This window comes from Oryza glaberrima, chromosome 3 (assembly GCF_000147395.1).
Source record: "Oryza glaberrima chromosome 3, OglaRS2, whole genome shotgun sequence".
NCBI lineage: Eukaryota > Viridiplantae > Streptophyta > Magnoliopsida > Poales > Poaceae > Oryza > Oryza glaberrima.
The window spans coordinates 16,733,291-16,804,449 of NC_068328.1; the positions used below are offsets into that span (position 1 = coordinate 16,733,291).

The following is a 71,159-nucleotide window of genomic DNA, read 5'->3' on the forward strand; positions in this document are numbered from 1 at the left end:
GGTTCACCTTACTATAAAAAATGATTTTTACGGACAACTCCTTTAATTTTGTTCAAACGGACCAAAGAAACCCGTATGTAAAAAGGTTGGGAATACCTGATCCCGTATGTAAAAAGCTTGGAATATCTGATAGAGGACAAACTTGTGAAAATTGTTTTTTTAAGATGGACCTCTTAACAAGCCTACTTGCAAAAATCGACCTATTTACACAGGCGGACTTGTTAAGAGACTTGTCTACGAAAATCGGTGGATAGCATGACCGGTCACAATACTTCCCCTATAATTTTTTAATCCTCCTAGATAAACCCTATCTCTCTCTCCATGTTCTTTGCTTTCCATCTATAGTCTCGCATCCCTCATCACCTCCCATTCCTCTCTCTCTCACCCCCTGCTCAGTGGGAGCGCAGCTGGCGATGGCACCACCAGCGACAAGAGGGGCCAGAGGCCTCGCATGTGCACAGAAGTGACAATGGCGCCACATGATTACCATGGGAGCAGCGGCGGCGGTTTCGTCGGGACACGCTGCAATTGGCTCTAGTGACGGCACCCTTGAGAGGACATGGTAGCGGTGGCGGCCTCAGGAGTGGTGGGGCACGGTGGCAGAACTCCGGCGGTGGCAAGCCACCACACAGCGACAAATCCACCACCACCGACCTTGGGAGTAGCGGGGCCTCAGCGGTGACGACGACGGTAGATCGAAGCTAGGGTTTCTATTTTTTTTGCTGCAAAAATCACTTTTTACACATGGGTACATGCATGTTTTTTACATACACCTAGTGTTAGGTGGGCCGTCCACCTGTTCGCAAAGATCATTTATGCAGTCGTCATGATCGGAGATGGAACCATGGAGGCATATATGCAAGTATTTGGCCAACATGTCCAATGTCCACCAGATTGGGACGTCAATCCTACCCGTGGTATGGGTATGTTACCGTGCGCCTGATATTTACGTACGCTGGTTTAATCTATTTTTAAAAAATTTGCTACATACTCCCTCCGTCTCTAAGGTTGGCTTTTTTTCTTTTTGAGGGAGGGAGTAATATTTAGAGTTTGTGGTTTTTGTTATTGAACACCTTAAAAGGCATGAAACGACTTGTCGGAGAACGAATCTCCTCTAGCAGGGAAGCAACGAACCTCCCAAAAAAAACAAAAAAAAACTCCTCCTTTCATGATTCAACCAAAGGGCAATTTGAGATCGAGCCTACTTTGTGTGATGAACTCAAAACACAATCAAGTATACTTGTGTGATGAGCGGTGAGCCAGATATGTTCCTGCTCTGTCCGTGCTCGACTCAATTCATTGTCAACCCTAGCGATTTCCATTAATGCAATGACTATATGAAATGCAAAGATGTACTATATGACTACTAGTTGGATGCACAATAGTGCTACTATGGAACCCCTTTTCCCCTCTAAATAAGTAGCGCATCCCTAGGCAAAATGACTTTCCAATAATCACAGTTAGTAAGGGATGCATGCATATGCATGATATAGTGATGTCTGTTAATCGTGGCAAATTGGCAATGCAATTTGTTGTTGAAAAATACCAAGATGCCAATACTACGCCCACTTCCCGCGCGCTCTATATAAAGCCATGCGCTCCCATCGCTTCTTCCTCACAAACTTTCCCTCAATCAGTCAATCTGTATACAGCAACTCAGCGATCTTATATTTACCCAACACACCATGAGAGCGCTCGCTGTGGTGGCCATGGTGACCACGGCCTTCCTCGCGGCGGCCGTGCATGCCGAGCAGTGCGGCAGCCAGGCCGGCGGCGCGGTGTGCCCCAACTGCCTCTGCTGCAGCCAGTTCGGCTGGTGCGGCTCCACCTCCGACTACTGCGGCGCCGGATGCCAGAGCCAGTGCTCCGCCGCCGGCTGCGGCGGCGGCGGCCCGACCCCGCCGTCCGGCGGCGGTGGCAGCGGCGTCGCGTCCATCGTGTCGCGCTCGCTCTTCGACCAGATGCTGCTCCACCGCAACGATGCGGCGTGCCCGGCCAGCAACTTCTACACCTACGACGCCTTCGTCGCCGCAGCCAGCGCCTTCCCGGGCTTCGCCGCCGCGGGCGGCGACGCCGACACCAACAAGCGCGAGGTCGCCGCGTTCCTTGCGCAGACGTCCCACGAGACCACCGGCGGGTGGGCGACGGCGCCCGACGGCCCCTACGCGTGGGGCTACTGCTTCAAGGAGGAGAACGGCGGCGCCGCCGGGCCGGACTACTGCCAGCAGAGCGCGCAGTGGCCGTGCGCCGCCGGCAAGAAGTACTACGGCCGGGGTCCCATCCAGCTCTCCTACAACTTCAACTACGGGCCGGCGGGGCAGGCCATCGGCGCCGACCTGCTCGGCGACCCGGACCTCGTGGCGTCCGACGCCACCGTCTCCTTCGACACGGCCTTCTGGTTCTGGATGACGCCGCAGTCGCCCAAGCCGTCGTGCCACGCGGTCGCCACCGGCCAGTGGACGCCCTCCGCCGACGACCAGGCGGCGGGCCGCGTGCCGGGCTACGGCGTCATCACCAACATCATCAACGGCGGGCTGGAGTGCGGCCATGGCGAGGACGATCGCGTCGCCGACCGGATCGGCTTCTACAAGCGCTACTGCGACATCCTCGGCGTCAGCTACGGCGCCAACTTGGATTGCTACAGCCAGAGGCCCTTCGGCTCCTAAGCTTCGCCTACCTAGCTTCCACACAGTGATAAATAATCACTGATGGAGTATATGTTTACACCATATCGATGAATAAAACTTGATCCGATCGACGACGATGATCAGTAATGCACGACGAAGCGATTGGTAAAATATAATGTATTATATGGAAAGAATACAGTACCACTTGATTAATATTGTATGGAAAGAATACAGTATTATCGAGTGGACAAAAATCGGAGAGCGTGAAATCATAGCTACTACTAATTGATGTGCAGCATACCCATGAAAGATATTCCGATATACATCAAAATGGGATTAATTCAGCCCAATCGATGTACACGTCCACGTCTAACTATGGTAATCAAACCCATGAATAAGAACTTGTAGTCTCTTAAAATACTACAACGATAATTTAGTCAGTATATTTGTTTTGCATTAAAATATTATTATATTTTTTATTAACTTGATTAAACTTAAAATAGTTTGACTAGAAAGAAAATCAAAACGACTCATAATTAATATGAAACAGAACGAATAGCAATTATTGACACTATCCAATGTCTTTCTTCCTTCGACTGGTTATGGGCAGTCTTCGGATTACTAGATCCTTCAGAAATATTTTCTTCATGTTTGGGAATTAGTTATATAACGGGATGATGAATGGGAAGTGGATTTTGATCCCTCGAGGGATCCCCTTGTTGTTTGCATGTCACTCAAATAGTTATGAAAAAAATTTGACAAGATGTATTAACATGTGATATATCACTCTGCAAATATGCAAGTTCAAATTCAACTTATACATCTCGCAACGAAAAAAACAAATTTAATTGTGAATATATGTTAACTACCTATGGTTTAATTTGTTTTTCGTTACGAGATGTAGAAGTTGAATTTGAACTTGCATGTTTATGGAGTGTTATATTACATGTTAATACATCTTTTTAATTTTTTTCAACTTTTTTATAACCATTTAAGTGACATGCAAATAACAATGGGATATTCCCTCGAGGATCAAAATAGTTTCCCCGATGAATGTAAGGTTTGAGGATTTTTTTTTCGCGTGGCTGCTTTATGTTGGGTTAACCAATTGTGTTGTTTCTGCAATAGCAACGACACACTATACTTTTTTTGTCTTGCACTTCGTCTGTAAAAAAACAATATAGTATTGGATATGTGATGTTTTCTAGCCCAACGAATCTGAACTATTATGTTGGTTTTTTTTTACGGAGGGAGTATGTTGTTTGGCTAAATAAAAATGATATTGCTTTTAGAAAAGACGAAAAAAAACTGCATGTCTAACCCTATAAATGGCTGATTTTCATGTGTTATTTGGATGAGTACGTTTTTAGTCTTTGCTCAAAATGAGGCATGACAATCAGTCATTGTTACGTCAAGTCTCACTTGTTGAAGCAGACAACAATAGAGGTGTTCTTCAATGGTGATGGACAGAGACGTGGCAACCGGATTTGCGAAAGTTGTTTCTCTTTCATATCGAACTTTTGCCAAACTTGTTTGTGTCGGTAGTTCTACTGTAATAGTGTTGATCGCTGTGTATACCATGGTCAGAATGTTTTGAAAGAAATACGAAGAAGGGTTTTTTTTAATCGTTATATATCCTGTAATTATCATGGAAAACATTTCGTTTTAATTTGGAACGGGGGGGTGAAATAGCTGAGTGGACTAAATAGACAGAAACTCAGAATGTGATAGATAGATGCATGCATGCATGTATGCGTTCGTGGAATTCCATCGATTTCTGGCAGCAAATCACAGATGCCTGCATGCGAACGGCAAGGTGCAGATGAAGTGATGTAGAAGTAGCTAGCTAGTCAACGAGGACTAGCTATAGCTAGCGCTAGTTAGACCATTAATTCACAATGCTCCCATGTGGCATTCAACCTAGGCACACCGAACTGAATATTCGGTGCCATTTCCTCCACCAGCGGAGCTTTTCCAAGACCGCGTAGCTCTTTGCCATCGGTTCCTCATCAGTTTTTCAGGAGCGGCCCACACTAGCGCTCCGTGCCGCAAGAGAGAAAGAGAGAAGAGGAGAGGGATGCGTCGTCGTCCCCATGCTCCACGCCGCCGCGTCACCCAGGGGAGGAGGGCGACCGAATGCCGTCCTCGCCGGAGAAGTTCGCCGCCTCAATGGGGGGAAAGCGACGGCGGTGAAGATCGATTTGGCATCGGCGAACTCAGAGAGAGAGAGAGGGGAAATTCGGCGAGTTGTCACTCCGCCCGGCTCCGCGAGGACCACCGACGGTTGGGGGAGTCGGCCGGTCCGCCGGTGAGGTTGACCTCGATCCGCGCCGCTGGGAGCTCACCCGCCACGCTAGGCTTGATCCGCGCGGCCGCGCGAGGCCACTCCATGGACGCCGTCGCCGAGACTTGCCTCGGGGTCCTCCGCCGCCGATGATGTGGGGAGTGGGGACTGGCCGTGGGGAGGAGAGGCGCCGCCCGGGGGCGTCAGCCAAGAAAGGGGAGGAGAGGCGCTGGCCGGGGGAGGAGATCGAGGCTCCGCCCAGGCGGCCGGGGCACTGGCGTGAGGGGAAGAGGAAGTGGGTGTGAGGATAAGGGTGAGAGAAATGATTTTTTTTTATAGTTGTGTGGATCCTGTTTGAGGCTACATAGCACTGTGAAACTTGTGACAAGTATTATTCTTGTGTTTTTATCCTATGTGGTAGCCCCAGGCTCTGCAAAATAGGTGGCGCACTACTAATGCCATTAATGCGCAGAGCGCGGCCAGCAGGAACAATAATGCCCACGTGCATGAAACATCTCAAAGTCGTCTTGCACTGTTGCATTAGGTACGTTTACGTACACAGTAATACTAATTCATTATACATACTACTACTAGCAAGAGCTAGAGCTAGCTGGATATTTACCGCAAGTGGTATATTACATGGTCAACTAGACCATGTGCGGAAGCAATTCGTCCATCGATAATTAGGGTATGTTTAGTTCGCGAACGAAAAATTTTTGGTGTGTCACATCAGATATACATGTATATATATTTGAAGTATTAAATATAGATTAATAACAAAATAAATTATAGATTCCGTCTGGAAACTGCGAGACGAATTTATTAAGCCTAATTAATCCATCATTAGTAAATGTTTAATGTAGCACCACATTGTTAAATCATGAAGAAATTAGGCTTAAAAGATTCGTCTCGTAATTTACGAAATCTGTGTGATTAGTTTTATATATATATATTTAATACTCCATGCATGTGTCCAAACATTCGAGTTGATAGGGTGAAAAATTTTTATTTAGGAACTAAACAAGGCCTTAAGCTAGAGGGATATATCCATGTCCTCCTAATCGATGCGGACCAAGTCGAAACTTGACATACACGACTGGCTAGCTAGGATTAAATTAATGCAACAAGATATGCTAATGTCAATAGTCGTATCATCCAATCAGGCGAGAGTTATGAGAGAAAGAGAGAGCAATGTGTGTACTGAGCCATCTAGATCTTATAAATATACTCCTAAACTAAGACTTATGATGGCATGAGAATAGAGGCCCCCCGTGCGCTCGTGAAGAGCAACACGGGCGGCGACCCATGCCGCTGCAACTCCAACCCCCCCACCCCACCCCACTTCCCTCCCTTCCCCCTTGCCATGCCGCCGGAGCCAGCCTGGGCGCAGTGATGATGCAATGGCAGTCGCCGCCGGTAATGGAGGATGAAGTCGTGGGCGGTATGGTTGGATCTGTCCAGATCCATCGGTGGCGCACCCGGATATGGCTAGTTACGGGCGGGTAGCATCACAAACCGTATAGGTGGTGGGGGTAGCCATGGTGTCAAGCTGGAGTGGAGGAGGCCGACGGCTGCTATAGGTCGGGTTAGCGACCGAGCTCTTGGAGGTGGCAACAACAGGAATTCTTCCTTGTCGTGGTTAGGCACGATGGTGGCTTGGAGCTAGCATGAAGGGCAGCGGTAGCCAGCTTGGCTTAGACTAGGCTAAAAATAGCCAGTCATGGCGGTGGCATGGCTTGTTAGAGGAGGCAAAGCTATACCTTGCTGCCAGCCAGTCATGGTCGATGGTGGTCAGGAGAGATAAAGGTATAGAGGGTGATGGCGGGTCGCGTCCCTTGATGTTGGCCGAACACTCTCTCTTTTTTTTTGAGCTCCACTTCTCCTTCCGTGGAGAAGGTAGTAGTGGGATAACAAGGGTAGGCTTGGGCCACCGAGACATCGCTGCCCAAATCTAGGCTCTCTTTGACCGGATGTGGCGAGCAGGCTACTGGATAGCGGAGCAGAGGGATCCTGAGGTAGTGCACAGGGGAGCGGTGGCATGGTAGTAGGCGCTAACGATGAGGCATGGTGGTGGTGTGGATTGTCTCCCTAATGGTCGGCTTGGTATCCTCTCTATTTGTCGAGCTCCTCCCCCCTCTCAGTAGGGAGCTCTATAACAGGGTGAAGAACAGGGTGAAGGTGGCGCATGGAAAGTTTTGGGCTGCCAAGACAACACAACTCCAACCGATCTCTCCTTGGTCGGATCTGGTGAAGAGGCTAGTGGAGATCTGAGCCAGCGTAGCGAGGAGTGGAGATGGGCTAGAAGGCGTTGATGGCGGAGAGCAGTTGCGGAGGACGTCTAACCATTTTCCCAACATTTTGGATGGACTTCCTTCAATCAACCGTGAAAAAAAAAAGGCTTATGGGCCGTTCAGTACGTATAATTAATTAGCCCAAGCAGCAGCTCAGCCCATTCTTAACCTTGCACGCATCAGTTGCACTGTTCTCCATGTGGTTTAGTCACGTTGCCTGAATTATCTTGGCTCGTCAGATCAGAGCTGAAGGACATATATTGGATTCTATTTTGTACTGGGACTAATTAACCATAATATATGTTAATAAATTTTCACCTGAGAATTATCAAGTGTAAATATAGTATAGTCGTAGTAACTTACATATATTACACCCTCCATTTTATAATATAAGGCACAAGTATTTTTAAAAGTTGTTTCATAATATAAGGCGTGTATACATTCATGTCATTAACTAGCACCACTTTTCCACTAAAATATTATTATTTAAATCCTCCACCATCAAGATCTCTAATTTTATTGGGTGCATGCATTCTACTCCCTCTGTTTCAGGTTATAAGATGTTTTGATTTTGGTCAAAGTCAAACTGCTTCAAATTTGACCAAGTTTATCAAAAAAATAGTAATATTTTCGACCCAAGATAAATTTATTATAAAATATATTTAATTACTAATTTAATAAAACTAATTTGGTAATGTAAATATCATTATATTTGTGAATAAACTTACTCAAACTTAAAGTAGTTTGACTCTGATCAAAGTCAAAACATCTTATAATCTAAAATAGAAGGAGTATTTATTAGGGTAATCTAAACTATGAGGTGATAATAATTATTTTTTGGTTTTGGGTTAAGGATGGTTGTGTCTTATATTTTAGAATGGAGGGAGTATAATTTATATATATAAAATATAACTTTACAAAATCTTGCATCAACACGTTATTTCCCGGGAGCAGAGGTTACAGGGCTAAATCCCCTCATACACGTGTTATGATTTTTTTTCCCTATTCTACTTGCACAAATATTGATGCAAATCTAACGGTTCAAAAAAGTTAGACACATGTTAATATGTTATATTGCAATTATATGTAAGTTATGATATGATTATATTGTGTGTGTGTGTGAGAGAGAAAATATGTTGGTAGTTACAAAATCATCTTTGAACAGTAAAACCGGATATGACGTATCCTCCAACTTACAAAACCAGTGCAAACTAGGTCCCTCAGCGGTTTTGACTCAGGTTTTGTTCGATGTGGCAGCTGACTCAGCGTGGAACCCACGTGGGCCCCATACATCAGCCTATTCTTGCCCTCCCCTCTCCACCTCTCTTCCTCTCACCTCTCTTCTTCATGGGCAGCCAACAGGGGAGTAGCTGGGCGCAGGCGGCGGAGCGGCGCCCGGGCGAGCGCAGGCGGTGGGGGAAGCAGCGGCACGGGCAGTGCCCGGCAAGGGAGCTGCTGCCTGCAGCCGGTGGGCGTAGGCGGCGGGAGGAGGAGCGGGCGGCGCGTGACGGAGCAGCGCGCTGGCGAGCGGGCCCCGCGCGGGCAGGTGTTGCGGCAATGGCCGTGGAGCTAGAGGTGGGGCCAGGCGTCATGGAGGTGGACACGGTGGACTCGGAGCCCCGGCCTGTTCCCGCGCCGCATCCTCCCTCTCTCCGTGTGCTCGCTATCGACCCCAGCCCCATATCCTCCCTCTTCGTGCATGCTTGCCGCTGGCCGGTGGCATGGGAGCAAGCGAGCTGTCCGTGGCGTCGGCAGCAATGGCAGCGCGGTGTATGAGGATGGGGAGGACCAGCGTTGTCGCTGCATCATGTCCTTGTCGGCACCGCACAACGTCGCTGCCGCCGCCGCCACCGCGTCGCCCCCTCTCACCACCTCGGGGCTCAGGCTCGTGGGCTCGCTGCTGGTGCCAGTGTTGAGAGGGGGTCGCCGCCCGCTGGATGCCGGATGCCATGGCTACTGCTCTGGACCGCCGCCGTCGTTGGGGTATGTCGTTCGGCAAAGTGAGAGAAAGTGAGGAGGGAGAGAAGAGGGGAAGAGAGAGATGGTGATGTGGCATACTAACATGTCGGTCCCACGCTAACTCAGCGACCACGTCAGATAAAACCAGGATCAAAACCACTGAAGGACCAAAGTGAACGGTTTTGTAAGTTGAGGGATGTCATACATCTGGTTTTGCGATTGGAGGATGATTTTGTAACTCGACAACAAGTTGAGGGACCTTTGATGTACATTTTCCATTTGTACTTACAGTATCAGATCATGGAATAAGTTTACTTTGTGACCCTCAAAAGTGATCAAAATCTAATCCGTGACCCTAAACCACAAAACCGGATATCTCGACCCCCAAACTCTTAAAACCGGTGCAATTTGACTCCCTTGGCGGTTTTGTCGACGTGGCGCCTACGTGGTGGTATTGACCGGGTCTCCTTTACACGTGGTGTTTAAGTTGCATTTAGAATTAAAAAAATATGTGTGTGACCCATTTGTCATTGACATAGAAAAGAAATTGTGGGACCCACGTGTCCCTTCTCTCTTTCCCCTCCCTTTAGTTCCTTCTCCCGCCTCGTCGCTCCCTCTCTCTCTCTCGCGGCGGGCAGCGAGGGTCGGGCGGGAGCCGGCGGCAGGAGGGCGGGCGGGGGCTGGATCCCCTTTGCGAGGAGCTGTGCTGCTCTCCTCGTCTTCGGCGTCGAAGAGGAGCTAGCGCGAGCGGCCCACGAGCGGCGGAGACACGGAAGTCGGAGGACGGCATCGGAGGAGAAAGAGAGAGATGCTATGGGTGTCGGAGGACGCTGGGTGGTGGAGGCGGGAGGCACACGCAGTGGGGTACGGCGAGCTTGGCCGCGCCCTGCTCGACCCGCAGGCCGCCACCGACCAGGTCTTCGACGCTGTCACGGCACAGATACGCGTGCTACCCTCCTCCCCTGAGTATTTTGGTGTCGGGAGTCCGTGAGGGTGCCGCCACAGGTTTCATGTCATCGGGAGGTGGTGTGGTCTCCTTCGTCTTCACCGTGGTGGAGCTCAGCCCGAGCGCCGCCGCCATCGCCGCTCCAGTGCCTGCCGCCGCCACTCCCACGTCTCTGCTGCTCGCAGGTCGCCGCGCCTCCGCCGCTCGCCACCGTCTCCGCCCACCGCCGCTCCGGTCCTCGCTGCCCGCCGCGGGAGAGAGAGGGAGTGGCAAGGAGGGAGAAGGAACTGGAGGGAGGGGCGAGAGAGAAGGGACACGTAGGTCCCACAATTTATTTTATGTGTCAATGACAAATGGGTTCCACACATATTTTTTAATTCTAAATGCCACCTAAACACCACGTGTAAAGGAGACCCGGTCAATATCGCCTTGTAGGCGCCACATCAGCGAAACCACCTTCCAAACCGCCAAGGAAGTTAAATCACGCCGGTTTTAGAGTTGGGGGGTCGAGATATCCGGTTTTGTGGTTTAGGGCCACGGATTAGATTTCGATCACTTTTGAGGGTCAGTATGTGAACTTATTCATCAGATCATAGGCGCCTAGCATTCTCCAGTACATGGGCCTTCACTCAATGCTCATTCGAAGCTCACGCTCAAATGGGGAAGCAGGCCGGACGATCTAGCGCTTTGGCGCTCCTCGTCCTCGAGATCGTCTTCACGACCCCGCCACAAGTCCACAACGCGCCTACGCCGATCTCCCAGATGCCTATTTCTCAATAAGATGTGCTTCTATGCTTTCAAAGAAAAAAAGCACGAAAGTTAAAGCGCATAAGTGGCTCAGATTAAAAGTTGATTAATGGAGTAACTGTCATTAGCGAGAGGCACTTTTCTCCAAGTAAAGTTGAGTCCACGTCCTGGCACCTCGAGCAGCGCCGCGCAGCTCTTCCTCGTGAGCAGCGTCAATGCCCCTTCCCCTCCTCGCCTCCCATGGTATGGCCATAAGGCCCGCCCGGCCTAGACACGGCCCAAGGCGATCAGGCCGGCACGGCACGGTCGGCAGTTTGTGTCGTGCCGTTCCTGCCCACGGGCTGCACCTCAGGCCTAGGCACGACCCACCAGCAGTCGGGCTGTGCCATGCCAGCCCGAAGACACACCAGCCCGAAGACACAGGCGGCCCATCGTACCTTCTTTGAAATAAGTTTATTTCCCCTCCCTACTCTTTGGGCTGTGACATATATATATATATATATATATATATATATATATATATAAGTCTATTTTATGTCCCTACTTGTTGGCCCATGCCATATAATATGTGTATTTTTCATCCCTATTCTTTGTGCCGTATCTTACATATGGTTGAAAATAAGTCTGTTTCACATCCCTGAACTTCGTGTCGGGTCCTGCCGGCCCAGCGTGCCGAGGTAACAGCCTAGGCATGGCACGGCCGTGCCTGGGCCAGGCCGTCGGGCCTCGGGCCATATGGCCTCGGTTCCACGCGGCGCGTGGAACCGCACACGCTTTTGGCTCGGCTCCTTTGGCAGAACTAACTATGTGGCGCTCGCCTATTACCAGGCCGCGTACCGGTTCCACGGCAACGCGGCGTGGCTCAACTTGCCCGACAACGCCGCATCTCGTGGGTTGCTTCACGCCTCCGTGGACGCCAAGCTCTAGGCTGTGCCAGAACATCATGGCCGCCAAGAACGCCAAGTCCTCCATGGCACCGCCTCCGCTTCAGTCTCTGCCACTGCCACCTCCTCCGCGCTCATCAACAACTGCTCCTTCTCGTCCTCTGGCAATGCACCGTCCGCTGACTCATCCCTTTCCCTGTCATAGTCGTTGTTGATGAAAAACACGAGGCCTGGGAGATCTGCTTAACTCCAGTGCAGGTCCAAAACTCGCCTTCGGGTATGCTAGCATGCCAGTTGATTTGATCCTGCAATCAACATAAAATAAAGACAAAGAAAGAACTAAATCGATAAACGATAGCCGATCGGCTAAGTGCCGATGACATATCATTTATCTTTGAGCCGATGTCATATATATACATCGATCGACAGTTATAAATGAATAATAAAGAACTAAATCTACTTGATCGGCTGTAGATATTAACAATATATAATCCTTATGTCGATATATACTTAAATCAAGTGATTGGGATAGATCGGTCGCCATGCCGAGAAAGTATAAATCACTTAGATTGAAATATATACAAACAACAAAACTATATATGTTCATAGCATAGCCGATCAGATAGATCTAGCATGTATCGGCTAATACTTCGATACCACTCTATATTAAGATATTAAAGCAAGTAGAATATACCAAACAAAAGCATAATATACCTAAATGCGATAAGATCTTGATATAAAGGGCAGATTTAACATGTCAGTAAAGCATATAAAACAAATGTAGTTAAATCAGGTAAGATCGGCTGAAACTCCGATACTACCCTAATCGACAACCAAGAAGCAGGCTAGAGATTGAGATTCTAATCACGACTCATAAGATCAAACAACTGATGCAGCTATAAGTATGAAAAGAAGGACAATATCTAGACAATCAAGCCATTGGAAGTTTCATAGAGTGGTAGATATCATATAATCTAAGCCAATGTTGATATTTAACCTAATCGGCTGCCATCTATTGATAGACGTTAACCGATTGTAGGTTAGATAGCGATATTGCTAGAGATTATATAGGATATATGATAACTCGACGAATTACATAAACAAGATTAGAGTATCATAAAGATGGAAGCACTAATCCCGAGAACGCAAGCCGTCATAACAAGTTTTACCTCTTGTTGAAGATCGAAACCGATGCAGCTCAACCCGAAAGCAAGAACTCGTCGAAATAAAACTAAAGCAAAAAGAGTGGCGATGCGCCGAGATTGTATTGAACGTATGTGTTAATTGATTACATGGGGTTCGGGGTGTATTTATACCCGAAAATTACAAACTATGTCCATATCGGACATGACTCCTATCTCTAACAAACTCTAAGATACCATAAGTCTTTATGGCAGACTTTTGCCCAAACATATCTCTAAGGAAATTACATAAAATATTCTAAGTAATATATACAATTGCCTTCTCAGGACTCTATCCATGCGTGGCAATCATCTTGAAGCATATCAATTCAACCCGATGTCTTACACCAAGTCGTATTGCCAGAATCGGCTGCATCACCAAACCAAGTCTGACTTGAACTTAGCCAATCCAATCGTAGCCGATCCGGACTCCAGCCGATTCCTACTCTGTTTCCGCAACGATCTTCATCTTTGATTCCGCTTCAATCTAATCCTCATCTCCGATGCTGATATTACCAAATTTGGTCGTTAACAGTCGTACACCGCCACCACGCTCAAGACGTACATACCGCGCCGAAGCACAGAGATGCAAGCCTGCATGCGCAACAGCTCGACTTCAGCGCCCTTTCCCTGTCATCGTCGTACACCGCCACCACGCCCGAGATGTCCATGACTGCACCGAAGCACAGAGATGCAAGCCTGCATGCGCAACAGCTCAACTTCAGCGAGGCAGCGTGGGGCGAGTCTGCTGCCTTCGCCTAAACAAGTACCCGTCCTACGAGATCGACCGTCCGGGACTCCCTCCTCACCATCAAATTAACCACCACCGCTTGGTTAGTACTCACATCATCATTGTTAGCTTAATAGCCGCCGCCGCTATGCAGATGGGATTTTAGATATTCTGCAATCTACTGCACCGACGGGCACTAGGGATTAGCAGTTTTAAGCCTCCTGTTGGTTGGTTCGTTGTGTATGCATGCATAGATCTCTCTCCAGACTAGTAGCTCGGTTCTTCTGTTGTACTGTCATCTGGCTTCTCCTGGGAAGAACACCAACCAACCCTGTGATACAGAAGAACCAAGCCAATGATACTGAAGCTTGTGTTTTTGTGTCCGGCGTACGTCTCTAGTAGTTATCCAGTCAGTCACTGGTCGATGCTACAGAAGGGTCGGCGGGCCAGCGGCGCTGCTTGCTGGGGGAGCCGCATGGCTTTGCTTGAGGTGGGCTTGGGCTGGACGTGTGCTCAAGTTTCCATGGATGAAAATGCCCCTCACCAATAACGATCACTCTGTTAATCCACATTTAATCTCAACCACTGATGCGCTTTAACTTTCGTGCTAGTTTTTTTTTCTGGACGAGCATAGAAGCACGCCATCCTCCAAACTGACCACTCGGCCATCACCAGGGACTACACGAGTAACAATTCCTCACTGACACTCATTGTCATAAAATTCTGGTTACTGAAACTGCTCCCGCGCGTAGGCGATCCAGATCGAGGCGATCGCGATCCCACTCTCGATTTAGGCCGCCATCGCCAGCGATCTAGATTAGCAACACCGGCGACCACTCCGATCACAGTGCCCACACCCCGTTTGCCGACCTTTGTCGGCGACGGCCACCGCATATCGTCGGTTAGCCATTTCTGGCGCCACCAAACACAATTTCTCACTACGGGTAGCGCCGCTAGGAACCCTAGAGTGGGATCGGTTTTGGTGTGCTAGCCTCCAATCGGTACGCTGCATATCCTATTTCCCTCCGATCTGTGGCCATGGCCGCAATCGGGAGTGGACCACCGGTTTATACCGGAAGTGCACGTTGCTGATCTGCTTCAAAACCTCAACCTGACTACAGAAGAAGAGAACGTTGCGGAATTCAGCGATGATGATGAGACTGGAGACCCCCAGGAGGTTGAATGGATGCTTGTTGGCAAGGTCCTCTCGCCAGCAATGGTGCATGCCACCACAGTATTCCGGGCGATGAAACCGGCACGGGGGAATCCCTACGGATTGAAGATCAGATCCATCGATGAGAAGGCGGATAACATTTTTGTCACGAAATTTAAAGTTGAGCGGGACTTGCAACGTGCTTTGGGTGGCTCGCCGTGAATGGTGGGACGCCACGTCCTAATGCTGCAGCCCTATGATGGAAACCTCAAACCTTCAGTAATAAGGTTTAATCGAATGGAGATCTGGATTAGAATCTTGAACCTCCCACTCGGCTGGATGACAAGCACCGTGGCGAACGCGCTATGGGATTGGTTGGCGTAGTGAGGAAGTTGGAGGTGGACTCTAACGGCAAAGCGAGTGGCCCTTACCTACGTGGACGTGTGGCGATTGTGGTGGCCAAATCACTAAGAAGAGGTGTGCTTTTGAAGACAAAAAAGAATGCAGCACCAGAATGGTTTTATCTGCAGTATGAGAAGCTGCCTTATTATTGTCTTGTGTGCGGTATAGTAGGCCATTTAGAGCTGGAGTGTGAGAAACCGGTGGTCCGAGATGGGTCGGGTAAGCTACCCTACGACATAAGACTTAGAGCACCAGAGATTCGGAAGAAGAAATTGCTGAGCTTCCAAGCCGCAGTGGCAGAATCCTTTGGCAGTGGCTCTTCGGGTGGTTCGAAGCAGCCGAAGGGATCATCGTTGAGATCCAAGGACGGGCGCCCGAAGAATCCTACCTATGCGATGAAGATGATGAGACCTTGTCACCTCCGGGAAACCAGGCCTCTACTTGAGAGAAGGCTTCTAATCAGGGGGTGGTTGCAAATCGTCACTTATCCTAGAATAACAATGAAGATCCTCAGATTGTGCTGCGAAAAAGGAAAGCGAATGGTTCGTGTAGTACCTCGGTGTCAGACCCCAACAATCAAGTGGCCAATATGACAGCCCTAGTTCCAAGGGGACTGGTGTCGGAGCGAGTGAGTCAACTAGGCAAGACAGGTGGAGAGGTGGAAGCATCTATTTCGGAGGTGTCGCCAAAGAAACAGAAAATAGCTGAATCTCTGACAATCGCACCATCGGCGGCGGCGGCAGGAAGCAGTCCCCACCGGGCACAATGAAACTCTTAAGTTTGAATTGCCAGGGCCTAGGGTAGCCCGAGGCAGTTCAAGAAGTACATGTGGTGGTCTTTCTCTCAGAAACTCGATGCTTCTCCAACAAGGTGCAAGGATTGCGGAGTAGCCTCAGTTTCTCGAATGGCATTGGGGTGGGAACCTATGGTTGCGGTGGGGGTCTCGCCCTACTGTGGAACAACGAGGTCTGTGTGAAGCTGCAATCATATGACAAGCTTCATATAGACATGATGGTGGTGGACCCGGTATCGGGTGTGGATCTGTGTCATTTTACTGGCTTCTATGGTGAAGCTAAGAGGGAACTTCGGCACCGAAGCTAGGAACTGTTGAATTTTCTGAATGACCAAAGCAATGCCCCGTGGCTGTGTGCTGGGGATTTTAACGAAATCTTAGATGCCGGCGAGCAATTTGGAGGGGCGCTGCGGCCAGAAAGACAAATGAATGGTTTTCGTGATGCTGTGGCCATGTGTGGCTTTCTTGACTTGGGTTTCTCAGGACTACCATACACCTAGGATAACCGTCAAGAAGGAATTCATAATATTAAGGTTAGACTCGTCAGAGCTTTTGCTAATGCCTCGTTTGCGGATATGTTCAAACATATCAAGGTAGTTCATAAGCAAACAACAGAATCTGACCACTGTTGCTTGGTGATCGAGTGCAACCGATCCAAGAGGCGAAAAGGTAGAAGAACTTTCAAATACGAGAACATGTGGAGGAGGGACCCTTCTTATCTATAGCTGGTTAAAGACACATGGGGGGATGTAAACCATGTCCAGGATTTTGGTGAGTTGCAAAACTCGCTTAGGAAAATGCAATCGGCGTTCCAAGAATGGATCACACGGTTTTTGGCTCAGTACGGCAGGAAGTGCGCAGGTTACACTGGGAACTTGAGAATGTGAGGAGCTCTTCCCTCCATTTAGGCCCATCTCGGTGGGAACTGCAAATTATGACTCATATTTCTGAACTTCTTGCACGAGAGAAAATAATGGAGAAGCAACGCTCACGCTTGACATGGTTGAAGGAAGGGGACTGAAAAGCAAGGGAACGAGCAAAGACTAATCAGATACTAGCTCTGAGGGCGGCTAATGGTGATCTGATTACGGGACAGGCAGCGATGGAGTCAATGGCTGTGGACTTCTATTGTGACCTATTCACGGCCCAACCAACCTTGGAGCCAGACAGCATTCTGACGCATGTACCGTGGCATGTGACTGAGGCCATGAACGAGTCGTTGTAGAGGCCTTTTTCTGGACAAGAGGTTGATCGGGCTCTATCTATGATGGGTGCCCACAAGGCGCCTGGGCCAGACAGCTCCACAGTTGGTTTCTACCAAGCGCACTGGGAGATGATTGGCCCGAGTGTTACCAGAGCTGTTCTGAATTTTCTGAATGGAGGCGAGCTACCGGAGGCAATCAATCAGACAACACTCGTGCTAACCCCGAAGGTAAAACACCCACAGGATCTCAAGAACTTTAGACTGATCTCTCTTTGCAATGTGGTCTATAAGTTGTGCTCAAAAGTACTCGCCAATAGACTGCGAGTGTTCTTGGATGAGATTATCTCTGCAGAACAGAGTGCATTTGTGCCTGGAAGACTAATCACAGACAATGTGCTAGTGGCCTATGAATGCACTCACTATCTAAAGAGGAAGAAAGGAAAAACGGGGGCATGCGCAGTCAAACTTGACATGGCGAAAGCCTAAGATCGAGTGGAATGGGACTATCTCCAAGGTACGATGTTAAAACTAGGATTTGCAGAAAGTTTTGTGCGAATTATCATGAGATGCGTTACCTCAGTATCTTTCTCTGTACGGGTGAATGGACAACTTTCGAACCCGTTCAAGCCGTTGAGAGGGATTCATCAGGGGGACCCAATCTCCCCATATCTCTTCCTACTGTGCACTAAAGGTCTCTCCTGCCTCTTAAGGGCGGTTGGACCGATGCATCTTGCCAGAGGTGTGCAGGTTGGGATACACGCTCCATGGATTTCACACCTGTTTGCAGACGACTGCATTGTTTTCTTAGAAGCTTCGTAGAGAGGGGCTTGACGGTTGCAAGATATTCTTGACTTATACAACCGAGGATCAGGACAGTTGGTGAACAGAGATAAATCAGCGATCTTTTTCAGTGCTAACTGCGATAATGCGTGCAAACGGGAGGTAAGAGAAGTTTTACATATTGATATGGAAGCATTAGCGGAGAAGTACCTAGGCCTCCCTACTGCCTTGGGGCAGGCAACAAAGGACACCTTTGAATTTATGCCAACCAAAATCAGAAATCTAGTTGAAACATGGAGTGGCCGTGAAGCAAGTTGTGCAGGTAGGGATGTGCTGTTCAAATCAGTTGCTCAAGTTGTACCGACCTATCCCATGAGCTGCTTCCTAATCCCAAAGGATACTTGTCGGAAAATGAAATCAATGATAGCGAACTACTGGTGGGGGAGCTCGGCAGATAGCAGACGCATTCACTAGCAGCGATGGGAACTACTGACTAAACCGAAAGCTGATGGAGGCATGGGCTTTCGAGATTTGAGATTGTTCAACCTAGCTATGTTAGGTAAACAAGGATGGAGACAGATCAAAAATCCTAATTCACTATGTGCCCGAGTGTTGAAAGGCAGATACTATCATGAGTCAGAGTTCTTACAAGCCACTCGGAAGAAACATTCAAGCCATACTTGGAGAGCTATATTAGCGGGAAGAGATATTCTGTTCAAGGGGCTTGTGCGCCGAATTGGTGATGGCAATTCAACAAGGATCTGGCAAGATCGCTGGTTGCCTGGACATTTCAGGGGGAAGCCGATTACTGAACCAGTTCGGCAGCATGTGCATGTGGTGTCAGACCTTTTAATCCCAAGTGGAAGTTGGAACACTGAATTAATCAAACAACTCTTCCTTGATGTGGATGCCCAGGCTATCCTGAGTTTGCCGGTGAGTGGAGTAAGAGAAGATTCCTGGGCTTGGGAACTCAAAAGACATTGGAATTACTCTGTCAGATAAGCTTATCGCTGCTTGTTTGATGAACAGAGGCAGTTAGATGCTACATCTCATGCAAGTCCCTCAGGAGACACGACTTGGTCCCGAATTTGGAAACTATGTGTGCCCCCAAAAGTTCACGTCTTCTGGTGGAGGGTGGTAAATGATTTCCTTCCGGCTAAATCTGTTCTGAAACGCAGACACATAGAACCCATTGCTAATTGTGATGTCTTTGGAGGGGAAAATGAATCAGTGAGGCATGTTCTACTTGAATGCACGGTGGCTAAATTCTTTTGGAACCAGACGAAAACCTTATCTGGAATCAAGGTCCTGCACCTACACCCGCATACTTGGGCGTGCGATCTGGTCGACCCAAGGTGTGTCCCATCCAAAGAGGCTGCAGTAATCTTGTGTGGCTTTGGATGGCGAGGAACAGCAGGTGGCATGGTGAGGAGCCGCGACCGGTGAGAGCTGCCACACAATGGGCTATTGATACCGCCTTCGATCTCTGGCAACTGATTCATCCGGAAAAGGAAAGAACAATGATTGGTAATCCAATACCCTGGGAACGACCGGCTCCGGGATGGGTAAAGTGCAATGTCGACGCAGCCTTCTACGATGGCAAACGCTCGGCGGCATCTGGGGCAGTTCTTAGAGATGAAAATGGAAGAACTTGTGGAGGCACTGCTCGGTGGTATGAGTACTGTCTAAATGCTCTTGCTGCTAAAGCATTGGCGTGCTGCGATGGCATGATGCTAGCTCGGGAAAAAGGTGTTCAACGACTGATCTTGAAGACTGACTGCCAAGTCCTTACTGGTTTATGGGAGATGAGAGCACACCAATGTTTAGAAATCTCAGCTCTGCTTACACATATGGAGATCCTCAGCCGGAGGCTGGAGCTTCATAGACTTCAATTTACGTTTTATTAGCCGAAACTGTAATAGGGTAGCGCATGCTTGTGCCCGGATGGTATTCCAGAACTCTCTCAGGTGGTGGAGTGGCTTATAACCCCAACTGAACTTAGGGATATCTTAATCTAAGATTGTAACCCTGACCGTGATTAATGAATCTACGGTCCCCCGCAAAAAAAAAAAAAAGACAATTCCTCACCACATAAACCACATCGCCAAACAAATCAGCCAAGTTGTGATTTACCCCCTTCTTAAGCCTATCTCAATTCCTCAACAAATTAAATCCTCAGTTTATAGATACGCCCACCCCACTAACTATATTAAATCCTCCACAAATTGTTTGTCTTGATATGTTAATTGGTTAAGATCTTTGTCTTTTAAAAAAGAAGACAATGCCCATGGTACGTATATATGAAACATTGGAAATGTATCTGCCCGATGCAAGGAGTGCATGATATTGTCCAATCATTTGTTTTTCCAGACCATATGAGACATGGCTATAAGCACGACACGATCGAGAGCTAGACAGCTAATCTCCATGCGCACGCTTAATTCCGTCATGTGATCGATGCAATCGTCCACACATATCAATTACTAGTTGGGTGCCCGTGCGTTGCAACGGGAAAAAATACATCAATTTAAAATTACACTTAGTGAAATGATTTAATTCGATTATGGTCATATATAAATATATTAAAGACAAAATACGATAATATGGTATTTAAGGAAAATTAAAAATAACTTCCGAATCAAAATATATGCATACAAATTTGCATGTCAAATCCAAATATGCATATCAAAGAATATTAGTGACCCAAACATCGTGAGCTAGCGAAAAAGCATTAAGCGCCAGCAAGAACATACCTAAATAAAGATCAATTATTTTCACTCCTTGCTGCAAATCGCCCAAAAAACCTGAACAACCATAATGTTACCTGAAGTTTTGGTTTCTGTATGGTTTTGTTAATATTTATAATATATACACTGTAGGAATCTTTTCTATAGTGTTTTTACATAAAAAAAACTGAAGATTATTGCCAGTTGACCACCATGCAAAAGTCTGAGATGCAATCCAAAGGCCAAACCTGAGGTAAATAAGGAAAATGATAAGAGGCTCATCCAGAAACCTCCGCACAAATTTATTATATTATATTTCTCTTTTTATTTTGGCTATCAAGCAACCGTCAGTGACACAATGCAGTCTCAATTAAGTATTTGACATTTAAGAAAATAGATGGTATAAGTTCAGTACAGTAAAGGGGAAAATTGCGAGAACATCTTCTGCTCAATAATGCCAAAAAGTGACCCAGCCTCTGACCAGCTGACCTAAGAAATGTTGAATATCGATAAGCATTTCTTAACTGCAATCCATTTGCTCTGTTCCTGAAACCATTCACAAGATGCTCGTAAAGAATGATAGCATGGTGAAATATCACTGTGAGGAATACATTACTTGTTACTACCATTACATTGCCTACGAGTTTTACTTGGCTATATGGAAAACAGCCTGAAAAGAATTCCAACACACAGGTGTGTTTAGTTCACGCCGAAATTGGAAGTTTGATTGAAATTGGAATGATATGACGGAAAAGTTGGAAGTTTATGTGTGTAGGAAAGTTTTGATGTGATAAAAAATTTGAAAGTTTGAATAAAAAGTTTGGAACTAAACTCGGCCATATTCTCATAGCAATCATGTCAAAATGATCCAGTAAGGGATGTCAGCATGTATCAGATGTGAAGCTTCTAAATTTTGTTTAATAACCACAACCTAGCAAGAGCAAGCTTTATACTACCCATAAAAAAATAATAAAAGTTCCTCAATATCAGGAGTAAAGCCAGAGAGGCTGGTAGAGGGTCTATTTCATTGATAATGTGCATTATATCTGGTTGATAAACCAATTATGTTCTGGTTAATGAGCTATACCTCTGACACATCTAAATTTCTTGTTACAAATGCCCAGTTTCCTAATAAGATCCAAGACACTCAGACCAATAACTCAGCTCCTTCTCTATTAATACAAAGGAGGCAAAGCTTTTGCCCATCTTTCAAAAAAAAAAAAAAACTCAGGTCATATACGAATTGAGATCTGTTTTGGCATTTAAGTGCTAAGAGCACCAAGCTTTAATGAAATTTGTGCGTATATGGCTGCAGCTACAAATGAAAGGTTGAAGCCTATCAACAGAACATTGTTTTCAGACTGTAAACAGCCTCATTGAATCAAATATTTATTTTCACAGTTCATGAAACATTTCAATGTCTCCTATAATATCAGTCCATGATTCTTTTTACCCACGCATTTGGCACCTGGAATTCTTTTTACCCACAGTTTCTCCCTAATTATGAAGCGTCCTCACGTTGATGCAATGCCAAAAAAAAAAAAAAAAAAAAAAAAAAACGATCAGGTCTGATAAACAATCAGATGATGGCGATGTCAGCCTACAATTTGCAAGGAATAAACAAAGACCAAACAAAATTGCAAAGAGGTCTAGAAAGCTGCTCACCAAGGTGGACCTCATGACCGCACTGCAGCCTTGCTGTAGACCACCGTGTCGAGGTAGATCAAGCAGTCGATCAGGGGGAAGGGCCGTGAGGCCTTCCCAGCGATCGTCTGCGAAGGCCAAACGTGGCGTGGAGTATGCAAAAGATCGCGGCGGACAGCAGCACTTCGTCGGCAGAAGATCGTCGGCGGGCAACTGATGGATAGAGAGAGGAGGCACAGGGTATGGCGATTTGTTGAAACTACAATGCAGAAAACAAACAAGTCATTATTAATACCCTTCATTGACGTGTTCAGATCTACTACAAAAGAAATTGGTAAGACTACACTATATAAAATATCATCTCAAAGATTATATATGATGTATATATGAATTTGGTGGTGATATATAAAACTATCAGACAAAAGAATTACATAGAGGTATAGAACAGAGGAAATTGAGGGCCATAGACCTCCCTATTATTCCTATATTGTGATAGTAAGTTTTCAGACTTCCCTATCTTGTATTTTTCAGAAACTTTCAGTGTTGAAATAGATAATGTCGCATCCCAATGTTTGCATATATGAAAATATATACATGTATATTAAGAAAAAAGTTCTGCTGCAGCATAATATGCATGATAGACTGACTGTACTAAAGACCATATGAGAACATATACTACTAAGTAGCCTTGAATTAAATAACCATGAACAAGTGATATGTGTCTGGCGATCGGCGGCTGCAGAAAGTTGTCCTGGGAAGAAGATCAGCGGCGGCGGCTGCTGGAGAAGTACCCGACAGCCTGCAGCTAATCACCGTTCTATTCAAACCTTCGATCCAACATTCATCAAATCATCAGACACAGATAATACCCTGCAAACAAGTTGAAAATTTTAGACATTGTTGCAAACAAGTTGAAAAATTTCCTATGTACAGCAGGATAATAATCGACAAGCAAAATATGCCTATATTTTGCTGATTTTAATGGAACACACATTGTCTTGATCATATATATTTACTGCATGAATAAATTTGTAAACATATGAAGATGTGTTTTCAAGAGAGAGAAGAGGGGGGTTGGAGAGGGGCAGTAGTGACCGGCGGAGGTGGCGGCGGCCTGGACAGCGACCGGTGGAGCCGGTGAAACGGCGTTGATGGGGAGGACCGCGCGGGAGAGGGAGAAGGCCGTGGCGTTCCCCTGCTCCTGTGGAGGCGGCATCGTGGAGGCGGTCAATCGGTGGTGATGGAGGGACCACGCGGGAGGGAGAAGACCGCGGCGTCTCCGGAATCCGTCGCGCGGAGACCTCCTTCTCCCGCTGCGGCGACGCCGGCGTGGATGCGGTGGAGTCCGGGGGGGCGGCGACGACGGCGTGGAGGCTGTGACGGTTGGATGGCGTGGGGGAAAAGGGGGAGGAGGGGAGAAGGGCGGCAGCGACGGCGGGGTGGAGGCGGTAGAGTCGGGGAAAGCGGGGGGCCGGCGACGGCGGCATGGAGGCTGTGACGGTGTGGGGGAAAAGGGGGGAGGGAGAGGGGCGGCGACGACAGCGGCATGGAGGCGGTGGAGTCGGGGAAGTGGGGGGCGGCGTGGAGGCTGTCAAGGGGAAAAGGGGATGAGGGAGGTGGGAGGGGGGTGCTCGTGAGCGTTTGGCGGAGGCGATCTGGATCGTTGGATGTGTACGATCGTACGGGTAATACCACGCGTATCTGTCAGGATGGAGTCACCGTCACCAGTACGAGTAGAGATTAATTAATTAATTAACTCATTTTTTTAGTGTCCATGCACACGATCGATATATATGGCCACACGAATGAAGAATTAACAGATGGATTAGTTATGATAATGCGGTGGAGTGGAGATCATATATATATATATAGATCGATCCACATCGACCGACAGATTTGTCGTTAATTAACTGAAGAATAAATATGACAACTGCCACAAGATTTTTGTGTGCTCCTAATTAGCACTTAGCTAGCTAGACTTTACCCGTGGCTCCAGCAAACGATCGCTGATATATATGCTCACATGCATGCAATGCGAGATACTGCCACTTGACCATGAAAAGAGTATAAGATATTAGAAAGACTTTGGAGCTGCACTACCGTACCAGCTGCACACTGGTAGCTAGTTAGGCTAATACATACGAAAAAAAATATAATCTCGATGCTTTGATTAAGGAATCTTGAGCTGAACGATCGAAGAAGGACGCGCACATGATCGTTGTTAATAGTTAATTTAAGTGTGTGCGTGTCAGTTGCATTTGTCTATATATGATGCGTATGATATCGCTGGTTATTTTGTTGATCGACTCTGCCAGAGCTATCGTTGCAAGGAACGTGAATTGAAAAATATACCATCACAAAGGTCGTCAAATAGTATAGTGCACTTCATCGTTTTGTCACGGAATTTTGTTCAGAAGTGCATGACTAAATTTGGGAGATTTTGGAGTCCATTTTGTATTTTAGAACAGCTAGCTATCAGGCTGCAATGTGCCATAGGCCATAAGGTGCCTTACCGGTGTGGGGGCTGCACTAGTACAAAACACCTCATATGAACCAGTCTCATATGAGAGGTTTTCCATGTTTTGACATTATTCAAATTAAAACCAATATCAATAGTCATACACGTATTGGTTATGACAAAAAACTGATACTTACATGTGAGTCATTTATGTCGGGCGTATAAAAACCAGTATTTATATATGAGACATCAGTGTTGTTTAATTAGTTTAAGAAAAACGCCACCGATGAATCAAGCTGAGATGACATAAGACACAAGTTGACTTATAAGCGACCAGTTTATCTTCCACCAAATCCTCTTCTCTTCTCCACCCGGTAAAGGTGCATCCTCCCCCAGCGGCATATAGCGGGTGGCCTCCCACCAGCAAGGGCTCGATGGCAGTCGGCGCATTGGACGGCGATAAGCAGTGACAGCGGTAGATGCACTAGTTGGAGAACTTCATCACGAAGAGTAGTAGCAGTGACGGTATGTCGTTCTCTTCCTTCGAGATCTGTGTTCTTGGATGCTGACTAGTATATGTTTGATTCTGTGATATTGTTCTTCTATGTTCTTGGAAACCTTTCGATCACAGATGTTGATGATACACAGTAGCAGGACCGGCACTAAGTGTTGTATATGCATGCATGTACATAAGTACGGTATACCCTATATTTCCATCTGATTGATCGGATGTTGTATGCACGCATGTTTGCCAGCTCCTACGTTCTACGGAGTACGTTTTGTATTCTTTATATGTCCCCTATATATATTGGTACAGGAGTACATACTACGACTATAGTCTTATACCATAAGTACATGAGAGAGAGAACAATATGGATTCTCTCTGTCTCAGAATATATAGCAATCTAAAATCGAATGTGCTTTATGATAATACAATAAATTTGGTAGAAAACTCTCCATTAATAGTATTAGAATAAGTCACATACGATTTTAGGTTACTGTAGCAGTATAAGATGGGTAAAGTAGCGAAGGAAAAAGAGGCTGTCGCCATCCGACGCGATGGAGAACGTTAGATTGGCTTTGTTCGCCGTCATCTCGTCGTCGCACGCGTCGATCGATCAACCGATCACGCGTGTCTGCCGGTCGATCCCCCGGCAACTGTCCTGGAGCCCTAGCTATAGCTAGGGTCGAGTTGCTAGCTAGTAGCTTATATATATATATATATATATATATATAATGCATGCTAGCTTGAGCACTGCACACATGGCAGCGACTGATGGATTGACTGCAACATCTAACTAGAGTACTCTCTATCCAACATGCATGTCCTCTAGCTGAAAGAGAAGAAAAAGACATGCATGCTCCATTCGCATGTGTATCGGAACATGCATATGCGCTCTATCTCTATATCTTCTCGTCGGAATTTGAGGATAAATGGAAGCCTTGTCGTCGACCGGCCAATGCCCCGGCATCCATTAATTGTTTCTCCAAGTTACATTTGCATGCAGTGCAATGACTTGCAGCGGTTTTTAGTCGGCGCGCGCGCACACACACACGTGTCGACAAACTGAGGAGATAAGGGATGGACCACGATTGGTTTATTTTCTTTGTTTTATTTGCAGAGAATATAGCGATCTAAAATTTATGAGCACATTTCCAGCCAATTATTAGCTCTTCTATTGTTGACGATATTATTATAAGATCTCTTCCCCATGATTTTCACCTTCTGCACAAGCGGATAAACCGGTACTAGTCTTCTTTAGCTCCACTCTTACTCTTACGATCGCTGATAAACGGATAAAATAGAATGATTAATTATTTGCCACTTTACGAGTGGTGATAAAAAATTTACAATTGGACCTACCTGTCATAGACACATGAGAGCTCGCATGTCATAGATAACGAGTGATAAATACTACTAATTGCCACATCTTAAAAGTGGCAAAATGTTAAATGTCCCAGGTTAAATGGGGCTACACTCATTTAACTTATATATAGGTGTGGAATAAATCTCCTCCAATCACTCCCTAATAGAGATTAACCGAATAAGGCCTGAGGCGGTGAAAAAAGCTAAGAGAACCCACCCTATCTCAAAACCCTAGGATGGTTAGGCTCTGGCTTCTCTTTTTGACTTTTTGTCTTAGGCTTGTTTTTATGTTTATAAGCCAACTTATAAACTGAAAAATCTAAGTCTAAATAAATAAGCGGCTTTTTCGTTTGGCTTTTTTAAAGCTATAAGCCACTCTAACACTATTAAGCCAAAAATTAAGTTGGAGAAGCTTTTTTGGCTTATGTGAGGTAGATGCATGACTTCACTATTAAACTTAGGATATTAAATCCACCGGCTTATAAATCATATAAGCCAATAAGCTATTTTAAAAGTCTAAATTAATAAGTCTATGTCTAACAAAGAGGGCCTTAGCATTAAGCTTAGGCTTATTGGGCGTGGCCCGAAGCCCAACCTTGCCCATCATTTTGGCAGTGGTCTAAATTGGTTTACCTTTTTTAAAGGGGAAGATCAAAATCCCATTCATTGAGATGGAAATTTAATTAGAGCATTATGTCTAATTAAAGTTTGTTTGACATTACACAAACTTTCGTGCAAAGCGTAAATAAATGCGACAAGTCGTAGAATCTCATCTCGGTGTAACAACTTGTACTCTGTGTAAACGAAAACCAAAAAAATATGTTGACTTGCAAGCGAGGAGGACAGATACGTGGAGATGACATTTTAAACGAAACCTCCCAAGCTTAGGCTGAGTTTAGTTCATGTTACAAAATTTTTTAAGTATATGGATACACATTTAAAGTATTAAACGTAGACTAATAATAAAACAAATTACAGATTCTGTCTGTAAACTGCGAGACGAATTTATTAAGCCTAATTAATCCGTCATTAGTAAATATTTATTGTAGCATCACATTGTCAAATCATTGCGTAATTAAGCTCAAAAGATTCGTCTCGCAATTTACATGCAAACTGTGTAATTGGTTTTTTTCGTCCACATTCAATGCTCCATGTATGTGTCCAAATATTTGATGTGACGGAATAGTTGAAAGTTTGATGAAAAAATTTTAAATCTAAACACGGCCTTATTTCTTCTGTATTTCGGCTACTTCTATATCATTTCAAAACATTTTATCGACAACAACTAGGGTCTCATAGTTTCCCTTATGCCTTTCATCTCATTTCAAAACATTTTATCGACAACAACTAGGGTCTCATAATTAAGTTTCCCTTATGCTTATTCTTATAAACCAAAATTTAAATTTTAGAACTCAATTTTGAATTTATTTTTAAAATTTTTCTATTATATTTTCTTTTACAACATTTACTTTTGAGTTTTTAAGGACATGTATATAAAAGTTTTACTCATAAATAATTTTTTATTTGTTAATAAGTAATTCGGATAAGTGAATAAGCGAAACAACGAAGCTGTGTAAGTGTTGGAAGGGACAGACCAGACCAAAGTCTCAAAACAATATGAATTAACTTACCCATGCGATTTATGGATTGGAATAATTGGGCACGGTAATTGAAACAAATAGTCTGAGAACATTGCTAATTTACTTGTGTGGTTTCTTTGGCCCTAGTTCACGTGGAACAACAAAGAGCATTATCGCTCGGCCTGATAAATCAAAGCAAAAGCCAATTTTAAATTTTTGAACTTGATTTTGAAATTAATTTTAAAATATTTTCAACGCAATTTTTTTTAGCATTGGCTTTTAAGTCCCTATAAAAAAATCTATAAAATTTGTAAGTATAAATTAATTTTTATTCTCTAATAAACCATTTTGGCTTATTAGTGAATATGAGCAACCGATAAGGCTATGTAAATTAATAGTATCTCATAAGATTCCAATAACTTACATAATATTGCTATGTTTGGATAATGTGATAAGAAAAGTAGGATTGGGATAGGAAAATGAGTGAAGGGTTAGTTTTAAATCAAAGAGAGATAATAAATGGTTAGGATTTAATGATGTATTTTAAATTAACCATTTAACACTAGCAGTTATCTTATCAAGAATGTGGAAGTGATGTAAAATGTCATATCTCATGAGTTTGAACATTGGATGGCACAAGGCCATGTGTGTGTTTAACCTAATCCCGGAAGAAATTCCTTCTTTTTTATAATGGAATAGTATAGTATACATCTTAGGCCTGTGTCATCATATCGGCACACAGCCCACCTCCTCCGAAGTAATCAATACAATTTCTTTAAACCACAATAAAAAAAGGAATAAACAAAATATATGTTGAATTGATTTTTATTGTAAAAAAGGAGAAATTAATTAATACTATCAAAAGAACTAAATTCTATTCTGCGCTCATGGAAAAGAGCGAAATGGATCAACAGACACTTAGCAGAAAACTATCGCTAAATTTACCTGATGGGTAAAAGTTTCAGAGCACCTTTTAACGTTCAAATAAGAAAGGCCAGCGATAATTCCGTGTGAACCTCACCAAATTCCCAGTGAAAATACATACACCCGCATATACGTAATTAATTGTGGGTACTAAGATTAGTTGAACCTTATTTGGTGAAGCCATATATATTCAACTTTATCACCCATTTCTTTGGTGTATATATGTGTAGTGATGTCCGATGTATATACATATGCCTTTTCACATAATCCGAAGTAAAAAAGAAATTTAGATTACACCATACTACCATATTAGTGAGTCTTATTATTGATCTTAGGGACCTTTTTGAATCATATGAATGAAAAAACTAAGAAATAGAGGAAATACATACAAAATTCTGACAATGCCAGTGTAAAACGGATGATTGCAAAATATAGGAAAAACACAGAGTGATCGTTTGATTGAAATGCGGGAAAAACACAGTAATCGAATGAGAGATATAGACTCGAAGTAATTTTTCAAAGAGGTTGGACCTCTTACAAAGTTTCTTCAAAAATCTACATCTAACGAGTCATTTCATAGTAATTTTATAGGATTTGGAAAACTTCAATCCTTTAAATAAAAGGGTAAATAAAAACATTTTCTCTAGAATTTTAATCCTATAAAATTTCTTCCTAAACCTTTTATTCAAAAGAGACCCTTAACCGACCATAAAAGCGTTTCCTTGGTTGCAAGGCACGCGGCACGCCATTGAGCTGCTCCCGCCAGGTTGAAACCCGAAAGTGCACATTTACCAAACGGTTAAAAATGAACATTCCAATAAAATTAAATGCAAAGAAAAAAAATCCACTCTGTTTCAAAATGAGTTCATTTTTCACGAATTCCATATATATCAATGAAATGTAAAAATATCAGAATAACTTCAGTTTATCAAATCCCAATATAACTATTTTATACTTTATCTACTCCCAACATATTTATTTTCTGCTTTCACAAACTCTGATATAATGATTAATTAAAAACAAAGCGAGTGGAGTTAAAAATAAACTTATTATAGAATGGAGAGATGAAGTATATTGATATACCAAAGAACCACTATATATGGTTTGTAGTGTCAGATCCAGGAATCCTAATCAATTGAGGCGGACAAAGCACAAACAGGCGATCGAAACATAAAAGGCGTCCACTAATTAATCAATGCAAATCCAACTTACGACCACCACCACAGCAAAGGGGTCCAAGAAAATACAGCTAGCACTAGCAGCAATCCATCCATCCATACATCCATCAGTGTGAGGTAGTATAACCCACCTAACAACATCCATGCCTCCAGATCTGCTTACACTGGTCCCTGGAGTACAACTAGCTACCCCCAAAACACACAAATTGCTATCCATTTATCGCTGTGTCTTTTGCTTGGTCCCCTCTTTGCAGTTTCTTGAGAAGGAACCAGCAGGAATGCTCTGATCTAGTAGCTGCCTTCATCACTTCCCAGTTTATCCTGCATCCCCTTCAAGTTTGGTACTGCAACCCTTGCCACTGCTACTGTACTACTACCCTCTCTGTTCCAAAACAAAACATAGTATCTTTTGACTATGTTTACTTCTATATTACGAGTAATTCCAATATGTTATATAGTACCCAATGCGCAAGATGCTGACCCGTTTAGAGCGTATTTTATATGTAGAAAAAACAAAGTATTCGAATTTCTAAAGAATAATTTGTATTAGTGTCATTCGGTATATTCAGAGCGTGTTCTACTTGTAGAAGAAAAACAAAGTATTAGAATTTCTAAAGATTAATTTCTATAAGTATCATTTGGGTTGTAGAAACAAACTATAGAAAAACCAAAGGAAATTCTCCTTTTCTACAAGTTGTAGAGAGAAAACATAGGAATTTTACATCCGCTCAAACCTCTTAGAAAAAATTATATGGATTGTTACGTGCATCCATTCCTATTCCTTTACTTTTAATATTTGTATGGGCTGAAAATCCTTTAAACTGAACAAATGGTGTGTTAACTACTTCCCGAGAATTGTTTCATATATTATGTTGACTGAAAATTGTGTGCAAAGAGAAAAAAAAAGGAAAGGTGGTTGTCAACAGCAAGGTCACATACTCACATGTTGAGATATGTTTGATCTTTTCTGATGTCAGTGTTGATACACTTTGCAGAGAGTTCCAGGAGTTAGGGTCATGCAGCAGTGTCAGAGCATGATGCATGTGTGGATGAATGTGAAAAGAGGAGTAAACTGTACAAGAGGAATAGCTCTTTTGGTCCACCTAGGCTACAAGAGGAATCTCATGGACCTCATCTGATAAACCAGCTGAGATAGGATTGTTTGGCAGCCATTTACAAATTGAGTCAAGGACCCAGCTGTATAATTAGGCTTAGCTACATTACACATGGCGCCTCAAATTGAGGTGGCAAACGCGGTGGAATTTATAGGCTTAACACAATGAGTGAGTAGTACGGGGATCTACAGTAAACAGATGACTGAACAGTGGTTCCATACAGAGAGAGAGAGAGATTAATTGCAGAATGAATTAACCTCGTGGCCTACACTGATCAAATTGCTCTTGCAACAGATGACCGAACAGCAAACAGCACGTTGATCAAGTTGTCCTTTTGCAAAAACCAGATGCCTAACAGTCTAACACAGCTCACCCATCAAATTGCTCAAGTACAGCGCTTACAACTCATCCGAAAAATAGTGCCAACCTTCCATTTGCATGCTCCTGCATCCGCAAACATGCGAGGGCCCAGGCACACACACCCTATCATCATCGTTCAAGCAAATCTATCCCTTTTTTTTCTTTTCCACCATCATCCTAATCAAACCGACCGTCTCGCTACCACCAACTACCTGTAATACCTTTAAGACCCACATGTAACACCTTTAAGGACCCACATGTCAGTGACACATTGAGCGGCAAAACCCGGAGTAACAAATCTTCGGGTGGTTGCCTGTGGGGGCATGCAGAGCATCCACATCGTTTGGTGGTGATCAGCTGAGGCCGTAGAAGTCTGAACATTGAGCATGGCCCGGCCGTTCTGACCGCAGCTAAAACAAACAGTTCATGGTGGTGGTGTAGTGGATTGCTGCTAACGTGATCCACGTCCAGAAGCAAGCTTAGATTATATATCTCATATGTAGAACCGGCACATGCTCTCTGCCACGCGCGCCGCTCTGGAACCAGGGATATGTAGCTGAATCTTCCTTCGTCTCCAATCTTCCCCTTTTCTTCTTCTTCACAGGAAGATTGAATGGCTTAACCACCAGATTGACCAACCGCTCTAGCATTGTTCTGCACATGAGCATACTTAGATTAGAACCAATCTATATTTATTCGGGTTACAGATTTATACATGTTAGTAATACCTCCCACTGTTTACGGAAAACACGCCATTTTGGACGTGAATGCAAATTTTCAGGATGTAACTTCGACAACTACTAATCTCGGTCATATGATCCAATTTATGAAACCCAACAAAATTATGATCATTTTTTTCCCACTCCATCAATGTTAAGGAATGAGGTTTTAATCATTCTCACCTGTATATATAACCGGGGTCGGGATGTGGGACCCGGGGACAGGTCTGCATTCCTTCCTTCCTTAACACTGGCAGTGGCAGGCTCTGATCGATCTAGGCTGAATCTGATCTGACGGGCGATGACGACGACGACGACGACGGTGCAAAAGCCTGACAGGCATCACATGCCCATGCCCACAATGATCAGCCCACATGTGCCTTGCATAGTATTGTATTTGCTCATTTGCTGTGGCCTCCGTAGGACCAGCCATACCAGTCGTCGTTGCTGCTGCAATGCATTTGCAATGCCATTGCACACATATCTTCTCGTTCTTAAATCAAGCTGCTGCCTCTCCCTCCTCCTCTTCTTGACAAGCACCATTCCTCTCAACTGAACCTGTCAAACAGAGAGAGAGAAGTAGATGATAGCGTGAGAGAATAGAACAGAAGAAAGAAGATAAAAAAAAAGAAAAGAAAAGGAAAGCTCTGTGTAAAGCCTGCATCTACGTGCTCTCTTTGGTTGGGGTGTTCTTGCTGCTAGAACTAGCTTAGCCTGGTTCTGCCATGGAGTGAAGAGGCCTCTCGTTCATCTCCGATTCTTGGGGGTTGTCTTCAGCTGTTCAGCAAGAGCCGAGAGCTTAGCTTGGGGCAAAGGAAATGCCGTCCCGGATGATGCAGGCGTTCGCGCAGGAGGCTTCCGACTTCGACCGGCAGATGGGCTGCATGGCCGGCATGTTCCAGATCTTCGACCGCCGCCGCCTCCTCACCGCGCGTCAACGCGGCGGAGCCCGAGGCACGGCGCCACCAGGTAGTGGTACCATACCAATTCTTCTTCTCTGTACTCTTCTGCGGCGTGTGCTCTTCCTGTAGCTCTTCTTCTTCTTCTTTTCTCTCTCTCTCTCTCTCTCTCTCTCTCTCTTTTGCTGCCAAAGTTTATCACAAAGACAAAACTGAATACTAACTGTCCTGTGGAGATATGAACAGTGTTACTGGCAGTAGATGCTAAACTAGAACAGGATTAAAAAATTGTTTCGTTTAGAAAGTACTGCTGCTGCCAAGTAAGAACAGGGGAAATTTATAGGGAGGTACATAGTCATGGACAAGAAACTGACACAAGTTCAGAAGCTGCAGGAATGTAGATGTAGCACATATGAGTTGTAGTAATGGGCAATTGCACAGTGAATAATCAGTCAAGTAAAAATGAAATGATAGTGAAGTGAAGTGCTTTTTCTATTCAGATATTTGGTATTCTTTGGCTGAAACAAATCAATAGATTTCAGTGATATGTTCTTGATCAAATCCAACTTTTAAAATTCAGATATCTTTATGATATTGATCTTTTCCTTCCCTCGATCAAATTAGATATTTATAATTTAACTGCGGTAACTTTCTTTTGGTTTATACCCCACTACAGTTCATATTAATAACTGTTTCCTGAATACTTTCTTTAGGCCATGTTTTGCCAAACAGCAACAGCAATGTCTCGATTCAAAACCCAGTTGCTTCAAACAACACTCTGGTAATTTTCCTACTGTACTGTGCATGACAAATATATATCCCAAGTATGCAGTTCATCTGCCTCAAACAGACTGGTTTTTGACTCAAAACATAATACTTACTTGTGTAGGACAAAACCTTCAGCAAAAGTATGACCGAGAACAGTAGCCTCTCCATGGAATCATCGCGGGCATCTTCTTCTTCCTCATCGTGCTCTTCGTTCTCGTCCACAGACATCAACAGACCAATACAACAAGAGCTCTCCTACATCAACAAAGAGCGTTTTGCTGGGAAGCCACCAAGAAGCTCACAGACAAAGAGTGTGAAATGTTCCAAGACAGAGGCCAAAACCAAAGACCCACACACTGGCTTTAGAGACATTGTCAAGGAGTCCATCAACCGGGAAACCCATGGTATGACCATCAAGACGTCGACAAAGGAGTCCAGAAAAGGATTGCACAAAGACTCACCAAGGCCGTTGCTGATCTCCAAATCAACCGATGGAACTTACGTGATTGGGATCGACAGGAGCACCGGCGTTCCTGGATATGTTCATGAATCCAGCAGGCCACCACGCTTCTCATGCGACGATCGGCAACTCCTGAGGTCGGTCGAAGCGCAAGACAGCAAGAAGCCTTCAGCAAAGCTCAAGGAGCTTCCCAGGCTGTCCTTGGACAGCAGAAAAGAATCCATGAATCCACGTTCACGTCTGAAGAACTCTGGCTACATAAGAACTGATGACAACATCCTGGATGTTCTGAAGCACCAAGAATCGCCGAGCCATCAGCGGGCCAGCAGCGTCGTTGCCAAGCTCATGGGGTTGGAAGGAACTACTCCTGACATCCATGAGACGGCAAGGTCACCTACACCTGTCCATGGCACGCAAATTGATCGGCCGTCACAATGTCAAAGGATCAAGAGCCAAGATCATAGTGTCCCGGTGCAGAAGAATCACTCTCCAGTACTGAAAACCAATCCTTCTCCAAGAATTATCCCTGAAGCAGCCCCATGGAGACAGAATGAGAGAGCTGTAACAGGACGTGCAGCTGAAGTGAAGCCAAGAACTGCATCCATCTATGCTGACATACAGAGAAGACTCAGGGGTCTAGAGTTGTCAGAATGCAACAAGGAACTGAGGGCTCTCAGGATATTGAGCACACTGCACAAAAAGGATGGCCCAAGCCAGAGCGACAACAATCCTGAATTAACAGCCATTCAAAAGAAGGCCTCTGAACAAATCGTTGATTCTGAAAATTTCCAGTCTCCAATTGTGATCATGAAACCAGCAAGATGCATCACAAAACCTGATGCTTCAGATACTTTGGTTGCTCCCCTTTCAAGGCCAAAAGGCATAAGAAGACTACGGCATGAAGAGACATCTTTCACCAGGAAGAATGAAAACAGTGATAGCAAGAGAAATCATTCTCCGAATGAAAGTGCTCATTCCAGTGGCGAGGAACCTGTAAATTCTGCAAGATCACCAAGGCTTTCCAGCTCATTGAGCCCCAGGCTGGCACAGAAGAAGGCGGACTCTGAAAGGAGGTCTCGTCCACCGGTTTTGCCAACGTCACCAGGCAAGAAATCTAAAGAAACAGTGTCCCCAAGAGGCAGGCTAAGATCAAGGCACTCGCAAACAAAGAGCAACTCTGACAACGATAATGTGTTACACATCCCTGAAACTAAAATCAATTTGGCAAAGCAGATCGATGTGGGTGTCATTGATCATCCGAATCCTCTGAATGCCAACTCACCATATATCCATCAAAGCAAAATAGCTTCAACACCCAATCGTGAGGTACAGAAAATTAACTGTAGTACCACCTCTAAAGACCTTACTGTTATGAAAACATTATCTGGCAGTAACAACTGATTGACAAAACATTGTTTTTCCCAGGAAATGCCTACAATTCTACCTGCAGACAAGAAGAAGATCCATCCACAGGAGAACATCCCAAGTCCTGTGTCAGTTCTTGATGCAACATTTTATCATGAGGGGTCATCGCCTTCTCTGAAGAGAATCTCAGATTCCTTCAAAGGTGAGGACTTGGTCTGGCAAGCTATTCTTCTGCAAACTTTTTACTACTGAGTTTTTATACTGTTTGTAACTTTGTTTCCATCCACTAAGGAAGCTCAAACTGGTTAGGCATAGGACAAGCATACTTAGCTGTAAGCACATCCACCAATCATAGTGACAGGCAACCAGTAGCCAATGCACCAAGCATAGCTTGTGGTCCTTTCAGATCGGAAGGATCACAGTAAATTGACAGTTGCAGATACACATGTGAGTGTTTGCTTGTGCCAAACTGTTAGAGAGTACAATTCCTTAGCTGCCTGCTGTTGTTCATGTCTGCAGTCTGCACCTAACATCTACAAGGAACCCCACATGTTGCACTTGCCACGAAGGAACATGATAGTATGTTGGTTAATGTGCAGACATACTTATGTAGATGAGCCCACCAATTATTTTGATTTTTATAGATGAGACAGAATGTCAGATAGACAAGAATTATCAACTTATCTTTTCTTTTTTTTTTTCACTTGTTCAGACGGCGAGACGCATACTTCAGATGAGAGTTGGAACCCAACAAGCCTCCCTGATACACCACCTTCAAAGACAAGCAACGATGGCAACCAGATAAAGGCAGAAAACATGAAAGCCCTCATCCAAAAGCTTGAGCTCTTGCAAATGTTGAGTGAGGAAGCTCTGAAAACCGATGACACTTTTTCATCAGTTGCTGCCAATAAAGATCACCAGTACCTCTACGAGATACTTTCAGCATCAGGGATCCTACACAACAAACTAAATTTTCAAATGATGCCTCATCAGCTGCGACCATCAAGCTACCCGATTAATCCAGAGCTTTTCCTCATCCTTGAACAAGCAAAACCAGACGAAGAAAAGCTGCACCGTAGGCTCATATTTGATCTTGCAAATGAACTCCTCGCCCAGCAAATGGATGCCAACCACACTGTGAATTCATCAGTGCAGTTCTTTCAGTCAAAGAAGTTAAGTGGGTGGCAACTTTTCAAGGACTTATGTGCAGAGATTGACATGATCCAGTCTCGGTCCTCAATGATAAGGTGCTCTGAAGAGGAAGATAGCAGGCTAGCAGAGGATGCAATGCAAGGCATGAAAGAGTGGAAGAGCTCCGACAGTGAACGGCAAGGAATTGTTTTGGCCATTGAAAAATCCATCTTTAAGGATCTTATTGATGAGATAATTAGTGGAGAAGACAAAGGGAAGGTGCACCTGACGCAATGGAAGCTAAGGAGGCAGCTGTCTTTCATCAGCATATAGGCCAAATTTCTGCTTCTTAGGAAGCTTAGCTAATGGTATATGTAACCGTTTTAAACTGGCTATACAATCCATGAGTTAACTGACATATATATATCTACATGAGCAAGCAAACAGTAACACTGAGATCTTGCCAACCAAAAAAAAAAGATCCAAAGATTCCCTCGAAGATGTTCCCTGGTCAGACAAAGATCCATTTCTATTTTCTTCATACATTTTATTATATTTTTTCAGGATGACCACCAGATGCTATCTGTTATAAGTCTCCAACCAGATCAACAGTGTTTCAGACAACATAATAACATGAACCACCTGTCAGACACATCTTGCACTACTACAGATAACATGTGATGTCTTTGTCTAGTTGGGATTTGGTAACATTAGAATGTTTAGCAGTGACCAAATTTTGCCCTAACCCTCGATTTTACAATTTCAGTACCAAGGCGCAAATAATGTGAATCGTAATCCTACAAAATTCTTATCTTATACCAAACTAAGTCTAAAATCCCTTTAGTGCAACCACTATTCGTTCCAACAAAGGAACGCAAGGAACTGAAACATTGAGCAATATTTGGTTAACAAACAAATGCAGAAATGCTCATGTGCCATCAGTGGCACTGCAGCTCTGCAACTTACCTGATTAACTTGGCATATTAGAAGAGCTCTCCAACTTCCAAGCTGAGATATTTTTAGTCATCGGACATTCAGGCCCATTCATCTTGCACAAGTGATCCTCCTAAGTCTGAATCCCTGCAGGCCTAAAAAAACATCAAAATCCGCTACGAATTCCTAAAGTTCTCTCCCCTCCAAAAAAAAAAAACTGTCACCGAGTTGCAAAGCAAGAAAACCTGAACCCAGTTGGATTTCTTGGCAGTTTTTCCACCTTAATCCATGGAACGTTTGCATTCATCTCAATACGCATTTCGCCAGAGCATTTCAGTAGCGCACCAACTGAAACTGAAGCCAAAGAGAGAAAGAAAAGCGTGGTAGGATTCAAGCGAGCAAGACCTTAGGATTCAAGCGAGCAAGACCTGTATATGGACGAACAGGGCAACTGAAACTCATCGGAGGTCGGCGGCTTCTGGCTGGGCTCCAGGCCCCCGGCGAAGCTGACGACGGCGAGGTCGTCCATGGTAGGCCGCACCCGTGTTGGGAGTACTAAAATAACTCCGCCGAAGAATCCTCCGAAGGATGGCGATGCGAATACTGAGCTGGGTTCTCGGCCTGTCGACCATTCCTATGCCAGTTTCGTCTGGCCCACATCAAGCCATCCTGCTCCAGCTAAAGTAAAATCGACGAATCAAATAAAGGAATAAGTTCATCTTAGGTCCCTTAGAGCAAGTATAATAGAAGGTTATAAGCCAGCTAAATGCTGAGGTGGAGGAGAGAAGAGAGGAGAGAGAGGAGAAGCGGGCTGTAAACTTACAGCCGGCTTGGACACAAGAACCAAAAAAACTCCGTGAGAGAGACAAGTGGGCTACGTATTAATTGTAAAAAGCTAACTATTATATGGGTAGGCTGAGAGAAGTCTATAAAAAACCTTATAGCCAACATGTCGGCTGTATTATAAGCCTTGCTCTAACTTGTCAATGAATCTGATTTTCGTCCTTCAACTGGAAAACCATATACAACTGGTCCCACAATTGTCAAAGCCGTTGCAATATAGGTCCTATGGCGGTTTGGACGGCGGTTTTAGCTGACGTGGCGTCTACGTGGCTAATTTGACTCAGTCTTCATATGATGTGGCACTGACATGGCGCTTTCATGGCAATTTGATTTGGAAAATAATACTCAAAATTATGGGCCCACACATGTCAGTTACACCAAAAAATTAATTTTAAAATGGGCCTCACATGTCATTCTCACCCCCCTCCTCTTCTTTCTCCTCTCTTCCCAACTCCCCTTTCTTCATATCTCTCTTCCTCTCCTCTCTCCAGGCGCAAGTGAGGAGGGGTGGTGCGCGGTGGACGGCTCACAAGGAGGGGCGGTGCGTGGCGTCCGGGCGGGGAGGGAGGAGGACAACGAGCGAGGGTAGAGTGGAGAGGGAGGAGGCAGTGCCAATCGAGATCTTGAGCTCGAGCTCATGGGGGAGGCTCACCGGAAGGAGATCAGATGATATCGATCGAGCTCAGTGACGGCGACGCCACCACCCACGTCACTCGAAAGATAGGATGGAGAGGAGACGAGGTGGAGCCGGTCGAGCACAGTGACCACACCGTTGCCGCTCAAAAGGAGATGAGGTTGCTGCCGCCATGGCTCAAAACAAGACAAGCTGGTTGCCGTGCATGAGCGCCAACAAGAGGTCGACGATGTTGAGCGAGCACGACAATTTAGAGACGGGCAGTAGATCCAGCTCGAGCGGGGCGGCGGCATGGTCGGCTCCTCAGCCTCATAGGCCATCGCGCAACCCTCGTCTCCCGCCAGCCATTGCGCGTCACTCCTTCCTTTCCCATCTCCCATCAGCCGTCGTGTGCCGCCCCTCCTCACTTGCACCTGGAGAGAGGAGAGGGAGAGAGAGATGAAGAAAGGGGAGTTGGGGAGAGAGGAGGAAGAAGAGGATGGGTGAGAATGATATGTGGGGCCACGTAGGCCCCACTATTTTTTTTGTGTAACTGACATGTGGGCCTGCAATTTTTATTATTTTCCAAATCAAAATTGCCCGTAAGCACCGTATCACTGCCACATCAGATGAAGACAGAGTCAAATTAGCTACTAAAAGTGTCAATTAGGCCTAGAGGGGGGGTGAATAGGCTAATTCAAAAATTCAATTAAAAGCGGAAGCAGTAATTTTCGGATATTTCCGAAAATTTTTGGATATTTCCAATTTTCGGAGTCAGCACAAATAGCAAAGTAAATCCTAGATCTAGTTGCCTACAACAAGAATATGCTAGTACAAACAGCCCACTAGACCTATAGCGGCTCAAACAAGCAAAGCTAGTGGAGAGAGAGGAAGTAAAGTCACCAAAGATGAAGCTCACGAAGTTGTTCCCGAAGTTCGAATCCTTGAGGGGATTCTACTCTCCGTTGAGGAGCTCACTAAGAGCCGGGTCTTAGCTAACCCTTTCCTCAAGAGGTTGCACTAAGCACTCCTCCTTCCACTAAGGGTATCTCTTCCCTTTCGGAGGTGAGATCCGACCTTCACAAACTTCTCCCGGCCAACCACAAGTAGATCGGTGGCTCGGGAGCGACACCTAGCCGCCTAGGAGTCCTCAACCTCCAAGAGTAACAAATGAAGCAAAGAACTCCCGGAGATGATGCAAGTGCTCACAAATCTTTACAAAGTCAACAACAAGCACTCACACAAACTCGAATGCACAATTCTCACACACACACCAAATCCAAATCAAACACGGGTGAGAGGGGAAACAAGAAAGCAAGGCTCAAAAGTGCTAGAGAGAAAGCAAGCCAAGGGCACAAATGATTGGAATGGAACCAGCAGCGCTCACAAGTGAGGGGAGGGGGCTATTTATAGCCACAGCCCAAATTCTGCCCGTTATGCACAATAATTGAGATTTTCGGATATTACGAAAGATTTTCGGACAAGTCCGAAAATTCCAGCTCAGCACCAACAGCAAAGTCAACGAAAGATTTTTCGGACATTCCAAAATTTTTTCGGATAAGTCCAAAAATTTCCAGCACCAAAACATCGTTCTGGATGTTTTCGGAAAAGTCCGAAAATCACTTTCGGACAAGTCCGAAAATACACAGAAGCGATTTTTGCCTTTGCTGAAGTTTTTCGGAAACTCCGAAAATCAATTTCGGAAAAGTCCGAAAATAAACAGAACCACATTTGCCTTCACAGTCATTTTCGGAAAGTCCGAAAATGTCTTTCGGACATATTCGAAATTTTCCAGAAGCGAAAATTGGTTCTGTGCATTTTCGGAAAGTCCGAAAATAACTTTCGGAAAACTCCGAAAATTTCCAGAACACACCAAACTGAGGAGAAACACTTTTTAAAAATTGATTCTGAGCACTTTGATCACTCCTCATATGTCAATACATCATCCCTCTTAATAGTGCGGCATTCCTATTGACTCAAACGAAAGAAAAAAGGTACAATATACCATTTGCTCATTTGCCGCATCACACACATCAATATATTCGGCGGGATATGCATTACACTAACTCATTGAGGACATAACAACCTTCACATTTGCTTAAATAAAAATGTTAGTCCTCTCTAATCGCATTGTAATTAATCACCAAAAACATTAAGGGCCTAGATGCACTTTCAGCTACATAGGCGCCATGTCAGCTAAAATTGTCGCCCAAACCGCTATAGGACCTATATTGCACCGGTTTCGATAGTTGAGGAACCCGTTGTATCTGTTTTTTCGATGGAAGGATAAAAATCGGATTCGTTAACAAGTTAAGGGACCTTAGATGAACTTATTCCTCAAATAAAAACCAATGGAAATAAAGCGTGAGGAGTGAGAAGATGAGTTATTTCCCTTAGAAAAGGCCAAATGGGCTTGATGGGAAATAATCATTGGCTTTCATGAAGTCTTATTTTTGAGAGACAATTGATAGAAATCCCAAGCTGCTCATAAATTCAACCTTCTTAAAAGTTTCTGTTACCTAGGTCAAGTTATTTACTTGTGTAAATGATGTATTATCAGCATCACAAACAGACCACACAAATCTATTTCTCCAATTCTTTTTTTTAAAAAAAAACCTCTAATAGAATTTAAGGGATAAAAGTATTCTCCCCGGCAACCTAATTTAACTTTTAAAAGAGGTGGACATAAAAGAAACTTCCAAATAAATCCATTCTCTTTTCGCACTCCAGTGTATGACCCCTTCTTCTCCTGACGTGCACGACCTTAATGGTTGGGAGCTGAAATCTCGCTCTTCACAAGTAGGGATAAATATTTTCGGAAGTTTGTTTAGGGCTAATGTTGAAGACTATTTTTTTTTCTTAAACAAAAACCTAAAAATTTAATGATTTGGAGTAGTATAGCTGATCTCACGAGTATATTTCCCAAACTTAGGGGCCTGTTTGGATGCCCACCTCACTTTGCCACAATTTTGTGTCAAAGGTGTGGCAAAATGTAAATTGTGGCTCCAAAATTGATGACCACACTTGTGGCAAACTTTGATTAAGAAAAAGGTCTATAACTAGTGGGATCAAAAGAGAAGAAAGTGCGGCATGCTAAAATTGTAGAAACAAACCAAACCTAGCTATATTTGATCAAATTAACCTACCTCAAGTGTAGCAACATGTGGCACCAACCAAACAGGCCTTAAATCCCAGTCGGACGTACATGAAAATCAACCACCCGCCCCACCTCATGGCACGATTGAGGAGATCAACCACCGGATCGGTGGCCCCACTGTCTTAGCTAAACCACAGCCCCACGCATTAGTGGGTGAGAGATGATTACCGCCTTTGGGTAAAGGAAAGCCAGTCATAGTATTAAACCCTGAGTGCCATATTAGCTCATTCACAGTGCGTCCTACTCATTTGAGGAGCTTCGGAGTGCCACGTAGGTTTAGGTTACAGATCTAAAATCTTGATTCTTCATATCTTTCACAATGCACCTAGGTGGCATTCAGCCCCAACATGCCAACTAGGAGATCCTTTCCACGTCTGTATCTGTCATGCCCCAAGTATGCTCCTCGTGCAAAGCAAACGAGAATGGGCCAGACGAGCCCCCAGTCAAAGCCACTCACATTGTAAGAATAGTTTCTTATACGTTCTTCAGCTTATGTGGCACATAGCTTTTTCATGAGTCTCCTCATACATGGTAGCAACACTGCTCTTTCCCTGCAAAGTGGCTTTAGAAGTGGCTTCAATTTTATAGTTTAGCCCCTATTATTTTTGTAGTTCTCATTTTATTTTTCAATTTATGTGGAGGTCCAAAATTTACACCGAACACCCTAAAATCTAGAAAAAAAATTATAATACCCCCCTCTCCTTTCTCCCTTATCCTTTCCCTACTTTGGCCTCCTCCTTCGGCTACCCTGCCGCATCCCTCTCTCCTTACCACCCACTATCGGCACCCCTCTCCCCCTTCACCACTTTCCCTCCCCCCCCAACCGTTGCCCGTTGATGTGGCTCTCCCTCCACCTTCCTCGTCGGGGCGCCGTCGGAAATTGAGCGACAGAATGGCGGATCGAAGCGACAACGAGCTCGGCACCGTGTGCGTGCGTGGATGGCAAGGAGCTCGAGACAGATCTAGCAACGTTGGCGTGTCCGTCTCGTCGGCGCGACCGGGCAGAGAGGCGGCCAAAGCAGCGACTGTGCCGCCGAGCGGATTGACGGCGGGGCTTGCTGGATCCAGCCTCAGGCGGCAGTGGCGGCTTGCTGGATCTCCCCTCTCTCCCATGGGATGAGCTCAACGATGACACGGAGGCTAGGAAAAACGACAAAGTGCTCACTCACTCATGCACGCGGGAGTGAGAGGGCGAGGGCGAGCGCGGTAGGACGATGAAACGAGGTCACGACCTCCACAACACACCGCTCGCCCCTGGATTAGACCGAGGAACGAGTGACCAAAGTTGGACGCTTGGACTTCAGCTCGGTTTGGCAGAAGCTAAAGGCTGTGTTTAGATTCAAAATTTTTTCTTCAAACTTCCAACTTTTTCGTCACGTCAAATGTTTGGACACATGTATGGAGCATTAAATGTGGACGGAAAAAAAACCAATTGCACCGTTTGCATGTAAAATCGCAAGATGAATCTTTTGCCTAATTACGTCATGATTTGACAATGTGATGCTACAGTAAACATTTACTAATGATGGATTAATTAGGCTTAATAAATTCATCTCGCAGTTTACATACGGAATCTATAATTTGTTTTGGGGGTTTTAACTATTTGCCACTCTTCCAGAGTGTCACTATCCATATGCCACTCTTCTAGATTTTTTTACACAAACACTACAAGAGATAGATTTTCTCCCTAATTAGTGTGCCATGTCAGCAGGGAAACTTGAAATGACCTTTTTGCTAGCAATCCAAGAAGCTTACTCCTAGGAAAAAGCTAGCTAACAAGCCCAAAATTCCTCTTTCAAAAAAACAAGCCCAAAATTGCTTCACCACTCAAGCTTTTCAACTGATTTTGCTATGTGATGTGTCCTGATGAACTTATGAAACGATGTATGGTTTGAAAAGCCTTTGACTCCTTTTGTTGTGATCCGATGTGTATGGCCTAATGAGCGTATGCCTTCTTATTTTGCTACAAACTACTTTATGGCCTGCATGTACGGCCTAGCATCTCTCAATGAACTTTTATAATATGAGGGATTACTTGTACGTGATGTCTTATTATGGCATTGTGAACATGTCAGGTTGGCAATATATATTGGAATATGGATGGTTCGGTTCTATATGAAAGTGGCTATGTTTAATCTATTATTATATTATGGTGAACTTGTTCAATGAATATTTGTTAACATATGTTTGTATGTAATCTCTCATAAAATATTATATGAAACCAGGGGCAAAAAGGATCATTTCAAGTCTCCATTGCTGACATGGCACACTAATTAGGGAGATAATCTCTCTCTTGTGGTGTTTGTGTAAAAAAATCTGGAAAAGTGACATATAGATAGTGGTACTCCGAAAGATTGACAAATAGTTAAAAACCTCTTTGTTTGTTATTAATCTATGTTTAATACGTTTTAACGTGTGTTAAAAAAATTTTGGGCATACGAACTAAACCCAGCGAAAACCTCTGTGAACTTCAGGTGGTAGGACGCGCGGACTTTAGGTAACGTGGCGTGGAATATTCCTTGGGGGGAACGACGAAGCCGAATGCCCACTAGACGGCCGCTGTGAATTGGAGTACCCCCTTAAAACCTCTCTCCCCTGCCGTTCCGTCCCGCAAAATAATTCGCGTAAACTATTATTCGCCGCCGGCCCCCGTGTCCATTCCTAGGGTTTCTTCCATCCCCACGCCGGCGGCGGCGTTGTCTCGCGGCGGCGCCGGCGGACTCCTCTCTGCTTCCTTCCCCGTTCCCGTTCCTCCCCCGCGCCGCAAGGTATGGCCGTGGCCCTCCCTCGGTGTTCCCTCCTATCTGTTTTGCGTTTGCGCGTGCCGATCTCCGTGGGGGGGACGGGGCTTGATCCGCCTCCCCCTCACTTCTTGTCGGCGTGGCCTCTTCACCCTCTCGTGGAGATACGTTTTTTCGTGGCGGCGTTGCTGCTGCTTTAGGTTTATGATGATGATGCGCGGGATGGTGCCATTGGTTTCCGTATGAGCCGTCGTAGGGCAGCCATTGGGATGGGATGAGATAGCTGTTTGGTACTTCAGCGTTTAGTTGGATCGTTCTGGGTGGGAAAATTTTCTGTTCTTTTTATTATTATTATTATTATTTGCGTGAAAGGAACCTGAGCGAACCTGTCATTGGATAGATTTGACTCACAGTGCAACACGAATTAGACGATTGATTTGTCTTGATTAAGCTCCTGCTGTTATGTTTGAGTGATTTTAAACTGAGCAATCAAATGTTGCAGCAGTGCCCATTTTGCTTGATGAGACCTTTACTATTAGTCAAAATATATTTCCGTTTATGTTTATACTTTTGTTATTTTAATTGTGCAATTGAGGGTTTCCTAGGCTGTTGGGTTCTTACTTAATCCTGCAAAGATTCCATGAGCATTGTTTATGGACTTTGTGTATGCAGGATGGGCCTGTTGGGTTGGGGACTAATGTTGCCACACATTTTTTATTCTTGCCACACTTTTGTGGCAAACAAAATTACAAGCTAAGCTTAGGCAAAGTTAGGTAAGAAAATAGAGTGTATGACATGTGGCTAAGAGTTAGGCAAAGTAAAGTTGTGGCAGGAATCAAACACTATCTACTAAAAGTGTGGCTTGTCTAAGGTTAGGTGTAGCAAATTTAGATGCCAACCAAACAGCCCCTTAGTATACTTTATTGCACTACTCTGGTTTTGGAATTCATTGGGAGAATTGGGTACTGTCATGGAGAAATTATTCTATTTAGAGTACTATTGACTACTCCTAAATTACAAGGTTTTTAGCTGTTATTTGTTATAGCTTTTGTTTGTTGATTCCCCAGGGTCGCATCTTATTAGTCATTCAAATTTATGCTAATCGCTGAATCATGGTGTTTTCGTACATTTATTAATGCAGCTTATCAGCACATATTTTGTCTGCAATTCTTTTTTTTTTGCACATGATAGTATATCTATCTATTTCTGTTATGACTAATAACTAATGTATACTTCTTTCTTCAGCTATGGCAGTGCAAGCTGGAACCCCAGCTACTCCTATAAGCCCCCAAGTGGTAGGCATTTTCTCTTGTCAACTGTCTGGTAGGCATTTGCAGAGGTAAAGTGTTGATGAAATGTGGTCTTTGTTCATTGCAGATTAGTGGTGCATTTGTTCAGCAATATTACCACATTCTACATGAGACACCAGATCAGGTCTATAAGTTCTATCAAGATGCAAGTATTGTTGGTCGGCCTGATTCTAATGGAGTCATGAAATATGTATCAACAACTGCTGTAAGTCCCCTTACATTCGGTTGCTATAATTGGTAACATTAGTACTTTTGCTAAATTCTATTGCTTGTTTTTGAGCAGAATATCAACAAAATAATCTTGTCTATGGACTTCAGCAACTACTTAACAGAGATAGAGACTGCAGATGCACAGTTATCTCACCAGGATGGTGTGCTCATTGTTGTTACTGGATCTTTGACATCTGAAGGCATATGCCGTAGATTTACACAGTCATTCTTCCTTGCACCACAAGAATCTGGTGGCTATGTTGTTCTCAATGATATTTTTAGATTTATAGTGGAAAGGCCACCAGTTGCAATAAGTCAAGTTAGTCAAGAAAATGAGAACAATCAGAACACTGCCACTCTTCCTGAAACTGGTACCTGATTGATTGTCTTCTCTTTTTAAGGAAAACTTCTTAATCTTCATTCCATGCACATTGACTTTTTCAACATTATTAGATCCTAATCCAGCGGGAGATGGTATGATCTCAGAGCCTGTGGCAGTGGAAAATAATGTTGCGGAGGGGGAAGTGACAAATTCCACGGTTGATGGCACTAGTATTGAAAATAATGCTACTGCTGCTGTCGAACCACCTGTACAAATGACGAAAGAGGAGCCCAGGAAGATCTCTGTTGCTGCTCCTCCCCCTCCAGCTCAGAAGGATGTAACGAAGAAGTCCTATGCGTCGATTGTGAGTTCTCTATTCTCCCTTCTTTCAACTAGTCTCCTTCTGCCTTGTTTGAAGCATATTTCTGAATGATTGGCTAATGATAACTGTGAATTCGTTGGTGAGTTCCTACTGATTACAGACCTTGACTATGATTGCATTACAGGTGAAGGTTATGAAGGAGGTGTCACTAACCCCAGTTGTCAAACCTAAGCCAGCTCCAAAACATGTGGTTAAGACTGTTGAAGCTTCGGAGAAACCTTCTGTTAAAAGTTCTCAAACTGTTGAAATCACTCCGAATGATAACAACAATGCTGAAAATAACACTTCTAATGATGGTTGGCTATAGCATTAGTTTAGTATATCCCATTGTTAACACCATTAGTAGAATAGCATTACTAACACTTCTTTTGCACTGTAGAGCAAGGTTACTCAGTTTTTGTGAAGAGTTTGCCTCACAATGTGACAGTCCAGACGGTTGAGGAAGAGTTCAAGAAATTTGGCGCTATCAAGCCAGGTGGCATCCAAGTTAGGAACAACAAGGTTAGTAATTGTTAGTTTTGACCCGAGTCATGTTATTTTTTTGACACTTTTTTACCATAATATGCAGATTGACCGGTTCTGCTTTGGTTTTATTGAGTTTGAGTCCCAGCAATCTATGCAGGCAGCAATTGAGGTTGGTCTTTTTCCAGACTGTTCCTCAATTTTCAGAACTGTTGTTAGAATTGCTAAATTGTTGTCATTGAATTGTGTTTTAACATTGGTTTGATTTTTGCCATGGCTCTTCTTTTGTGATCTCCTTAAAAGAAAATTGCTGAAAACTATTAAGACATGTATATTCCAGTGATTGTACTCACTGTATATGTATATGATTGTGATCTAGGCATCTCCGATTCATATGGGTGGGAAAGAAGTATTTGTTGAGGAGAAAAGAACCACTACCCGAGGTAAGCAAAAGCAAATCTTCCTGATCAGACTGACAACAGATGGATAATTTTTGCTCGTTTTGGAATGTGTTTGTAGGGTTCAATACACAAAAAAAATAAACCGTGATTCTGAACTGAATCAATGGCATTCGCTAGCTTTGTTTTGAACTCTTGCACCTGGTTTCCAATCTTAATTCTGTTCATCTTTTGCATTTCTTAGCTTATAGCAAAAGTGCACTTGTTTTGCAAAATTATATATGCCAGTGCCTTGTTGGTTTTTTGTGGTATGTTCTCCCTTTTGCTTATTATTTACTGTCTGGTTTGTTGAGTCATTTTGAATTTCGGCATGCTTTTTAGAAGTGTTCTTTCTATATGTAACTTCCATTTCGTATCAAGATATGTTTGGCTTTAGTTTAATCGTACTTCTTGCCTCAGTTGTGAATGGTGTTGTCATCACGCGTGGTGATAATGGGAATGCTGGTGGAGGCGGACGTTACCAATCTGGAAGGGGAGGCTACCGCGGTGATAATTTCAGGGGACGGGGTGGTGGCTATGCGAACAGCGGAAACTACCGTGGAGGTGATAACTTCAGCAGGAGGAACGACTTGAGAAATCGCAACGAGTTTTCAGGTCGTGGTCGAGGGCCACCGCCTGGGAATGGCTATCAGAACAACGGATTCCATCCAGCAAGGCCGTTCCAGAACGGAAATGGGAGGTTCACCCGAGTCAACGGCCCTAGGCAAACACCGGTTGCGGCATAGAGGAGGGCAATGATGAAGGGAAATTCACCGTAGCAGGAATTTCCTGAAGAGATTAAAAATTTTTAGTAGAGCATTGTTTCATAGACAATTTGGGATGGGCATCAAGATTCTTTTGCACCTTGTAACGGCTGCTACAAGGTGAGTTTTGGTGATTAATTGCCGTTGACTAACGTCCATTGGTTGGTGGTGTTCCAAAATTGTATTATCTGCCGATCAGAATTTGGTGAGATGGGATATATCCATAACGTCCATGCAGAGATTTATGCTACTAGTCGTATCTCTGTCATCGCCTCTTCCGCCGCTTGTTTCGCCAATCTGTCTATTCCACTTGCTATTTCTTTGTGAAAGCTTCCCTGCGAGAGGAATGTTTTTTGTTTTTATTCTCAGTTTGAGCCGAGCAATTTGCTTCCCAATCAAAAGCGATAGGACCAGAACTAGCCTGCTCTTTTTGCCCTCGGAAAGGAAATGCGAGACGGAGGAGCATAGCTTTGGCTGTGACTGTGAGACTTGATAGGGACAAAGCAACCTACACAGGAAATTTACCATCAAATTGCAGATTTGTGCTCCCCACGGCGCCGATCTCGCGGATCGCCAGCGAAAGAGACCTTTGCGGGCCGCGCGGCCCAGCCAGCCTACTTGTCAGATTGACCGGACGGCTGCCAATCCCCAACTTGCGCCTTTTCCTTCTTTTTTTTTTGGTTTGACGGGACGTGACGCGCGACGGTGACACTGGTAATCAATCAGGGTGGAATGATGGAGAAGTTAATCATTTTTATTTTCCGCCCAGTGCAGTGCGGTGCGGTGCGTGTTATCGTGTGTCATCCATCCATTCCTATCGCATGTCGCCTGGCTTTTGTAAACGTGATCTTGCTTGTTTTGCTTTTGGGACTGTAGTGTGTGGATAACATTCTCAAACGTATCCTGCAAGGGATGAAAAAGAGGATACCCCCATAATATTGGCTGCGGATTGCCAACCTACTTTCAGGTAGGAGAAAAGTCGCATATAGGCTGCGACTTGGGCCCGTTTAAATTTAATGCAGATGATGATTAAGTAGCGTACCATAAAAATATCATTAGTGTAAGATTAATTAAGCGTTAACTATTTTAAACTTTAAAATAGATTTATCTGATATTTTAAAGTAACTTTTAATAGAAAGTTTATTAAGCATTTACTATTTTAAACTTAAGAATGGATTTATTTGATATTTTAAAACAACTTTTATATAGAAAGTTTTTGCATGATATAAAGTGGTATTGTTAATGGACGTGACTACATAGAGACCGTGCGTATTGTCTTAATCAGAGACCTTACTCTCAGGTCTGGTTGCATTGCGTACTATACCTAATAATACATGTATCTTTTTATTCTTATAGATTTTTCTTTTAAATTACTTATCCGATCTATAATCCGATTACACCATTTGTGTTCGTTGCAATTAAATCTTTACAACAAGATCTTACATGATTATATTTTTATTAAAAAAATATCTATGTTATAAATTACTTTTATTCATATGTAAGTTACTTTTATCATATATATGAATTACTTTTAGATTTTATTAAATTACTTCTTATACATTAATAGTGTTTTGAGTTGTTTGATTTATTATCATTTTTAGTCAATTCCATAATTTGTGCTAATTAAATTTAATTTTTAGATAGCCTTATGTTTTTACCCCCACAACGGATTTACTTCTAATGTCGTGACAAGTTACTTTCATTTTGTTTTAAGTTACTTATATAATATATGTAAATTATTTAGGTTTTATTGAATTTACTTTTATATGTCTAAGAAGTAATTTAATAAAATCTAAAAGTAATTTAGATATATTATAAAAGTAATTTATACTCTCTCCATCTACTTTTGATAAGCATATTTCCAAATCTGAAAAATTTATTTTTGATAGGCATATTTCAATCCAACAACTTATCATCTTAATGGCTTTCTTGGATTTAATGCGTGACTCTCCATTCTTCCACATAAAATTGGCTACATGGGCATCGAGAAATGTAAATATTAATAAATCGCTTGTTTACGAGGAATGACTAGTAGCATATTTAAATGAATGATAACTAGAATCACTTATCATTAGTCTGTGTGTCAAGATGAAATATGACTATCAAAAATAGATGGAGGGAGTATTTTTTTTTATAAAAATATAATCATGTGAGATCTTGTTATAAAGATTGAATTGTTATGAACACAACGGTGTAATCCGATCGTAAATCCAATGAGTAATTTAAGAGAAAATTTTATTTGAAATATAGGTGATAGAAATATATTTCTATAATTACATGTTGGACTAGTAGGATCGCTATGCGTCGCTAGATAGGGAAAAATCGAGAGCGCGCACGATTTAGATTTTGCAATTGTTAATTGCTAAATTTTGAAATTTTTGATTAAAAAAAGTTGGAACCTCTGAAAAAAATACGTTATCATATTTGTTTCAATTTGTATTCAATAATAATAATATTTGATTATTTTTGTTTCCGTAATTTCTGGTTTTAGAAAAAAATATGAAAACAAAAATAGTAGTAATGGTTTCCGTCCGTTTTCATCGAGTTACAATGGTTGATACTTGATGGAACTTGTGAGCCTGTGACTGTTGCGGCCTGTGGATGAAGGACCCCCCCGCAAAGAAGAGTCCCAGCCGTCCATCTCTATCACACGACCAAGCAGCACTGCATGTCACGTGGCCGAGGCAAGTGGAGGCAGCCACCCACACACCGTCGCGTCGCGGTGGCGGTCGCAGCTGCGTCTGAGCTGTCGCGGGGCCCGCCCGCCCACCCGCTCCCTCTCCCACCCTGCAGCACACGTGGCAGCCAGGCCAGCCACCGCACGGAAAGACCGGCCCCACCTCTTCGCGTGGGCCCTGGCCGTGGTGGGCCCCACCTCTTCGCCAGGCAAACGGGCAAGTTGCGCCACTTGTGATAGGCACTGGTACGTTATGGGATGGATACAGTATAGATGGATGGACAGTTGCGGTTGCTTTGCAGCTGGTGCAATGCAACGCAAAACTGGCCGTCGCTGTCTCTCACTGTGTAGATCTGGCTCGCCTCCCTCCCTCCCCGGCTTGCACAGGAGACCCGAGCCGAGAGCTCTGGTTTTCGTGTGCTTAATTTGCTGGTCAAAAAATTTCCGTACGTCGAGTGGCCAATAAGTTTGCGCTATCGAATGCTTTCCATTTGGTTTTGCTCCTAAACTTGCGTAGGTTTACGGGCCTGTTTGGATAGGTGCCACAGTTTAACGCGTCTCAAGTTCGGTGTGCCATATATAGTTAGTATATGTTTGTTTGCTTACCGTACATTAGCCTATCACAAGAAATTAGTTGCTCATGAACTACTTTGCCACAAGTTTCTTATCCTAAGTTGTGGCTCTCAAATTGTTCGTCAAACTTATGGCACAGGCTAGCTTGTGGCTTGGCAAGTAGAAGTAGTCATCCAAACAAGCCCCGTCTCCCCCCTCTCATCAGCAGTTAAGCTAAGGTCTCATTTGACACAGTCCAGCTCTCAACTCTAACTTACTTGGAGTCAGAGCTGGGCCAAACAATCTAGATCCTCCTTTTTAGGAACGGAGTTGGCAGAGCTGCTCCACAGAATTGTACTACAGGGGTGGAACTGGGTTTTTGCTGCTCCACAGCTCCACTCCACCCTAAAAGACCCACTACCCTTTAATTTTCTAGTGTACTAGAAAAAATACCCGTGCGTTGTAACGGCTGAAGGTTATTTAATCTTATTATTGCTATACGATTTAGTTAAGATGAAATTCACTGTTAGAATTCACTTGGATATATATTTTTTTAGAAAATCATGAGCTGCAATAAAAAAAATCAGATATCTCAAATTAGCATGCGAGTTTTTTAAAGAAATATCTTATACAACTCCTTCTGTATTTTAAAATCCGACTCAAATATGAATCTGTATTTCCAAAATCGAACAAACTTAAAACCGACTCATACACGGATAACATACCAAAGTATCGGCAAAAACATCTTCAATTTTTATAAATTTACACCAAAATACCATTAAACTACCCCCTCCTACCTCACCCCTCCCGTTCTCTCTCCTCCTTCGTCTTCCTCGGTAAACACTGACGGCCGGTGGCGGCGGCGTCGGCGTCAGCAGCAGCAGGCGGGTGGCGCGCAGCAAGGGCCATCGGCGGCAGGCGGCGCGCGGCGAGGGCCATCGGCGGCAGGTGGCGGCGAGGGTCGACGTGCGTGCGGTGGCGGCGGTGGCGGCCGACGAGAAGACCGTTGGCTGCGGGGCAGGCGGCGGTGCATGGCCTGAGCGGCAGCGGCCGCGGCGGGGCGGCAGCGGCGCGGGGTCGATGGCGCGCGCGTGCTGTGGCGGTGGCGGCGGCGACCGACGAGCAGACCGCCATCGGCCGGGCGGGTGGCGGCATCGGCGGCGCATGACGCCTACCAGGTGTTCGACAAAATGCCAACAAGAGAGGTGGTGGAGTGGAGCTAACCAATATATCCAAACACTTTCTATTCCACTTCAGCTCCTATAGGAGCAAGCTCTAACTGGAGTTAGAGTTGTAGTTTGGAGCCCTTCCAAACGGGGCCTAATTTTCCAGCAAATATTTGGGCGGTTCGTAGGCAAACCCATGCGGTGATGGAATTATAGTAGAGCCAACGTTTATCGATCTCACTTCAACTAATTAAACGTACCACTTACATGTCCCTTAATAATGATAGCAATGAACATTGTGATAAAGTTAATAAAAAGAGAGACCATGATATTGTATAAATTAAAATACCCTACCCAAAAATCAATGATTTCACAATCCATCAAAAATTCGGATAGAAAAACTGAAATCACGTAAAACCCCATTCATTTGTATTCGTCTAAATCCTGTTGTAACTCATGTGCATGACACTAGTTGAAGAAAAATAGAAAGACATGATGCAGTGCAGATATTTGCATATACTTATGTATATCTTTCAACTTTTATGCAACATTTTCTACCAATTAAAGTAGGCATGCTTGTTTTATCACTTATTCTTAATGAAATCTAATGAAAATAACATTTTCCCCTTGTCTTCAGCTGTGTCGAGATAATTTTTACGTTTGTGATAGTCGGGGTGTTCTACTTATATCCCCAATCAATCTTCATAATTTCTTCTCAATCTTTACCTTATCTATAGCCTATACAATTAACATGTTGTGCTCTTTATTTTTTCAATATGTAAAATACATTTACAATAAGAAATAATCCATGAAATGCCATTGATAAGCATCCAAATCCTAGAAATACCATCGATAAGTGTGAGTTCCAAGAAATGCCATTGTATAAACGACTTTGTCCCAAAAATGCCATCGCCGTTAGGGTTCCGTCCACTCCGTGCCGTTAAGTTCTATAGGATGAACAATGTATTTAACGGCGCAAAATGGATGGAACCCTAACGGCGATGGCATTTTTGGGACAAAATCGTTTGTACGATGGCATTTCTTGGAACTCACACTTGTCGATGGCATTTCTGGGACTTGGACGCTTGTCAATGGCATTTCTTGGATTATCTCTTAGAATAATGCTTATGTGCATGCTCAACACGAAACAATTCATTGGACACCCACATCACGCATAGCTAGGGATGCAAGCGGCGCGGGTAAGCGGGTTTTTTAGCCCGCTTATCTCACTTCTAGTTCATTTTTCTTTCTAAATTTTATACTACCATGTGGGAAATAAACTACTAAGCGGGTTTTTATGCGGGTAGCAGGACTACCCACTTGCATCCCTACGCATAGCCCCATTGTTTAGTTTGGCGGTCCAAATGCTAGTTGGTAAGGACGACAAGTTCATGGTGGCTTCAAGCATGTCTTTGGAGATGATGCCCAAGTTCAGATACTCCTTCAACCCTCTGCGGGAAGAAGCAATTTCTCATCATCTACAACGTCGATCTCTATCAGGACCATCTTCATCTCACATAGATCCTGTCGGAGGGTGAACTCCTCTACCAGGGAACCGTGAGGCCCCCCTTTTTTTGGTTCAGCCGGGGGCAGCAGGTGAGATTCGAGGGCTTGGTGAGTGAAACTGTGTGATCTCGAGAGAGTTAGGCCCCTCCAAGACGATGAGACAAAAGGAGTTTATACAAGTTCGGGCCACTGAGAAGCGTAATACCCTACTCCTGTGCTATGTTGATTGTGGGAGAAATTACAAGATCTCCTTGTTGGAGTAGAAGGCGTTGATCATGAGGGGCAGAAGCTGCTCTAGAGTCTTAAATGGCTCATCCTCCTTCCTTCCATCCATCGATCGATCTCTCTTGGTCGATCCGTCCCCCTCCTACGTAGGCCTGGACCTTCTTTTATACCTTAAGGGGTTACCACATGGGCCCAACAACCTAACTTAGTGGAGAAGTATTACAATCTTTGCATTAAATGCATGTCTTGTCTCTTGACATGGGAAGCCAAGCGCACGTCGTCTTGATGATGGGCCAGTCAAATCTTGCCGCCTGACACGGGGGTTGCCCCTGTCAGTCGCCATTTAAGGGACGAAGACTTCTGGGCTCCTGTTTGACTAGAGCTAGCTGCTACGGAAGAGCCAGCATAGGGGGCCCCGGGCGTCGACGACGACCAGAGCTCGACGCAAGGCTAGGATAGAGCTAGGAATCGCAGCCTCCACGCTTTTAGCAAAAAGTCGTTTGAATGGATGAAGTGAATACAAACTTTTTGTTACCAACGGGGGCAAACGAGCGTGTGGCACGTCGGTACCACGGGACCGCGAGAAAGAGATGGGTCAGAGATAAATATAAGCCATAATAACTTTGCTGATAAGCATGAACAAAGTAGATATAAGCATAAAGGAAGTATTACAAATGCTATGCTCAAAAAGAGCCCCCGGCCAACGCTGAGCTTTCCCAGAGAGGTCGGCTTTGGTCCGGGTATTGTAATACCTCCTTTGTTACCTTTGTTTATCCTTGTTTGTACGTCACGACCTTTCAAACCTTTCGCTCGAAGAGGGCTCCCCATCCTGGGCTCTGAACCCTTTAGGGAAACCTGCGACCACTTAGCAAACGAGGTCAAGTTCCCACGAGCCTGCGCCCCCATGCTACACATTTTGTTCGCTCTTTCCTTTCGGTGTCCTCCTTTCAGTCTCTTTTCCTTCTACATGGACGATTACTTTCGCACGAGTATGAGAGCCGAAAAACTCTAGAGCCAGCAATCCCCATCCACAGTTGAGCCGGGCTAGGCTCCATAGCCATCCGGCGAGACCAAAGCCAGCCGCTATGGAAGAGCCAACACAGGGGGTCCCGGGCTTCGACGGCACCCGGGGCTCAACTTAAGGCTAGGATAAGGCTAGAAAAGTTAGCCCCCACACTTAGCGAAGAATTGTTCATGTAGATGGGAGAGAGGTTAGGCTCTTACCACCGAGGGAGCAAACAAATGCGCAACACGCGAGCGTCGCAGGGCCATGAGAATAGAATGGGGGGAAATTAAATATAAGATTTCAAGCTGATGAATTGAAAATTTGAAAATACTTGAAACTTGAAAGGATGATTAATGCTTGAAAGATGGATGCCTTTATGCATGGATTGTGGTGGCGACAGGGTCTCCTCTTTGGCAACCAGCCTACAAGATCTGAGCGCAGAACACCAGCAACTAAGAAAGGACTCTTCCGCTGGAGGGGACTTGTCAGTTACACAGTCATGCCAGAGCACGGTGTAAGCCTGACTTCCCATCTTAGCGAGCGTGCGACTTGTGGTTGGTGCCAGGTGACCCTGTGCACTATGTGCTTTTGGTAGGTTTTCAAACGCTTGATACCTACCTGCAAGAGTCTTCTCAGGAGTGGACCGAGGCGGGCAGCAGGTTCATGAGCCAACCCCGCGCTTGGCCCCTGAGGGCCATGGGGAAGAAGCTCGCCATGACCTGGTCATCACCCCCCGCCGCCTCTATGATCGTCGTGCAGATCTGGAGGGACTTAGAGGGGTTGACGCCGCCGTCGTACTTCTTGGTGAGGCTAGGCCGGAACTTTGGGGGCCATCGGGCATTCTGAAGACTCGCCACAAAGGACTGGCCGCTAGCCTTTTTCGGTGAGGATGTGGGGGGCCTAGCCCCCTGCCTAGGGTGGCGCGGCTCTCCTGAGGAGGCTACGCCTTCCCCTGCATTAGCGGCGCGACGCTCATCACGCCGGCGATCGAAATAACCTCAAAAATCACGAACGCGCCCCCTACCTGGCGCGCCAGATGTCGGAGGTGAACTCCTCCACCAGGGAACCGTGAGGCCCCTCTTTTTTTGGTTCAGCCGGGGGCAGTGGGTGAGTGAAACTATGTGATCTCGAGGGAGTTAGGCCCCTCCAAGACGATGAGACAAAAGGAGTTTATATAGGTTCGGGCCGCTGAGAAGCGTAATACCCTACTCCTGTGCTATGCTGATTGTGGGAGAAATTACAAGATCTTCTTGTTGGAGTAGAAGGCGTTGATCATGAGGGGCAGAAGCTGCTCTAGAGTCTTAAATGGCTCATCCTCCCTTCCATCCGTCGATCGATCTCTCTTGATCGATCCGTCCCCCCCCTACGTAGGCCTGGACCTCCTTTTATACCTTAAGGGGTTACCACATGGGCCCAACAATCTAACTTAGTGGAGAAGTATTACAATCTTTGCATTAAATGCATGTCTTGTCTCTTGACTTGGGAAGACAAGCGTATGTCGTCTTGATGGGGCCCGTCAAATCTTGCCGCCTGACACGAGGGTTGCCCCTATCAGTCGCCATTTAAGGGACGAAGACTTTTGGGCTCCTGTTTGACCAGAGCTGATAAACCGACTCCGGCTATGATGAGAGACTAAAAAGCCTCTCATTATGATGTGACGGGATAGAGCACGCCGCACGCCGCTTGGCATACTGACAGGGTGGGGGTACACAGCCGCCGTCGCATCGGTCATTCGACCGGTAACGGACCGGTCACAGATCGGTTGAGTGCACTGCACATCGCATTAATGCGGCGTGGCGCAACTGCTCAGGTCGCCATAAATGCGGGTAGGTGGGCGCCTGACCCACCGCACGTGGTGACCCAGAGAGGGGGTCGGGGGAGCCCAATCCCTAGTCACAGAAGGGGGCGGCCACTGCCCTACCTCGGGCCCGATCCCCCCTCGGGGGAGGGCCACGTGGCGCCTGGGGCAGCCTCCTCCCTCTAGTCTTGATCGGGACAGGCCTGACCCCCAAGCGTTGAGGGGGCAACTGCCACTCCACCCCGAGCGCCACCCCCTCGGGGAAGTGCCACGTGGGTCTGGGGGCAGCCTCCTCCCTCCAAACTCGGTACCCTATGCTGGGAGGGGGCGGCCGCCGCTCCACCCTCCTTAGGGGACGCCACGTGGGTTTGGGGGCGGCCTCCTCCCTTTAAACATGATACCCCGGGCCCATATCACCGACAGATCCGACTCAATTTAAACAAACTCTATCTGATGTCTCAAGGGAGGACTTAATATGTTTTTGTGTTTTTTTTTGGGTGTGTTTTGATCAACTGTTGAAATTTGATATTTCATGTGCAAGCTAGGAGCAAATAGTTCAACTGAGATTTTTGTCTATGTTTCACATGTTTTTCTTTTCATGTTTCAGTATTTGAAACTCAATGTTTCATATGTGGAAGCATAATGTTTCAACTTAGATTTGAAAATTTTTCACTTTTTTTATTTATGTTGTACTCCATGTCTAAAGATGTTTCAGTGTCTGGATTTTTTTTATTTCAAAATACTTCAATGTCTAGACTTTTTATTTCACGATATATAACGGGAACATTTCAAGTACTTGTTTCACGCTCATTCGTCAGATTGTTGCACGCTTTTAATAATACATTTTTTTTAAAAAAATACTTCTTCTACTGTACACACCATTTGTTTTAAGATATTTTAAGTTTATTTTTAAAAGCATTTGATTTATCGATATAATCAAGTAGATAATATGCAAAAATGATCCACTCAATAATCTAACTCAAACACGGTCTTAATCACCACATCATGAAGGACACCTGCATAGAGAAGATTTGGAGATTGCATACTCCACTACAGAAGCAATAGGTTGAGATGCCATAATGGACAATATGGCACATTCATCCGTATCTTTCTTCACAATATTTTTTGGACATAGAATATATAGATGGTTTAATAAACAATAAAAATGAAATTGAGTGTAGAGGATCGAGGATCGGCACTAAAATGAATATGTTAGATAAATCTCTTTACCACGTAACCTCACTTCTCACTAGTATTCACATCGTAGATGCGTTATAAAACAACATTTTCCATACTACCCATACTGTTAAATAGCAGTCTAGCTAAAACAAGGCAATGTCCCGTTTAAACGGAAAACGGTAAAAAAAAAACGTGCGCACCGAACAACCCCGTTTTCCGCTGCGGTGGCGACACGCGTTCGTCCCACCCGTACGGCGAGCTGCCTGAGCCAAGCTAAGCCACACCCCATCCGTCGGCTCGGCTCTGCTCGGCTAGGCTAGCCTCGTGCGGACCCAACACGTGTCGGCGCGGTGGACACGTGGGTCTCCCTCCACGCGGTCGCGGGCCATTAGGACACGCCTCCTTAAATTATCTACGCCCACTTGGGGGTAATTAACAGCTAATGGCTTGATTATTTAGCGAGTCATCAGTAGGTTAAAAGAAAACCCTTTCTGGTGATTACTAATGGCGGAACAGGAGCGAGAGAGATTATTAGACGGACACGTCGTCCCCTCCCCCCCCCCCCCCCCCCCCCCCCCCCCGCCCACCAATCGCATCCACGCACGCCGCCCACGCTGCGGCCTCTGCGGGCGGAGAGGCAGAGATCTGAATGATTGCTTGCCTGCTTGCTTCTTATCTTTCCTCTGCCGCTTTCGTCCAATCCGCTGGCCGTGCAGCGAATCCGCGCATTTTTTTCTTTTTCCTTTCTGGTGATGGGAGTTGTTTTAGTTCTTTGATTTCCGCCGTGGATTCGCCGCTGATTCTTGGGAGGATTGGATTTGGCGGCCATGTGGTTTGGTCTTGTTTGAGCGAGCACAGTTTGGTGCAGGTGCAGGGAGGGAGTTCGTCGTGTTTATTTTTTTTTTTGGGGGCGAATTCTTGATTGTTTTGGGGGGCTTCTTCTTCTTGCTTGGAGGAGCATGCAAGAGGAATAGCATCCTTGGAGGGATTTTTTTTTCTTTTGTTGGAGAGGTGAGATTGTTAGGCGGTGGTGGTGGTTCGGCCATGGCGTCGAGGGACTTCTTGGGCGTGTTCGGCGGCGGTGGCGGCGAGAGGAGGGCGGCGAATGGGTCCGGGAGCGCGGTGGGCGGCGAGTCGGACGAGATCGAGCTGAGCCTGGGGCTGTCGCTGGGCGGCCGCTTCGGCACCGACATGTCCCCGGACGCCAAGCGCGCGCGGCTGGCGCGGTCATCGTCCATCGCGTCCGTCTGCTCCGTGTCCGCCGCCGACGGCGACCCCTCCCCCGCGGCGCCGCTGCCGCTGCTGCGCACCAGCTCGCTGCCCACGGAGACCGAGGAGGAGCGGTGGCGCCGCAGGGAGATGCAGAACCGCCGCCGCCTGGAGGCCCGGCGGAAGCGGCTCGAGCGGAGGATCTCCGTCGGGTCGTCGTCGGTCCCGAACAAGCCCGGCAGGGAGGACGGCGGCGACGGCGCCGTTAACAGGTTGCAGCTGAGGAGGTCAATCGGGTCGCAGGGGAGCAGCTCGGCCAACCCGCAGGATCAAGGTATAAGCAGTAATTTGATTAATTTCAGCATGTTCAATTGTTCATACTCTTGTATAAGCAGTAATTTGATTTCAGCATGTTCAATTGTTCATACTCTTGTATTTCTATGCCTTTTAATTAACTATTGTGCTTGAGATGCATCGCAAAAAGGTTTATCGTTGTGAGATTCTAACCTGCCAAGTTTTAGAATCGAAAATTGTTTCTATTTGTTAATCCAATATTGTTGGTTAGATTCAGGCTGTGTATATATGGTTGGGAAATTTCACTAAAACTTGAATATAACTAGACTTAGGCAGACTTGTATTTGAAATTCGGTAAATGCCGCCGGAGGTTCGCTTGCCTAAATGGTAGGCTAAGATGTAGTACGCCGGCAAAAGTTGGCACTAGACGAAACAGACCAGATTAACAGTGCATTTTAGGTCATGACTCATGACTAGGATGATTGTCTCCTTCTACGTGTGCATGTGTTTTGGCGCGCAAATCTATTGATTTTTGATATTATTATCTCCTACGTGTGCATGGTTTTTTGGCGCGCAAAACTATTGATTTTCAAAGTCCTGACGTGCGGACATATATAGAAGTATATGGGATTGTGATCCACTTACATGTGCTGTTCAGTGTTCACTATCAGGTATACTTACTGTTTTGGCTCACAAAATGATTGCTCTTCCTGTTGAAATGTGTTCAAAGATCTAAAAGTATATGGGATGCTATCGACTTACATCTTCTGTTGTCATCATGTTTTTGTCTAATGGAAAATTTTAATTTGATTAGTGGATGAATCTAAAGGCTGTGCATGCTTGTCAAATCAGAATGAAATTTATCTTTGTTGTTGGCTTGAATCTTAATCATGTTAATGTTTTTCACGTACAGTATGATGCAATTTTTGGTTCGCTAGTATGTAACTATGATCATGTGCCATAATTTGACTTTAGGTGTGGTAAATGTTTTCTATGTTTAGAATGATGCTTTCAACCCTTTCAACTAGCCATATTTTCTTGAACAGGCTTTATTACCAATACTTTTAAAAAAAGAAACTTCTGAACTACTCCAATGTTCTATTTAGGTATGGTTAGGTGCAGGGATTTAGACCAGGGAAAAACAGTTAGTGGAAATAACCATAATTCCAATTGACAACTTTTATGCCATTTGCTGACATGGCAGAAAAAGTGAGATTCTAATCAACTCTTCCTACTCTTCACCTTTTAATTGGTACCACTGAATTCAGGTTGTATTCGAAGTCAGAGTGTTGATGATCAAAAATTGTGTCTCTTGACAAGTTGTTAAAAAGAACTCGACAAGCAGTTTCACACTTTTCTAAGAGATGGCACTGGTACTTCATTTAATATTTTGAACTATAGAAGGTTCATGTTTATGTTAGTTCCACTAGAGCATACCTCAATGACAGCTTAAATACTGTTTATTAATATATTTTTTTTGGTTAGACTTTGAAGGGACCACATATAGCATTACCTAAATTTAGCACTTCTCTCCGAACTACATAAGGCTATTTTGCATCTAATGTGATAATCATGAACTCACTAGGTAACTTGTTATTACACTAAAAAAATGTTCACACATCACGCTTATGATTCATGTGTCCTGAAAGCATGCAAATATATATATTTGATATTTGATTCATCGTGATTGGTACTTGGAAGAATCTGTTGTGGCTAGTACAAAATTGTGTTATCAAAATGAGATGGTTGATAAAGTGAAAAATAAATTTGTGGTCAAATTTATGCTTGAGGCTGTACATCAAGGAAACTCAAAACTTTCAATGTTGTTCTCAGGTCCTGATGGAAGTGCAATCTGCCAATCCACGGAGGCGAGAAGCCCATCAACCTCTGATGATACCAACCAAAACAGTGCACTTCCTCCAACAGCATCAACTGGCAAGCCGCTAAACGGCACCGTGACACAGCAGTCCCCGTTGCGAACGCTTGGGTCCCTGACAATGCGGACGAGCAGCACTGGCGACATCGGGAAGATCATGATGGACATGCCAATGGTGTCTTCCAAGGTGGAAGGGCCCAATGGTAGGAAGATAGATGGCTTCCTGTACAAGTACAGGAAAGGTGAGGATGTGAGTATAATGTGTGTCTGCCATGGTAAATTCCATAGTCCTGCAGAGTTTGTGAAGCACGCTGGAGGGGGAGACGTCTCAAATCCGCTTAGGCATATCGTCGTCAATCCCTCGCCATCGGTGTTCTTGTAATCACAGCCTAGGGAGGTTTTTCTTCACATTCTTTACCTGTTGAAAACCTGTAACTTGTGTTTGTAACTTCTGATAAACACCCTGTTTCCGTGCGTGCAACGGAACGAGGGTCCAAGCAAATTTACCAAATTGTGAGAATAGCAGAGCATGTTCAGAAGAAATGTCATATGCATCTCGATTGATATGTTAATATCATTGTGCAGTTCGCGTTAGCCTCAATGAGCACGATGATAAAAACTGCTGTTTTTTCTTTCTTTCTTCTGCTCGGGCAGTCTAGCACTTTACGACTACCAATTTGTAGTTTCGCACAGGGGATGGCATTGTCCATGCGACCATGTCTAACAAGAAACAAATAGCAGAAGCCTGCCACTGCTATATCTCGCAGAGTGGCAACAAATTTGTTAGCCTGGTTGCACACAAGAAAACTATGAAGACAGATTACGAAATAACTATTAAACGACCGTAAATTGTCCACAAAATCATGACTAGCAAGGCTTTGTAATAGACGCCAAACTCTACGAAACTAGGTTACAAAGTGGGTATGCCAAAATTGTGACTAGGTTACAATGGATCTATAGTATTTGGACTACAATCAAGGCAGAAAAACTTGTTCTACTGTCATACACATTACATATCGATCCTGATGAGCTACTCTACCTAAGGACACTGGGTCAACCTTGAGCAACCTATACGAACTACATACAAATAGGGCTCATATAATGGTGATTTATTGCATTATATTATGAATTATTCCACCAATGCTCTGCACATGAGTGCCCGTTCAGAATGTGCATCACTGCTCATACTGACCACAAGTCAAACATGAAAAATCTGGCAATTATTAGCTCAACCAGATGGAACAGTGCAAGACAAAAGAAACTCAAACCTGCTATGGCTTCTGGAGAACCAAAGGACAGCAAAGGTAGCTAGGCGTTTAATGAAAGCAGCTGCTCTTATCATATCCTGCGGTTTGCCTTCTCAGAGAAGTGTCTTCAGAGCATCAGCCAATACTTCACCACAATCGCTGGATACAGACAAAAATCAGGTTTTGTTGTTAAGTTACCTGAAACCTTCGCTACTGCTATTTTAGACATAAAAACCATTCAATTTACCAAAAATGATCAGACATGAAAAACATTCCGAAATCACTTTGTTGATGGAAGACAAAGTGAATAGCCATAAGCCCTGAATTAAACATATTGTATTGGGCACTGCTGCCTCCACATTAACAGAATAGTGCTAACTCAAGACTATACAACTTTCTATTTTAAATCAATCAGCATTGGAGTACATGACAAAATGCATTGTCAGAAATCATCGTGTAATGTGAATATGTGAAATAACTGTATATAATTAGTTATTTGAGTATCGATAAGCATTTCAAGGGTAAAACAGTGAACAAGAAAACTAATCCAAGCAAAATATAATGGAAGAAGTTTTTGCTATGATGCTACCTATCGAAAAATCTTTCTTTAAGGGAGGAAAATGCAGTAACATCACAAGTTCTATAGAATCAATTGGAGGCAAGTCAACAAAAGAAAGAACACGAGGTCAAGAGCATATATTTCTTTTCACCAGACCCAAATCAATAGAATTCCAACCTGTCAGGCCGATACTCCAATATGTGGTTAAAAAGCTGCAGAAAGAAGTCTTCCAGGTCGACATTCAGAGCTTCAAGGTTGCTCCTCCCGACATTAAACACAATTATGCAGCATTGCAGATGTTGTGATGTAGACAGTGTATTATCATGTAGAATCTCACTGTGATGGTCGGTATACCCAGAAAGCTTCTTGAGACATGTGGTAAGTTCACCCATGAAATCCAAATCAATTAAATGTGAGAATTTTCCTAATCCCTCCATCTGGGGATACATTAATGGCCTTGCTCCTGAAGTCCTGATGATGATAATTAGACTGTCAGGACAGTAAGTCAGTAACTTCCAAAGTAAGTAAAAATTTATCATATTGAATAAACTCGGATCGTATAATGCCAATAATTAGTTGATTCTCACGAAACTTAAGTGTAAACTTTCAAACACACATACCTGGAATTTGAAGTATACATCCTATGCTTCAAAATACGAAGGTAAGTCTCAAAAAGAGCAGATAGTGTTTCTTTCTGTATACTTCTCCTAACCTTTCGATTAAGAGTAAAGAAGGCACCTCTAAGTTCAGCATCAACCTGTAGTAATAATAAAAACAACAATAAACAAACTTCTAATACAAACCAACATAGCCATCTCAAGAAAATTATGGAATACACAGTGTTACCTCTTCTCTAGCCTTTGGCTTTCTTTTTATCACTCACTGGCAATTGCTTTGGGACCAAAGCAAGGAGTTTGATACAGCTGTCTACTGAGCATGCACTAACATTAATATGTATCATAAGTAAAGGCTTATTTAAAAATGAGTTTCTCTGTGATGCAAAAAGGAGCATAAGGATACCAGCACTTTCGACTGAAACTTTGCATGAGGAGATTCAGTTTGAGCTTGCACATTTTGGAATTTACTGTCTCCCTTTTTGCTTTCAGAGATTGCTTTATGTTCTTTCTTTTGAGACACTGCGCGTAGCGCAGAGCCACAGATGGCATGGTGCAGCCGTTGTGCTCTCCGTGACCAGCGTTTGACTCTGGTCGGACGCGCTCACCCTCTTTCTTAATAAATTCGACATTGGGTCCTTCCCTAGTATCCAGCGTTTTTTTGTTCTTTCTTTTGAATAGTTTGTTTGGCATCTGCTCCTTTGTCTTCAGATTTAGATTGAACACCATTAGAACTGTCATCAAATCTTGCGTTCTTGGCTGCATGCCAATGCAAATATGTTACGTGAGTAGAATAACACCAAGTAACATGGGCAAATAAACAAGGCATCTTTAACCTTCAAATGGCATCGTTAGCTAGATAGAACTGATGCATACAGCTTCTGGTGTGTTTAACAAAAAAATGATATCCACAGAAACCTATTTGTGCCTTTTTAGCTCTCATTGGACAAGCGGTCTTGGCATGATCTTTCTGTTACAGTGAACTGAAAATTATTATAGGAAGCAAAGATCATTAAAGCCAGTTCTATATAAACAAATATTAATTGGGCCTTTTTTCAAAAAACGGAGAAGTGCCCATACCCCATACATGGATAGGTGCAACAATTTAGCTCTTTCCTAGAAAAAGAATGTTGGATTCTATGTACGTGCCAGCTGACCTCCCATGTCCAATTCAGTCAACCTGGTACAAGAGAATGCATAATTTCCAAATGGCAAAGCCGAAAGACTAGGCTCAATGTACTGATTGAATTTGTTTAGTACCCTTCCACATTGGATCTACATTTGCAGTTGCACCTAGATCGTTCTTTCTTCCAATTTTAGGGCCCCTTTGAATTGCAGGAATGGAAAAACGGAGGAATAGGAAAAACGTAGGATTCTGACAGGAATGCAGGTGTAAAACAGAGGATTGGAAAATACAGGAAAAATACAGGAATGACCGTTTGATTAGACCACAGGAAAAACGCAGGAATCGGATGAGAGAGATAGACTCAAAGGAATTTTTCCAAGAGGTTGGACCTCTTGCTAACTTTCCTCCAAAATCTCTATATGATTAGCCATTCCATAGGAATTTTAAAGGATAGTATATGATTCAATCCTTTGTTTCAAAGGCTTTCATAGGAATTTTTTCCATAGGATTGAAATCCTTCAAATTTCCTACACTTTTTCTACAAATCAAAGGGGGCCTTACAGTTTATTCCAATCATCTACGTTCTAAAGGGCACCATTCCAATTGCAATCATTCGTGATTAGGCATTGTCATTTTTTAGTACACAAATTTTGCAAAATTTTCTCCTCGGTAGTACAAGTGTACAACAACGAGAGTAGCTGGTTTGGTTGGAAGTAGTAACAAGTTCCTCCACGGAGAAAGAAACCTGAGCGCATCAACACACTCTTCTATTCGATGACAAAGCCGCGATTCTTAAATTGGAATAAAGACTGATAATTCAAACATTCAATACTGATGCTGCAGCAAGAGCAGAATAACAACAGATAAAACTGGAGCGGCGCGGAAAAGCGTCATGGGATGATGGGTGGCTGTACCGTTGTTGTAGACCAGCTTCCCCTGCAGCGTCTTGACGGGGAATGCGTCCACCTCCCTCCACCAAGTCGTCATGCTCCTTGCACGGCCTGAGGCTGAGGGCCTCGGCCACCTTCCTGTTGCCCTCGCGCTCCTCGTAGGGGCGCTCGACCTCGTCCTCGTCGTCGTGGTCGGCGACCCTGGTGACCACGACCTCGCCGTCGTCCACCTCCGGCGGCAGCTGCGGCGGGAGGATCACCTTGTTCTTCTTCTTCTTCTTCTTGCTGCTCTTCCCCCATTGCGCCCCATTGCGGAATCGGTCTGCAGCTCAGGCTTTCCTCTCGCTCGCGGCGGGGAGAGGCGGCGGAGGGAGGAGGAAGATGACAATGCCGCCGCTTGAGTATTTTGGGCCTCATTAACTGGGCCATTCCCGCGAGGAATAAGTCCATTTTGGTTTCCTCGTATTTACATCGAATCTAAATCATCTACCTACACAGCAATACCAGAAAACTTTGAACCCCCATCATATCGAACCAGGTTAAATAAGGTCCTATGAAAGTATGAATGGCTGGTTTTGTTGACATGGTCAGTTGATCTGGTGCACTCGTATGATTAGGTGTTTGTGTGGCAAAAAAAAGATAATAGCGAAACCCACGTGCCATCCTCCCTCTCGCAAGAAAATTAACGATGCGGTAGCTCCATCCCGCAAAGGCGGGTGATGGCAAGACCTGAGGGAGTCCAGTAAGGGAGACGGTACGACAACGCCATCCCCAAATCTCCCATCCTCTTCCTCCTATCCATCGTCCACGGACATAGGCTGTGTTCGGTGCTCTGGGTTCCCAACCCCTCTCCCTCGTTTTCCACGCGCACGCTTTTCAAATTACTAAATGGTGCGTCTTTTTTGCAAAAAGTTTTTATACAAAAGTTGCTTTAAAAAATCAAATTAATTCATCTTTAAAAAATTAGCTAATACTTAATTAATTATACGCTAATGGACTGCTCCGTTTTCCGTGGGAAAAAGATGTGTTCCCAACCCCAAGTTAGAACACAGCCATAGTCCTTTTCCTCACCTCGCCTTAGCTGCCTCAACCAGTCTCATTCGTCGCCATTCCTCATCCGCCTTTTATTGCGACACTAATTCGGAACAATCCCATCATCGTTGCCTAGATTAGGAGAGGCCGTCGGGACTTAACACTAGCCATCGCCAGGGGTCCACCTTGAAGAAGTCGTGCTACTCGCTAGAGAACTCGATGAACTTCACCTCTTTCCCTCATACCTCCCTCGAGGCTTGGTGTGGATGGACTCCGACACGACCGGTGCTCCTTCAAACGCTCATGGCCGATGTTGATGTTAGCACAGTCCTGCCACTGCAATTGTTACCACTCGTCAGCGGCTACCCCAACCCTCTTCCCTTCCCCGGTCGCTCTACCAGGAAAATGAGGAATAGGATAAGAAAGAGGTGGAGAAGGCTACAACGTCACTTAAGTGTGGGTCTATTGATATTTTTTTTATCTATAATGCATAATGCCACGTTGGCACCACGTAAGCCAAAAACGTCCTTCATATTATTTTGAGATCTCGTTTGTACTAGTTTTGAAAGATAAGGGACACACTATACCTGGTTTTCTGGTTGAGAGACGCAATTCAAATTCACACCCATACTTCCTCCGAAAAAAAATAGGATGGTTTTTTTTTATGGAGGGAGTAAGTAAGAGACGTGTGATCTTTTTCCAAGAGGTGGCACCGCGTTTTTCCATCTTGGGCCTTGCGTGAGTGTTTTGGGCCTGATTGAAAACTGGGCCATCACAAAGCATCTAGGCCTTCCAGCCTCAAACAACGTAGAAAAAGCTAGCCCATTGCCCGGCGAGGTTGCAGTAAACTCGATGCCTTACATCGCAAGAAAGCCCAAATATATCTCGTTACCCAAACCAAGTGTATACACGGGCCTCGTCCCTACGTGTCGCCTCCTCCCGCAAGAAAGCGGGCGTCCGCAATCCCCATCCCATTGGCAAGGTATAAATGGGCCGGTCTCCAACGTCTCACCCCCAATCTCCCACCCTCTCTCACCCCTACACTACGCTCACAAACAAACGCGCGCGCGCACGCTCGCCGAGAGAGAGAGAGAGAGAGAGAGAGATGGCGGTTCCGGTTGTGGAGCAGCCGGTCCAGGCGGCGGCGACAGACTGGATGGGGAGGCTGCAGGTGACGGCGGAAGGGCTTCGGGATATCGGCGCTCTAGTTGCAGCGGCTGCGACGCGCATCCAGGCCGCGCGCGCCGCGCTCGGCGAGGACGCCAGCGCCGCCGAGACCCTCGACGCCGACGTGTGGTCCGCCCTCGCGCACGCAGGCCAGGCCCCGATCCCGGACGCCACCGTCGACGCGGCCGCGAAGCTCCTCGCCACCGTGTCCTCCGGGGCGCCGCTGCTCCCGGGCGCCATCCGCGCCGCCGGGGACCTCATCTCCACCGTGTTCGAGATCGAGATCGATATCGACGACCAGGCGGCGGCGGCGGCGCCCACCGGGCTACTCAATGAGGCCATCCGCGATCTCTCGGTCGCCTTCGGCTTGGGGAGCGTCCACAACAACGTCGAGTTCCACTTCCTCACGTGCGCCCCGTACCTCCACGTTCGAGCCGGCGACCTCACCGACCTGACGTGGTTTGCGTGGAGCAAGCAGACGGAGCGGGCCAAGAAGTTGGCGACCGAGGCGGAGCTGTGGATCAACGCCGCGGCCTGGGAGGCCAAGGATGCGGCGGAGCGCGCCCGCTCCCACTGCCTGGTTCAGTCGCCGGAGCGCAACGAGCACATGGGGGAGCTCGAGGTGAGCCTGCTCATGGCCACCAGGTACGCCGACAAGGCGCTCGCGGCGGTGGACATGGTGCGCGACGCGGTGGAGTCGATGGACCAGACGCTCCATTAAGCCATCGGCAACGCCCACATCCCTGATCCCTATCACCCTATGCCAATATGGCTATGAATCCATGAGGCACCGCAAGCTTCTGCGAGGATCAAATGGGCGATCCACCATCGTTACCATCTCCGTGTGTTCGTGTCGTTTGCAGAGCGTAAGCTGCATGCAGGTAGGTAGATCAATGTGGGCATCAACTATTTGTTCTATCCTGTTCGTCTCTGCAGGTCTCGAGTGGGCGTTTTTTCTCCTCAATTTTTTTTTTTTTGGATAGCGATCGATCTGAGCAGCTATAGTAGGAAGAGTCTCTGCTCTGTTTCTGAACATTTTTGGGGGGGATAATTTCTACCATAGCGATTGATCAGAGTTTAGTCAGTTGTACAGCAAAGCACACACTGTGCGAGAGATTCTGAATTGAACTCGATTGTGGATTCTGATGAATGATGATCTATCTATAACTGACCATAATCTGGCTTTAATTGTGTTAGAGTTTGTGTCGAATATGTGTACGTAGTCGGTTACAGTTTAGGACTTGGAGTTGTACTAGGTGTAGGACTAGAGTAAGAGTCGGACTCTATCCTAAGATCTCTCATAAATAGAGGAGCGTGCCTGTTGTAACTGCATGGCGACATAGCATAGCGAGAGGGAGCGGCTGCCGGCGGCGACCGACCATGAGTCGTTGTAACTCTGATACGCTGTAATATGCTGGATCGGGGAGGAGCACCCGTAATCAGTGCCCCGGAGATGTAGGCTATGGCTGAACTCCGTTATCAAATATCGTGCTTCGGTGTCGTCATCATGTTTGGATCTTCTATGGTGTTTTCTTCCGCGTTTAGCTACCGATGTCGATTTCGGGGCCGGTTTTATAACAAGTGGTATCAGAGCCTGCGGGAGATCCATGGTAGAGGTACGATGGAGGTGCTCCACGCCGCGACAACTACACAGGGTGTCCAGGAACGGACATGGACGCAAGGTGGA

At 44.8% G+C, this 71,159-nt stretch overlaps 4 protein-coding genes, 1 long non-coding RNA gene and 1 pseudogene across 7 annotated transcripts; 4 read left to right on the forward strand and 2 right to left on the reverse strand.

Moving 5' to 3' along the window:
* The first annotated feature begins 1,637 nt into the window (after positions 1 to 1,637).
* LOC127767651 (chitinase 12) lies at positions 1,638 to 2,977 on the forward strand. Its single transcript, XM_052293055.1, has one exon. It carries the CDS (start codon positions 1,686 to 1,688, stop codon positions 2,664 to 2,666), a length of 981 nt encoding a protein of 326 aa, XP_052149015.1. The 5' UTR covers positions 1,638 to 1,685; the 3' UTR covers positions 2,667 to 2,977.
* A 17,988-nt stretch (positions 2,978 to 20,965) lies between these two features.
* LOC127766558 (uncharacterized) lies at positions 20,966 to 23,936 on the reverse strand (annotated as a pseudogene).
* Positions 23,937 to 32,984: 9,048 nt separating this feature from the next.
* Positions 32,985 to 37,676, forward strand: LOC127766557 (protein LONGIFOLIA 2-like). Of its 2 annotated transcripts, none has more exons than XM_052291634.1 (5): positions 32,985 to 33,524; positions 34,165 to 34,232; positions 34,341 to 36,005; positions 36,105 to 36,246; positions 36,757 to 37,676. In XM_052291634.1, exons 1-5 carry the CDS (start codon positions 33,371 to 33,373, stop codon positions 37,506 to 37,508), a joined length of 2,781 nt encoding a protein of 926 aa, XP_052147594.1. In that variant the 5' UTR covers positions 32,985 to 33,370; the 3' UTR covers positions 37,509 to 37,676. The 2 variants fall into 2 exon arrangements, with proteins under 2 accessions (XP_052147594.1, XP_052147595.1); XM_052291635.1 differs by having other exon boundaries at positions 32,985 to 33,521.
* A 7,645-nt stretch (positions 37,677 to 45,321) lies between these two features.
* LOC127768783 (nuclear transport factor 2-like) lies at positions 45,322 to 49,602 on the forward strand. Its single transcript, XM_052294429.1, has 10 exons — positions 45,322 to 45,489; positions 46,708 to 46,757; positions 46,840 to 46,977; positions 47,056 to 47,353; positions 47,436 to 47,668; positions 47,811 to 47,982; positions 48,066 to 48,187; positions 48,255 to 48,320; positions 48,528 to 48,591; positions 49,006 to 49,602. The coding sequence occupies exons 2-10, from the start codon at positions 46,710 to 46,712 to the stop codon at positions 49,329 to 49,331; spliced, it is 1,467 nt and encodes a 488-aa protein (XP_052150389.1). The 5' UTR covers positions 45,322 to 45,489; positions 46,708 to 46,709; the 3' UTR covers positions 49,332 to 49,602.
* Positions 49,603 to 60,040: 10,438 nt separating this feature from the next.
* Positions 60,041 to 63,380, forward strand: LOC127767482 (ninja-family protein Os03g0419100). Its single transcript, XM_052292834.1, has 2 exons — positions 60,041 to 61,001; positions 62,795 to 63,380. The coding sequence occupies exons 1-2, from the start codon at positions 60,503 to 60,505 to the stop codon at positions 63,217 to 63,219; spliced, it is 924 nt and encodes a 307-aa protein (XP_052148794.1). The 5' UTR covers positions 60,041 to 60,502; the 3' UTR covers positions 63,220 to 63,380.
* Positions 63,211 to 65,616, reverse strand: LOC127767483 (uncharacterized). 2 transcript variants are annotated; one of them, XR_008016473.1, is made up of 4 exons: positions 65,490 to 65,616; positions 65,264 to 65,400; positions 64,821 to 65,114; positions 63,211 to 64,243 (listed from the first exon to the last, which is right to left on the reverse strand). It is a non-coding gene; the product is annotated as an uncharacterized LOC127767483 (long non-coding RNA). The 2 variants fall into 2 exon arrangements; XR_008016472.1 differs by having other exon boundaries at positions 64,821 to 65,132.
* Between the last annotated feature and the right edge of the window lie 5,543 nt (positions 65,617 to 71,159).

What these genes read in the sequence shown, in the direction of transcription:
- LOC127767482 (XM_052292834.1), top strand. Translation starts at nt 60,503, where the DNA reads ATGGCGTCGAGGGACTTCTTGGGCGTGTTCGGCGGCGGTGGCGGCGAG. An exon ending in GGCCAACCCGCAGGATCAAG is followed by an intron (nt 61,002 to 62,794) that starts GTATAAGCAGTA and finishes TGTTGTTCTCAG; the next exon opens with GTCCTGATGGAAGTGCAATC.
- LOC127766557 (XM_052291634.1), top strand. Translation starts at nt 33,371, where the DNA reads ATGCCGTCCCGGATGATGCAGGCGTTCGCGCAGGAGGCTTCCGACTTC. An exon ending in CTTCAACACCCAATCGTGAG is followed by an intron (nt 36,006 to 36,104) that starts GTACAGAAAATT and finishes TGTTTTTCCCAG; the next exon opens with GAAATGCCTACAATTCTACC. An exon ending in AATCTCAGATTCCTTCAAAG is followed by an intron (nt 36,247 to 36,756) that starts GTGAGGACTTGG and finishes TCACTTGTTCAG; the next exon opens with ACGGCGAGACGCATACTTCA.
- LOC127768783 (XM_052294429.1), top strand. Translation starts at nt 46,710, where the DNA reads ATGGCAGTGCAAGCTGGAACCCCAGCTACTCCTATAAGCCCCCAAGTG. An exon ending in CTCCTATAAGCCCCCAAGTG is followed by an intron (nt 46,758 to 46,839) that starts GTAGGCATTTTC and finishes TGTTCATTGCAG; the next exon opens with ATTAGTGGTGCATTTGTTCA. An exon ending in AATATGTATCAACAACTGCT is followed by an intron (nt 46,978 to 47,055) that starts GTAAGTCCCCTT and finishes GTTTTTGAGCAG; the next exon opens with AATATCAACAAAATAATCTT.
- LOC127767651 (XM_052293055.1), top strand. Translation starts at nt 1,686, where the DNA reads ATGAGAGCGCTCGCTGTGGTGGCCATGGTGACCACGGCCTTCCTCGCG.